The 72,089-nt window shown below is 28.8% G+C and overlaps 7 protein-coding genes across 9 annotated transcripts; 2 read left to right on the top strand and 5 right to left on the bottom strand.

Moving 5' to 3' along the window:
• Positions 1–13,919: 13,919 nt before the first annotated feature.
• On the bottom strand, positions 13,920–16,613 carry LOC121114690 (uncharacterized). Its single transcript, XM_040708726.2, has 2 exons — positions 15,284–16,613; positions 13,920–15,219 (listed from the first exon to the last, which is right to left on the bottom strand). Exons 1-2 carry the CDS (start codon positions 15,796–15,798, stop codon positions 14,340–14,342), a joined length of 1,395 nt encoding a protein of 464 aa, XP_040564660.1. The 5' UTR covers positions 15,799–16,613; the 3' UTR covers positions 13,920–14,339.
• A 9,182-nt stretch (positions 16,614–25,795) lies between these two features.
• On the top strand, positions 25,796–26,673 carry LOC121114689 (uncharacterized). The gene is made up of 4 exons (XM_040708725.1): positions 25,796–25,876; positions 25,955–26,146; positions 26,221–26,451; positions 26,513–26,673. Exons 1-4 carry the CDS (start codon positions 25,871–25,873, stop codon positions 26,618–26,620), a joined length of 537 nt encoding a protein of 178 aa, XP_040564659.1. The 5' UTR covers positions 25,796–25,870; the 3' UTR covers positions 26,621–26,673.
• On the bottom strand, positions 26,665–37,518 carry LOC121114688 (tubulin monoglutamylase TTLL4). The gene is made up of 10 exons (XM_040708724.2): positions 37,189–37,518; positions 36,557–36,666; positions 35,459–35,513; positions 29,100–29,443; positions 28,923–29,032; positions 28,057–28,159; positions 27,729–27,963; positions 27,483–27,541; positions 27,175–27,407; positions 26,665–27,120 (listed from the first exon to the last, which is right to left on the bottom strand). Exons 1-10 carry the CDS (start codon positions 37,403–37,405, stop codon positions 26,910–26,912), a joined length of 1,677 nt encoding a protein of 558 aa, XP_040564658.1. The 5' UTR covers positions 37,406–37,518; the 3' UTR covers positions 26,665–26,909.
• Positions 37,519–42,593: 5,075 nt separating this feature from the next.
• LOC121114687 (uncharacterized) lies at positions 42,594–43,723 on the top strand. 2 transcript variants are annotated; one of them, XM_040708722.2, is made up of 4 exons: positions 42,594–42,709; positions 42,894–42,973; positions 43,075–43,163; positions 43,233–43,723. In XM_040708722.2, the coding sequence occupies exons 1-4, from the start codon at positions 42,695–42,697 to the stop codon at positions 43,574–43,576; spliced, it is 528 nt and encodes a 175-aa protein (XP_040564656.1). In that variant the 5' UTR covers positions 42,594–42,694; the 3' UTR covers positions 43,577–43,723. The 2 variants fall into 2 exon arrangements, with proteins under 2 accessions (XP_040564656.1, XP_040564655.1); XM_040708721.2 differs by having other exon boundaries at positions 43,218–43,723.
• Positions 43,724–43,726: 3 nt separating this feature from the next.
• Positions 43,727–48,407, bottom strand: LOC121114686 (NPC intracellular cholesterol transporter 1). 2 transcript variants are annotated; one of them, XM_040708719.2, is made up of 8 exons: positions 47,922–48,407; positions 47,651–47,860; positions 47,260–47,594; positions 46,817–47,079; positions 46,390–46,742; positions 46,004–46,324; positions 45,430–45,933; positions 43,727–45,368 (listed from the first exon to the last, which is right to left on the bottom strand). In XM_040708719.2, exons 1-8 carry the CDS (start codon positions 48,109–48,111, stop codon positions 43,780–43,782), a joined length of 3,765 nt encoding a protein of 1,254 aa, XP_040564653.1. In that variant the 5' UTR covers positions 48,112–48,407; the 3' UTR covers positions 43,727–43,779. The 2 variants fall into 2 exon arrangements, with proteins under 2 accessions (XP_040564653.1, XP_040564654.1); XM_040708720.2 differs by having other exon boundaries at positions 47,651–47,874; positions 47,922–48,103.
• A 2,267-nt stretch (positions 48,408–50,674) lies between these two features.
• On the bottom strand, positions 50,675–52,094 carry LOC121114684 (uncharacterized). Its single transcript, XM_040708718.2, has 3 exons — positions 51,698–52,094; positions 50,874–51,103; positions 50,675–50,813 (listed from the first exon to the last, which is right to left on the bottom strand). Exons 1-3 carry the CDS (start codon positions 51,944–51,946, stop codon positions 50,801–50,803), a joined length of 492 nt encoding a protein of 163 aa, XP_040564652.1. The 5' UTR covers positions 51,947–52,094; the 3' UTR covers positions 50,675–50,800.
• A 5,896-nt stretch (positions 52,095–57,990) lies between these two features.
• LOC121114683 (WSCD family member GA21586-like) lies at positions 57,991–61,967 on the bottom strand. The gene is given in 4 exon segments (XM_040708717.2): positions 57,991–58,617; positions 58,619–58,764; positions 58,832–59,150; positions 61,715–61,967. Coding segments are annotated over 4 exon segments (900 nt in total). The 5' UTR covers positions 61,724–61,967; the 3' UTR covers positions 57,991–58,191.
• Positions 61,968–72,089: the final 10,122 nt, after the last annotated feature.

The following is a 72,089-nucleotide window of genomic DNA, read 5'->3' as shown; positions in this document are numbered from 1 at the left end:
ATATGTATATTTGGCGGTATCTTGCACTAAAAAAAACAAGGATCTATAAATTTTGAAAGTTGTCTCTTTGGGAAATAAGACTTCGTAAAAAAAATAAATAGATATCATGTAAAATTTATTTATTATATATAAAGTTGCTCATCAACTAAACTCCCGGAAATCTCATTCAAAGGCAATTTATGCTTGTGAAGGGACAAACTTACAATTGAAGTGAAAATTGAAGTAGACTGCTTAGGACAAATTTATTATTTTTATAAATCACACCATTACTACTAATTTAATGAGTTTACCAACTTTTTTTAAAACAAAAATTATAACATATGTGTTGATTACCTAACTTATAGATTATCAATGATATATTATATTTTGCCTTTCTATGGGTTATCAAAAATTCATCAAAATGCTAATTAATTCATCTTTAAGTCATCAAAACTCATAGTTGGATTTAGTTAGATATTCAATAATTCCTTTTTGAGTAGGCCTGTTATTAATGATACTACATACCAGATTTGAATCAAACTTGTGACGTGCATTGAGAACCAAAACTATCAGTAGAATTTAGTTACGATTTGATCCCCGATTTTTTAATTGCAAGGTTTCATTATGCAATCAAAGAACAGCTAAAAAAAGCAAGTTTTGTTTTTATATCATGTTTCTAAGTGTCTGAGCAATAACAAAAAAAGGCATGGCATGTGCAATCTCCTCTGCGACGGTGTTATTGTCGAGAAGGCTGCGGAAATCGTTGGCATCTCCATCTTGACCACCTACAGCATCAAGAGCTCCATTAATGCCTCATAGAGACAAAACATTTGCAGCAACAACTTGTCCAACTTCTGGCCTACCTCCATGTTGGCCTCCTCCAGCCCTGACCTCAACCTCCAGGAACTTACAGTTTGGGGCTTCTTGGAGAATGATGTCTAATCCAAATTTGGATTCGTTTCGAGCTGTCATCATTACAGCGTGGTATGCGATATACACAACCCCTTCCTTTTCAAGAGCTCCTAATATGTTCGCCGGGGTGTCGAAGCTTTTATTGTTTGTGAAAGAAGTCATATTGATTAAAAAAATATACTAAACTATATTATTAATGATATAAGAAATGGTTTTGTGTTATCTTTTCTTAATTCAATACAAAATACGTATTTCGTAATTTAGTCATGTTACTGCAAGTTTTGGACCCCCTCTCTGTATATAGATGAATTAGTAGTATTCAACCAAAAAATGATCTAGTATAATGAAAAAAGAGATTAATAGATAATAAAGTTTACATATATCAAACTAAGTAGTAAATCCTCCATTATTTCATCATAGGACATGAGATGCAGAACGTATGTACATAACATCTAGTTTGTAATTTGTAATGAAAGGGGATATGTAAATGTACGTACGCAGGTAAGGGTGGTTTCAAAATCATAAAAAGCTATAAAATGTACTAAGTTATGTGTAATAAATCTAAACACGAGGGGATGGGGGATGCCAAAAATTTGTGTATGTATTTTGCTCAGAGAAGATTGAAAAGAGTTCAAATTACACTTTTTCCCTTTTCTTAAAAATATAAGTTAAGGCCCTTATTTGTTCTTTTTTTTTTTGCATATATATGGTATTTGCATTTGGTAGGAGTTAGGAGTTGTGTCATTAAGTATTCGTTTGAAGTTAACTCCCTGTTTGAGGGAAGCAGCATTTTAACATGGAAAAAAGAACTTTAACATAAGAAAATTGTGATTGGATAATGTTCATCATAAAAAAGATCCTTTTGATTCGCTTATTCTAGGTATATGAAAGCAATTGAGAAGCCTTCACTCCATACTATTAATAACTAAGATTGTCAGTTCTTTTAAAATTCAAAGAAATGAATTTAATCCAAGTGTATATCAACGATTCAGTGAGTTCAACTTTTTATTTTTTAATAGTAAGGTCTATATTTTTCAATTACAGGGTGGAACCTCAATACTGTAAAATAAAAACGCACATATAACTTTTTATTTCAATAGTTAGTAACCTAAAATTTATACTAATACTACCAAATATCATATTAATAATTGGAAAAAATAAAGTAAATGTGACTCCCTTCTGCAGAAACTACAGCCTTGAGTGTGTTAGGCAATGCATCACTTTAAGTAGAGGCTATCTCCGCGATAATGTTGCCTCATTCCCTAATTAGAGTTCCTGTTAATGCATAAAAATTAGGATGGGGATTCTTGCAGACCATATCTTCCAAAATGAACCAGATTGTAAAATCCACCGGTTTCAAATTCGGAATGGATAGGGACTACAAGTTGTTCCTCAAACCATAAGCTAGGAGAATGAGTTTCATACAACCTTTTCATTATATTAGATGTGTGAGAGTTGCATAATTCTATTGAAAGATATACATTTCTTACCTGAAGTGGGAATTGACACATGGTTGAAGACTTTTCTCTAAGATGATACACACGTACTCAATACTGTTAGTTTTATCCTTCTCAATTCTAGGGAACAAAAAAAGGTGCAGTATAGCAGAACAGCTGATGGCTACCTATACCATCATTGTTTTTGCTTTTTGCATCCAATAGATCCTACAGGGCGAATCAGACCAAGCTAATAAGTTTCTTGCATCTCTTTTCTTCCTTTACTCATGTATTTGAAAAATGACAAATAAATGTTTTATCCAAACTTTGATTACGATAAATCCATAATTTATCCCTTATTTTTTTTTTTTTTTGATAATGAGATCTCTAAATTTCTATAAGTTTAATTTCAAGTATTTTTTTTATAGTATTTTGGTACACCCTATAGATACAAAATACCTAAAAGGAAAGCAACGAATTTAAAAATATTATAGTTTATAATTAATCGATGTTTTTATATGTTTAGATTTATTAAACTAGTTAAGGTTGCATTGATTTAATTTGAAGATAAATTATTTTGATTTTGTACGTTGCATCCTACATATTTTTCATTTTACAGGAAAAACAACAAAAAATTTGGTACACTTGAAATGTTTTTGGCTATTTTCATTGTGAATTTATATATGATGACATGGTAACAACAAGGGTTTCAGATCTCATTAAGTAAAGTATTACGACTTTTCCTTGTATCTATCATAAACTATTAGAGTATAACTAAAGGATGAACGTAATAGGTATATTTCATAGAGAAGAACTTCTAAGTCATCAAATCCATTAACTCCTAAAAGAGAAAATTACTATAAACATACATAAATAGAAATATACCATACAAACCCCAATGATTGTCTAATCCTACGTAGAAATTTATTCGGGTAATTGTGATTCACTCCATGATCGTTCTTCGAATTTAATTCTTTATTATTAAGAGGTTGTTATAATTGAATTTCAACTATCCGCTGTCACTGTCTCTAATTTCGAGATAGAAAGAGATATGTGGGTAACAAAATGTACCCTGAAATTTGATAAAATTATTTTGGCTTTTTCGGTGGTGAGTGAAAAAAGTTATTTTTGTCTGCATATTTAAAAAAAAAAAAAAAAAATCAAGGGAAAAACAAATTTCGTTTTTTTCGCTCAAGGGGATTTTTTTTTTTTTTAAACTCGTATTTTGATGAATGCTTTCGTACCCGTGCACGACATTCCTTAGAGTTATTAAATGTCAACACCAGACCTACATTCAAACTTTACTACTTTTTTATTTTTATTATCATAGAATTGCCTAAATGCATAGTATTGTACAGTTGTTTAAAATTACAAAAAATAGTTTCAAAACTTTTAAAAAGTTGACAGATTTCTCATATTTTTATAAAAAAGTTTCATGGATTCTAGTGATGCGTCAGTTGACTTTTAACCCGCTGTTTGGGTTGTTTGTTTGACAATTGTACAACATTCGGGTCGGACAAGGTTGCAGAATTTAAAAAAAGTGGAACCTGCTGACTCTAAAAAACAACCCGTGCACAATTAGTGATATATAATGATAAAAATGGAGCTATTGAGAATTGAAAATGTAGGGATAGTTTTAAATTTAATATTAAAATATAAAAACAAATTCTTATATTTCACATAATTTATTAGTGGGATCCAGTTTAAACATTTTGTTCCCTGGAAATGAGAACCCCTAGTAACAAGATCTATTTAAACTGTAGCTATTATGTTAAATAGTATCTTCTAATTATTATAAATGCTGATTCTCATCATTGCACAACTTGAAGGAGACTGTCCCTTATCGGACTTATTTATCAGATAATATCATTTCTTAATTTTTGTATATGTTTCCAGTTTTTCTTTGTTTCATGATGTGTGCAAGTTTTTCCCATCTTTTTGTTATGAAATAATTTCAAACAAATTCATTTACAAGTACATTATATTATAATTTGTGTTGGATCGATCCCAGGACTTATTCCCTAATAAGTCTCCCCCCACCCGTAGTCTTTTTTTTAATCAGTCATATCTTTTTTATATTTTAACAGTAAGTCCTTCAGCCCTAAGATTCTAGCTATCCTAGCGAAGAAAATTATTAAATTATAACTAGAACTTATAACAATACGTTCTAGCCACATACCCCGTACTTTAAACTTCAGCTTTCGTGTCTCTTGAAAGACGTTTTGTTGAAATAATATAATTAATAATTACGTCATTTCCACTGTTGTATTTACCATAAAAGACAGATAAGGACCTGTCCTAGGGCAGACACATTTTATTAGGCCCTGATTATTAGGACTGTAGTCTTTTTATGTTTTTTTTTAGGCCGATCCAGCACTAATTATAATGTAAATTATACATTATAAAATAAGCTTGAAGCATATGTCAATTGTTAAATAAGGGGAAAACAGATTTGTATTAACATTTCTAGAGTTCAAGTTAATGTACTAAAAATTCATTCTTTAATTCAATATAATTCATTTATGAAGGAATTTAAAAAATATTCCAAGTTCCAAGTTTTCTAAGCTTGTCCATTTTTTTGAAAGAAAACAAAAAGCCAATCCCACTGAAGGCTCGTTCTTCTAAATAGCATGTTGGAAAAACAATAAAATATATGTTTACCCTATTTCATAATGCTGGATAGAAGTCAGATACTTTTTTTTGAGCCAAAAATCTTGGGTATGATATCTTGGACTTAGCTCAATGTAGTTCTTGGGGGCATTGTATAAGTTTTCCACCGCGTCTTACTTTGTTACTCTATCTTGAAATTGGAGACAACAACATTGGATAGTTGAAAAACTTATATGTGTTGATGGGGGTTGCTAGATGTTTATATTGAAGCCAAGGGGGTAACAGCTTCAAAAGGTTTGGGAAACCCAGCTCTAAAGCAAGAAGGTAATATGTAGTTGAAAATAAATATGGGAACCTGACAGTTCCTAATTATGTTTCGAATTATTTAAAAAAGGTGTAGGAGGAGTTGATCTCTTGGATACAATAAGAGCTATGTATGATGGGATAATTATATTAAGGAAAGGGTGGTGCTTAACTCGTCAGTAGTACTTCTGATGTTCAAACCTTGGGATCCATGAAAGTTAGAACAAATAATTATAACTTATAATTCCTTCGTCATAAAGGCGCTAATCAATCGTACCATATTATACTATACCATATTAGTATTAGTTTTTAACCTGAAAGATATAAGTGTACTTATAGATTTTTTCTCTCTATTTTAAAAATTCAAACTTATTAACAAACAAGTACCGCTAAAGTTTTAACAGTGATCCTTTGAGCATATATGTAGTCTATCAAAGTTCCCAACATATACGTTTACTTTTTAATATACATATACTCACGAGGATTTAGACAACTGTCACATCCTTACTCATCGACTCTTAATTCATGTAACATTTGCTCATAAGTAGGACTGGACATCGAGCAAGTGCGAGGAAAACGCGGGAGTGAAAAATATTGTACTATTGACTAATATAATATCACGTGATTCTGCTATAGAAAGTGAGAATCTTCTATATTTCAAGTAATACTAAAACAGGAATACTCTATTTACTTCGCGAAATTCATAAAAAAAGTTTTCATATTTCTATATTAAAGAACTATTAACATTGAGATCTACTAAATTTCTTCCCGTAAAGTCGCTAATATGATACGTTTACAATGAGTAATCAAAAAATAATGCTTCACACTTTAGCCGTAGCAGTATATTACTAGTAAATTAATCAATTTAAGTATTATAACGTATATTTGTAATACTAAGTTAAAAAAGTATGGGTAAATTAGACGACAACTGAAATAACAATTAACAATTACAAAAAATATTAATTATAAATTTTAATAGAAGTTTTCAATATAAAATCAAACAAATTAATAACCACAAATGATACGACATAGAAGTTTTTAATATTAAATATTACATATGGATTGAACAAATTATAACCAACATTTGTAAATTATATATGTATTCAAAATATAATGAGATATTTTTACTCAGAAATAAATATACAAATTATTAATAGAAATAAAATCCATCTTCATCCTTCAAATACACTAAAAAGACTTATAATTATCCTAAATCAATTCCACATCTACACGTTTGAATCCATGGAGTATACTCAAGTGTTCACATGAAGAAACGGATGTTAGACATACACACTGACCACCATTTGAAGCTAAGGCAATAATTTATAAAAGTATTATAACATATGCTTGTAGTAGTAATTTAAATAAGTATGAGCAAATTAAAAAAAAGAAAAGAATTATATTAATTATAAATTTTGATAGAAGTCATAAACAGAGAATCAGACAAATTTAAGAGGACAAATGATACAATATCGAAGTTATTAATATAAAATAAAACAAATAGATCTAACAAATTATAGTGACATTATACATTTACAAAATGAAATGATACATTTTTATACAGAAATAAATATACTTATTAGTAGAATAGAATATACATTGGCAATGTACACAAAACTATCGAAAAAAGAGATCTTTAGGAGTCTAGAATTATCTTCCTCACGTTTTCCAATGGTCCAAGTTAAATAAAAATCCATATCGATTATACTTCAAAAACTCCACTTTATTAATTGGAATAAGTTATTTCTGCGTTATATATATCAAGGAAACTGAAGGACTTTTATCAATGATATATTTTTCAGAGAAACAGCAGAGTTGATTTAAGAAGAAAAGTCTGAAGGACAAGTTTGTTTTCCGCTAATAAATTTATTTTTTTCATAAAAGAAGATCGATTACCCCTGTTTCGAAGTATTTTTAAGATATGGGTTGTTCTTTAAAAATGTATAAGAAAAGTATCGAAATCCATATCCAAAAGACGAATTATTGTATGTCACGAAAAAAGGGAGTATTTATATTTAGTATGAATTAAAAAATGATATTGGGTAAATTACTAAAACATCAATAAGGGAAGAAAAAGATATTGAGATAAACTCTCCTTAGTAAACTACAGCAATATACACTACTTTGTTATTTTTGCATAAATTGCAAAAAACTATTCACTTGATCGCTTCTAATTGTACATAGAACATTTATTATTGTATAAAAACTATTTTTGTAAACCCAAAAAAAAAAAAATCATCAAAAATATCCTGAGGGAAAAATCTTAGATTTTTCATTAATTTCTGGGGTTTTTTTTTGTTTTGTTTTTTATAACAAAGACAATAATAATTATTTTATAAAGTAAATAGGAATTTTTCATAACCAATTCCTTTAATTTTTTCAAAAATGCCATACCATTAAATACAATTGAGTAATGAATAGTTTTCGACTTGATTTAAAAAAAAAAATCAATACTCAATTTCTTAAAAAATATATTTATAATTTTTACGTCTTTTAAATTTGGTAATTTAATTTATTTTATAGAAACTAGGTAAATATAAATATGAAATTAATCGTGTAAGGATCAGTTTAAGGATCTTTATTCAAAAATATATTTAAAATTAGAAGGACGAACTTGTGTAAATGACGACAAAAACAGCAAAAGAAGTAGAAGAAGATATTGAGATAGAAAGATAAACGGTACTCATAGTAGTTATATTAAGAATAAAAGAATTTTATTATGTCACTTTGATTTGCCTCGAACTTTGTTGGATCCCAGTAGTAGTGCCGGGGTTGGGTCGAGAAATCCTCGATTGGTTTGAGACCGTTATGATTTAATTCAGTCCTTTAAAGAAGTTCTGGCTGGTCAGGTATCATATAAAAAAATCGGCTTGGACAGGTCTAAAAGGAAAAAATCGGTCTTATTCAATATTATTTAGAGCCAAGCTAGTTATTTTATAACAAAATTAACAATATGAGTTGGGTTTTTCAACAAAATATAATTTTTTATTCTTAGGGGTAGTAAAACATTACATTTGTATTTTTGATTAAAGTATTCACTAAAATATTTAATACTTTATACGAATTTCATTAATCATATTAGAACTCATAAGTTTTTAATGAAGTTGCATGTTTATATAAAATAATTGCTACAATATTATAATTTGGTAGCTTCTGTTGTACGCCTCAGTCTTCACATTAAAAAAAAATACTCCAAGGAATCAAAAGGAGAAATAATGTAACGACTTTTAAGAAATATAGTTAGTTAAATAAAATAAGCCTCCATTAAAAATAATTAAATATACTAAGAATCCTGTAAAAACGCATTATCAAGATAAATAACAAATTGCATATAAAAAATATTATATTTTACGAGCCAAAGACATTTTCTACCCAGGACATGAAAAAAAAACTGGTAGCTGTTTTATTTATTTCGTAAACGGAATGTAGTTTTGTTTAATTAAACTGCGTGCCATTTACTAAACAATTACTTTACAATTACAAATTTTCTTTCATCTCCTGGGGTAGAAAACATCTTTGTTTAGAAGCATGTTTAAAACTATTGATGATAAAATGTAGATTCAAAGAAATAATAATCATTTTTATGTATATAGTGCTATAAATCGTGTGATTTTTATGCTGGTGCGTTTTTTTTTGTAATTAGTAATGTGAAGAATGAATTTTCTTTTGCTTAGCTGTTGTCATTAATATTTAATAAAGGAGTAGTAAACTTTCTTTCCTACTACATTCAATTATATTCGGAACCTGATTGAACATCGCATGCGCTCATAAAAAGACAGAGAGTTACCTTGAAGATTTGTTGCAGAATTATAAATGTAAGTCCTTTTTTGACTCAGAGTGGAATTTATATTAATTCATCATAAATTAAACAATTATTTACCTTTAAGAAATTAAAGTAAATATGGAGACATGAACACTTCTCATTTACAAATATACAACATCTAATTACCTATATATTATTAATGGCAAAATTACTATAGGTACCTATTATTGAAAAAGAGTAGGAGTAAACTACTTTTAGTCAAGTTAATATAATAAATTAATTTCAGTGAAAATAAATTAACAAGTTATTTAAGAGAACTTCAACCTTCATTATAAGTAATTTAAATTTAAAGGATGTATAAATATGTGTGAAGAAGCGTATGTTTTCAAAAAATAGACCAATAATTTAAAAAAAAACAATTATAATATTTTACAGAAATAACTAAGTTTTAAGTGATTTTTTCGGTCAAACAATCAGTGTTTTTTTTTTTAGATTTCATCTTTAATAACAACCTCCATTAGTCTAATTATAATCTTTCTACTAGGAACAATTTTAACAGCGTATTTTTCATAATTTTTGATAAATTGGTGTGCAATATAGTGGACAGAGATATATTACAAGAAAAAAATGTCTATAAGAGATCAGCATGTAAGTTTGAGTTGCCAACACCATCAAAAATATGATATTGTTTATATAAATGCATGTCCTTGAAGTAGGACGAGGTCATTAATTGTTGTTTGACTCTGGGAGACAGATAATAACAATTATTTATTACGACATGTTCGATAAAATATTATATTATCATCCAGAAAGTAAATCCAAATTCAATGAGGTATTTGGATCGGTAACAAAGTAATTCCCGCCTATATCCTTGCTTAATACGGAGTGGGGCATGGGGTTATTTTCTTCGATTTATAGCTGCTTCATGTTGCTAATCTAATTACACGTCCTGACAGCTTAACTATTCTAATTGCACATCATGACAGCTGAGTTGTTCTCCTCCAAAACATTATATTATTAAATTTTTTTACATGTCCAAATTGCTCTACGATTTATCAATGCCCGTTCAATAGTTTCGATTCGTGGCAAGTAACTAAACATTTGTGTTTCAAAGTCGGAACAACATAAACGGGAATCATAATTACTTCGAAATGCTAAATTTACTTCCAGCCAAATATACAACAAGTGAAATGTTTTGGAAAATTGTCATATAACCAATTAGATTCGTCAAAAGCAGTTATAAGGTTCTTGCACCAATCTAGAATTTCCTAACCGAATTGCCACTTTAGTCAGTAACCATTTATGAAGCTACAAATGTATTTATATTCAGTATCAATAACCGGATTACCTTCAAATGTAATTAAATATGAGGCACTCCTTGTTAATTATGGTAATTACAAATATTTGTATATTTTAGTTGTATTCGTTTCGGAATTTACATAGTATTTATACTTAGGTATTCTTATGTCTCATTTTTTTAATAAATGAACATTTATATATTTTCATATTCAGAGATTCATCCTAATTCTTCTTCCAGGAAATTAAACAGTATAATCCCAAAAGTTTTTATAAGATTTGTTGAATATTTTCTATTTTTAAATGTGTTACTTTTATTATACATAATAATATCTAATGATACTATTATGTATGTAAATATAAGCCTGAGTAAATGATGACAGGAGATTTCTTTTCATAATATTGAGTTATAAAAGAATATGAATTGTACACCATTGTTAGAATAAAATATTGTCAACATTTACATTGTATATAGATTTTATTTATGAAAAGTAATGTGTATTATAAGCCTGGCTTTGCTACTCAATAATAGAACAAAGATTTATGTTATTAAAGTTATGCATGCAAAAATGTTGTCGTTATTAATATAATTAGTGATGTTTCCAATATTTAAATGATACAGAAGATTATAATTCTTATTTTTCAGTGATGGAAAAGATTTTTCAGCCCATCGAAATACACCGAATACTACTAAAAATATATAAAAAATACAACATTAGTATCCAAATTAAAAGTAATAAATATCGGAGCTCACTATTAAACTTTATAGACAATGCCTAAAACAGCAGGAACTTCTCAATCTGGAGTATTGAAACTAATCGTAGACATAGATTTTGATAAAAATCATAAGTAAACTCAGGGTTTATGAGCAATCGCTCAAAAATTGTTCACTTTCACATTTTTGAGAAAAACTGCTCATTAGGCCTTTTTTGTGTGGAAATTGCTCATTTTTCTAAGCTGGTATGAAATAAATAGAAATTTTTTAGTTATTTGTTAGATTACCCAACATCTTTTGAAGATGGTTTCCGAGGAAAAACCTGCAAAAACATCCTTCATTAGGTTGCCTTTTTGGTGGTAAAAATATGTATATGAAGCAATCATGGTTATGATTATAGGATCAGATATGTAAGGGAGCCAGATTATGAAAACAGCCAAAAAGAGGAAGGAGAAATTTGGCGCAAAGTTTACTGAACTAAATAATCACCCTAGAATCTTGCAACTGAGAAGAAATACTTTGGCTCCAAATTGTGAAATCCTGATCTTCAATTTTATGCAAAAAGTTGGGTGCATCAGATGAGATGCCTCCATTCAACAAGACTCATGAAAATTACACCAACTTCAAATTTTCTCCAACTACTAATGTCGACTCTGAACAGTTTTAGTATGTTAGGGCCTAAAATAGCTTGTGAACTAAATTAACCCTGAACAATTATTTCTAAAATAATTATAGTATATTTTAAAAAATGTTTGAAATTACTTTTTTTTTCAATCAATCAAAGGCTCTTTGTTGCCTCTTTTTCAAATTCACTCGGTTCTTCCCCCCTGATAAAAAGTAATTATTCACTTTATTATATAAAACTAGTGTTGGATCGGTCTAAAAAAACTGCAGTCCTATCAGTCTGATCCTAATAAAATTTGTCAGTCTTATGACGGTCCTTATCGGTCTTTTATGTTAACTACAAAAGCTGGAAGAACTGAGTAACATAATCTCATTCAAAGAGACTAGATAGCTAAAGTTTAAAGTAGGAGGTGATTGGCTAGAACTTATTATTAGAGATTCCGGAAATCATTCATTATTTTCTTGGTTTTTATAATATTCAACCCTAACTAGGAGTGAAGAAAAAAGGAAGATAACTAGGATTGATAGACTGATGTATCGGTCATTAGCACCATTGAATGGTAAAAAGATCCAACCGATACAAAAAAAAGATCGAAAGGGGGGAGGGGAGGCTGATTAGAAAATAAGTCTAGGACCGATCCAAGACTATCCAGAATTGATCAATGCTCTTCTACTAAGAGTATAAATAAATGCGCACGTGCACATAATACGCCCAAGTGTTTATCAGTCTTTCAATACAAATACCAGTACATCACTATGGAGCTATAATAGTCTATAGTCTATAATAGCGGAGAGATTCTTATCTCGCTCGTAAAAAAATGTCTAATTTTGTGCCTACAAACTACGATGTGCGGACATCATTGATTTTCTTTTAGCAATTGAAGAAAAACGCTTCTCAATCCCATCAAATGCTTGTGGAAGATTACGGCGGGCATGCTCTGAGCAGAGCACAGTGCTTCAGGTGGTTTGAAAAATTCCAAAGGGGGGATTTTGAGGTGTTAAATGAAGGAAAGAAGGCAATACTGTGTGTTTTCTGGGACCAATGTGGTATCATACGGTATGACCTTCAACAACCTGGTCAAACCGATATTGGTCATTGCTACCAACAACAAATCGCCGATTTGAATCATACTATACTCCAAAAACGCCCAAAATATGAAGCCAGGCAAAATACAGTAATTTTCCTTGATGACAACATCGCATCGCTCTATAGCCACCTGCCAGCTTGTTGAATCGTACAACTGGGAACCTCTTGCTCATACAGCTCACTCATCAGACCTGGCACCTTGTTTGCATCGATGGGCCACACAATCAATGATTTACGTTTCGATTTTCACGGTGAAGCCAAAAAAATGGATCGATGGCTGGTTCTCAGCCGAACAATTTTTTTTTTGGAAAGGCATCCATAAGTTACCTGAAAGATGGGGAAAATGTGTGGCTGGGGAAGGCACATACTTTGAAAATTAAATTTGTAACAATTTTTTCACAATAAACGTTCAATTTTTTTTTGAAGTCCCATTTCATTGGTGCATACCTGGTATATATGTCTTTTCCCTTGTCATTTTTGGATTGAAGGTGTCTGAATGAGTGAACATAATCAATTTTGTTACCTTGTAGGATTGTAAATTCTAAAAAATTTTTGGATTGCAAATTTTTGTTGTTGTGGCAACCTGAACAGTACGTTTGTTTTTTAAAGCTATTATCATTATTCACTTATTTTCTGAGGATATAACATCATGGTATAAAGTGTAATTACGAGTGTATGTGCTCATGAGTCATGACTGACGCAGAGTAACACTGAGCATTTGTTAGGAAATTATAAGTAGTAATATAAAGTGTGTGTATGTTTTAGCTTTCCCGTTTTTTTAAATTGGTAATCTGATGAATTAATTTTATTTTCCTTAGCAGTTGACATTATTCTTTCATTCTGAAGTAGTGAAGTTCCTATCCTACTGTATTCAATTATACTCAAAACTGATTTAACCTTCGTGTGTGCTCATAAAATTCATAGAGTAACCTTGATGATTTGTTGCGGAATTATAATTAAAAGTCCTTGTTGAACTCAAAGTATAATTAAGGATATACATTGAAGTAATTTTTGCCAATGTTCTTCTTTATTTCCTTCTCCATCTCCTCCCTTGTCACAGCTGATTGTAACTGATCTCCTCAAAAACTTCTTCTAATTATTAGGGTTACCTAGTATACTTTTTGTTTCTTTTTTAAATATGCTCAAAATAAGCACGTGTTGCATCCCTACTTATAAGGGTAAGTCCTTGTTTGATACGGAGTAGAATTTGTGTTTATTTTTTTATACCTATCATCATGGTGGACACAACAGATTATATTAAAATTTATTTCAATTAGGGTAGGAAAATCTATTTTGGCTTTAAATATTTAGAGGTATGTTTTTCTCTTATTCTCAGAGGAGGAACACAAAACTCATGTATAATTCATAGCTACTAAAAGTAGTATGTATTGTTAAATTGGATAAATTTGATTCTTTTTAACTTTCCATTCCAAAAGCTAAACAGAAACACTCATATTACCCAATGACGAATTTTGTATAGATTTAAAATTTTTTGTGCTAAGCAAGCATAATATAGTTCATGTTATAAAAAAAACAAATAACAAGAGTAAGTCTTAATACGTATGATCTCATGACAGTAATATTTAAAAATACATAACCCTGAACATGAGCATTTTAAACATGTACATTTTTTCTGAAAATCCCTAGATCTGATGCTTCTTGAATAGCCTCCAATATCAACTTGCGTACTCTTTTAACACCAGGATGATCGGATTCACTTTCTTTCTTCGCCAAACAACTCATCATTTCTTTATAATCTGATCCAAATATTATCATTTGTTTCTTATCCAATTTTTCAGGATATTTAAATATCATGAGAGCTATAAGCGGAACAAAGAGGATAATACCTCTTCGAGTTTCAAATTCTTTTGAAAATTCATCATACTCCATTTGAAATTCAGGTATTAAGTATGAGGAGTAGGTTTCAAAATATGCCTTTTTCAAATCTTCTAAATGACGCTCTCTCCAATCCTTATCCGTACAGGTATAAACAAAGTACCAAAAATCCTTAGCAGGATGTGAAACTTGCATGAGTTGATAATCAATCATAATAACATGATTATCAGAAGGTCGATAAAGGATATTATTGATCGAAAAGTCTCCATGATTCATTGTTTTGAGCTTTGAATTTTCTCGTTTAGAGTTTGAATACATATCACCAATCAGTGAATCCATTTTCTCACTGGTCACGTAGCTGAAGTATCTTGATGCAAGATATTCTCCAGCATCATTGTCCGAAGTATTATTAATTATCATTTCCCTACACATCTCTAAAAAGGGTTTAAATATCTTTTGATGGGACCAAGTACCAAAATCAGTTTCATAGTGTGACAAGAAATCCTGAGGTGATGTAGAGGAACTTTCTGGATCCGGCAGAACATGTTTTTTGCTGTATAAAAACTGTTTCCACACACCGTGAAAATGAGCCATTGTTTGACAAGCAGACAGTGCGATATCCAAATCAATGGTTGGATACTTGTCAAAGACTTTGTATCTAAAAATTTAAATCCTTGGTAATTAATGGTTTTGTTAATTAATTATTTGTAATTACTTCTTACCTTTCAGACTCATTCTTTTCACACATATTTTCAATCAAAAGTAAACTTTTTTCCTTTTTGAATAGAAGAGCTAAAGGTCCAAAGTAATCCAAGTAACAAGTGCTGTCTAATGTTTTCCCTGTATTAACATTTCCATAGTATGCATTCGGAGAAAAGTCCTTCACAATTGGCCATTTCTCTTGTAATAAAGGACGAGCGACAAAGTACCAAATGTACTCCTTGAAGAAAAATCTATTTATTGAAACAAAGCATTGATGCAAAAATGCATCTTTCTCTATTGTGGCTTTAGCAATGATGTGAAACACATCGTCATCCTCTGTCACAACTTTTAGTTTAGTAATATTTGAGGAAAAATTGTCGTTACACCAGTCAGGAATTGGAGCTTCGTACAAAACGTTCTTCACATGGATCACCTCTCCCGTGTAAGATGAAAAGATTTTCCCAAATTCTTTGAAATTTAAATCATTTAAGGATAATGGACTCTCCTCATTAGAATCCCCCCTACATTTCAACATTGCGGTCTTGATGGATTTACGAAGCACTTGCTACTGAATATTATCAGGAAACATTATCTTTTATTAAATAATTCTAATGAAAATATTACTTCTCTGATAAGGGTCTAACTAGGCTCTAAATATATAGAAATTTCAAATACATGACGGTTTAAACTAATATCAATCTACTCATGAAAACGATTCTTTAATTCAAAGATCACATTAAATTTCCCCATGGTGAAATGAGGATATTGTTTTATAATTGACATTTAAAGATGAAAAAATAACTTTATCTGTGTGTCTGACTATATTCTTTAGACAACCTTATTTCCCCTCTATTTAAATAGTAAAATATTAAATTTATGTTGTTGTGTTAAAGATTTGTGCTTGATCCCCTTATCGGTTAAAATATAAGCAAACATACATACATATATTTAAAAGTGTATGATGAAATAAGTCAAATAAAATATGTCTGAAGGGTACCTACGTATTTTAATCCCTTATTTCCTTAACTAAACCTCCTCTCCGTTTTTATTTAATTATATGTATGCATTAGAAAAGGTAAAAAAATATTTATATTATTTTTAGTAAAAGTATCATAGTTGTATATTCAAAAAAGCAAATAATTTATTATTAATTAAATTCATAATATACTTAACAACAGTAATACTTTTTGTCAAATATCGACTTCCCACTTTCTTTGTTCCTTATTAGTGTTTTAAACGTTGATTGGTTGAGCTCTAAGTTACTGTTGTTAAGCAGTGAACAATTTTCTAATATTAAAAGATGAAAAGCCCAACCAACATTTGGGACAAAATTGGACTACTACAACTGATTTTAGCTACTTTTTCCTCTCTTTAGTCTTTTTCTGCCCTGTACTACTTTTTGTTTTGTTTTTATTGGTGATCAAATTTTGTGTCTTATCTCATTTGGATATCTTTGCGTTGACAATATAAAAAAAAATGTTATCATGGCTTATTGATTATTTATGGTTCGTGGCATATATGTCACACTTGGCTGATATCTGGAGATTTATTTATATATGTGAAATGAACAACAAGGATGAACCCCTAAAAAAAGTATTAAATACGCCAAAGCTCATCAAAAATCTATTACACTATCAACTATGGACTTTTTCAAACCTAAATCAATTTTTTACACGCTAATATAAGAGGGAAAGACTCATTTTATTTATCTTTATAATATTAATCTTTTTGTTATGGAGAATGAAAGATTGGAAACGTTCAATACACATATATATTTGAAGAAGCTGAACAATAATGTTCACTATTTTGTAAAGTTGACCAAATTCAGTATTATCATGGATTGCAATATGTGTTAGGAGTAACCTGCTAAATTATTTTTCCTGTGCTATCAAAATCTTTAACTCCATTAGGCCAAAGATTCAGTGTTCCAGAACTACTTTAAAATGAGGTCAAATTAAAAAAAGAAAAACAAATCTTATTTCAGTAATGAGCTACAAAAAAATATGTTTTAGTATTTGTTAAGATGTTTTAATAAGACATTGCCATATTCAGTTACAGTTCCTACCGACAAACCATATTTCACGACTTGACTAGATTCTGAGAGATTATAGATGTTTTTTTAGTGAGTTATGTTTCTCCACATTAGAAAAATTATCACCAATATTATCGATGCATTCATTTCAAATTTTGTCATTTTGGAGTATCTTCCCTTTCTTTTTCCAAAACTTTGTAAAAATATGCCCATTTTTACTTAAGTTAGATGCTAAAAATGTTTATAAAATTAAATTTATTGTTATCAGAAAAAAGTAACAAAGTAGTTTTATTTTTGAAAAATATAATAAAATAAATTGCACAATAAATAAATTTTCCATAATCATGTATTTATAATTGTATGCTGTCAAGAAATACTTCATAAGTTTTAATTTACAAAACCCACTACATGATAAAGTCAAAAAAATTAGAAAAAAATTCCATAAAATTGTAAAATATTTTTTTCTTTTTATAAGCCATAACTGAAATAAGATTTTTTTCTTGTTTTAATTTTACTTCATTTTGAAGTATTTCAAGTACACCGGAACTTTGAACAGATGGAGGGTAACAGTTTTTGATAGCACATAAAACATATTTTAAGAGGGCATTACCAACACTTAAACACATCTCGTGATCTATGATCATTTGAATTTGGTCAACTTTACACAATAATGAACACCCTATTAAAGTGGCATATATATTTTTTCTAAGGTTCTTAGTCTTTGTAATCTTATTTTAAAATATGTATAGGAAACTTCTCTGAAAGGCTCAAATTGTGTACCATCTCTCTTATACTATGAACTACAGACTATAAGTACAATTCTGCGTCAATAAATTCAATTGGATAATTGTAGTTAAGATAGATATAATATATTTTTAGTTTTTCCTTTCCTGAGGTCAGAATTAAAATTACATTATAATAGGGTTTGTAGCATACATAGTGCATTTGATGAAATTTCTATTCACTAACTTGCTGAAAATTATTTAAAGTTTTTTCCTAGCCATAAATTCGATGTCATTTCAAAATTGTGTTATAAATTGAAAAAAATTGACTGTGTAGAAGATTTAGTGAAAGTTGTGGACAATGCATCTACTAAGTTTAATCTCCCGAGAAGAACGGATGCCACTAATACAGTGGTATAATTCGAAGATATTCTTCGACAACTATTCCTCCCTCCTCGAATGAATAAAAAGTATCTCACATTTACCTTCATATCTTCTTTTCAAAAGAATGGTCTGATAGTACGCAAGCACTTCTTTTAAATGGGTTAAAATTTGGAATTTTGTCCTCTGATTTGTCGTTATCGGTTCCGGAGGAATATATTTTGACAAAAAATAAACTAACAGAGAAAAGAACAGTGTATCTTATGTAGAATGGGGTTCCATTGTTTTTTTGTAATAAAAAAAGTACAGAAAAAAAAGCTTTTGTTAAAGTCTGTAAAAACGAATCGAACTTATACGACAAAAAGAATTAGTTAATATTCCTTCTTCTTAAGATAACAATTTCGTTCCTATGTTCGCTTCTTCTATTAGACTCTTTATAATTTTAAACAAAGATAGTCTTTACAAACGATTTTTTTGGTAGAAAGTACTTCTTCATCACCTTTGAGTCATCTATTTGAAGGTATCACTCATCAGTTTCCGTTGCTTTATTTTTTATTATAAGACACATCACGGTACTTTGATGTAACAAATACGGATTTATCTACATCTTTTAATCCTGATTGAGAACTGTCACGTGAATCAGAAAATGATGTGTTTAAAGCATTAAGAATATAAAATAGATGTTTTACATGTCATGAATCTAATTTGAACAGTTAACCTTTTAAAAGGGATATAATAAAATGTGGATTTTGCATAAATTTCAGAAGAAAAAATATTACAAAATATTGTGCAAGAAATTTATTTGTACTAAATACAAGTCATAATTTATTGAAGGAATCTATTAAATGACTTCTCCACCATCTATTATCAAAAAATGGCAATAAATCAATTTTTTTTGTCTCTGTCAAGTTGTTATAAACCATTGCTAACCATCATCACTGACTTAATTTGATATAAGATATTTATACGTATGAAGAAATATACATTGAAGATTCCATAAATAGAACTATATTAAAAACTATTTGTAAAATTTGACATAATGGTTTTGTGAGGACATTTATTTTACAAAATCATCTAAAAAGAGTGTTTGGCAGAACTTTTATTCAATATGTGAACCCTCAGCTCTAATTATTGCCTCAATACTTGGCCTGTATCCCTTGCAGACCTTGGCTATGTATTCAGACTCGAGCTTGGCCCACTCCTTCTTGATGGAAGCCTCTAGAGACTGGACACTCCTGTGAAGAGTAAGACATACCCTCTCCTCCAGACGCACCTATTTATAGTAGTCTGGAGAGAAAGGCGACCACATGTTGAGGCCCGAAAAGTCCGAAAAGTTGTCTCTCAGGAAGGCCGGGGTCTTAGAAATGCGATGACACGCAGCTCCGCCTTGAGTGAAAACAAAGTTGTCCCCGAACAGTTAGTTTTCTAGCCCCAGGTTCTAACCCAGAAGTCGGATGTAAGTATCTGTATTGAGCTTCTCCTTCCTCTCCGTAATAATGGGAAGGCTCCACAATGCCCAATACCATGGTTCCAGCTAGATTTTTTGTTCTAAAGGCATGTCTCACTGAAGTGGAGACATTGTCTGGATATTTGGTTGTGATGTAAGGGCAGTTCTGCTTATTCACACCTTAATTTGTGTTGCCCTTGAGAAAATTTTGCCCCTTCCAACCACCTCAACTTGCTTTGTTCAGAGATAAGACGTCTTATTGTTCTCCTACGTGATTTTGCACCAATGTCATTCTGGATTGAAAATAATAAAATGTGTGCCACTATATAAAATCAACTCTCTAATATTAAAATCAATCCTTTATGGTATTATTATAATAACACTTACTAATATTTAATGATAGCGCAGCTATACATTTGTATTTGTATATGATAGCCAAAATTTCTTCATAGAAATAATAAAATACCAAATATATATACAACTATTTTGAGGGATCAAATAAGAAATTGTATTCCTGTCCTTTTAGAGAGCATAGATATATCAAAACTTTTCACTTTTTTTATTAATCAGAAATAATAAATTATGAAATAACCATTAAGTATCAACCGAGACGAGGTAAACAAAGTCTCACAACAAAAAACATAGGGCATTTTTGTGTAAGCAAGGTTACGCCATGCAAGGAAAAGAGATAAAAAATTTAAGTATTTGAAAGAAAAACTCTACGGGTCAATTTTTATCCTAAGAGGAGTTGGGATGCTTACAAAGGGAATTTTCCAATAAATTACAAAATATTGTTTTATCGGTTCATAATAATGAATGAAATATTGATTTTGGTTTATTCCTATATTTATGAATAATTTTTGTCATAACGGAAGAATATTATATCTACATTGAGATGTACATTCGGGTGAAAATAAAATCATTTTTTTGGAAAAGTAAATGGCTTAGTTTATAAAATGGTTTCTAATTGTACAAAAAATACTTAAGAAAAGTTTGAACAGTTTAGAAAATATATTGAGGTAGCTCAACTGCCAAAAAGTTTGAAAAAATTACATTTTCAAAGAAAAAACTGAGTATTTGCTTGAATACTGTCCATATATCTCAAATTAAAACTTTTTTGTTAAAAAAATAACTTGAGCTTACTAAATTTAGAATAAAATATCACCTTGCTTCCACTCTAGCCTTTCTTTAAAGGCTGTTTTTGGCTGAAAGGTTTTTATCTACTCCAACCATGGACCCTTTTCATCATTTTTCTTGCTGGGATAAGAGAAAGTCTTTATCTTCTTGGAACACGGAGGTAAAAGTAATAATTTATATGATACATCAAGAAAAATTAACAAAAAATAATCCATATGATATATTTTTTGAAGGTACCATATTCGATAAGGATGAAGTATATTTTTATTGCTGTTTTTATGTGTTAAAATTGTATTAAAAAGGTCACTTTTTGTGAAAAGGTCACTAAGGTCATAGTAACTAAAAATTTAAATTTTTTCGTTGAATTTAATGTAAATTTCACCACATCGTTATTGAATAGATAAAAAATTAAAAACATTTTGAAACAAATTACATATTTGTAGATTTCACAAGTTCAAAACCAATTGTTTTTTTCTGGTTATCTCATCCCTGAGTCAATAAAATATATGCTTCACCACCTTATATAAAATTCATTAAAAAAATCACTAAAGTTTTGATTTTCGATATTATAGATTAATATTGGTTTATTGTGCTATAAATTTTGACACCTTCGAAAATAGAGTAATTAAAGTCTACTCAATGACAACCGTCAAAATGATTAAGAAGGAGAAGCTAACATTTCCAAATACTCAACCTATATTTATTTTTACTTTTCTGGGTCTTTTGCAAGTTTAGGGATCGATAACTTTTTTTTACTCAGAGATCCATAAAAGTAAAATATTTGGAATTTTATTTCGGTACTTAATATATTTTAAGACTGAATCAATCTAAATGTGTGTATAATAACACTTTTGAATTATTTTTTGAAGCTATGTTGTTATGAAATAATATTCATTATATTTTTATGTTTGATATATTTAGTTAATTTTAATTCTAAAAAATGTTGGTACCTCTTTATGTACGCCCACCGCGTATATATTTGAGATTTAATGTTTCCAGAGCATACAAATAAGTATTGCCGATCAAATGTGGGATTTAAAGGATTAAAGAGCATATTTATGTATTTCGGAGTGTATAATATCCCAGTTCACTAACAGAGGGCTTATTACATATCAGCGTCTTTTAAGAAAACATTTATTTAATCAATCACTTATCGGGGCTACTTAATCAAATTAACAAATCAAAGTTATCAAGACTTCAGCAAATACTAGGATTTTTTTCCTCGTTATTAGTCATGAATGATAACTATTAATGACTAAAAATCTAACTAATAAAATTGAGCCCTCACTTAAAAAAAAAACCCATTAATAATTAAAAGTTTCATGAATAAAATGAAACTATGACATATAAATGATTAATAAACAAACGCTATTTTGTTATATTAAAACATAGCAAGAATAAGTAATACATTCGTGAGTCATATTTGAATTTTGTTTTCAAAATATTTATTATTACGCTTTTATTCGGAGTCACTTCAAATATTTTTTGCGCTTCTACAAAAACTCATACCATACATCTCTCGAGCTGTATAAGTAGGACAGCGGAAAACCTAACATAAATTAGAATTATTATGATTTTGACTCCTGGGAGATTCTCTATCTTTGGTATCCACAATTCTAGATTAATTTAATCTAATGTGGAAGTACATGGAGTATCTGATACGCAACTACCCTCATGTTCTAAAAAAATATGGTATTTCTTTGCCGTTTAATCCTTATCTAAGTTTTTGCAACCAAGGTCCTTTTTATTATTTTATTGCGGATTTTTATGAAATGTGATAAACTACCATAAAGTACTTATTGATTTATTTTTACTCTCCGTGCTCATTAACTGCTGTACTGACTTCTGGTAATGGATTTAATTATAAAATAAAATGTTTGTTTATATACTTAACTTCCCTAAACGAATAAAGTCATTTTGGAAAAGAAATGTGGGCGGGGATATTCATTATTATGAAATTTTTAATTTTAATTTTTTGTCGATTTTCTACTTAGCTGTCTCCTTATTAGTGTTTTAAACGTTGATGGACTTAACTTGGATTAGGTTTAATTCAGCTGATGATAGTTTCCTTATATTAGATGAAGAATAATACACCATATGGGAAAATTGGTCAATCACTAACTAATTTCTAGTATTTTTTTTTTCGTTCTCTTTTTGGTAAAGGAAGGGTTGAGAGATAAAAAATAGATCTACTTTATTTTATTCATTTGACAAATTATAAAAAATAAAACAGTTTTCAGCATGCAGAGATTATTTTTTATATATTTTTGCAATCAAAGTTCAAAGGAAGGAATGGATTGGTATGTTTGAAATGATATATACTTATACCTGCTTGTAGTTTTCTTAAAGGAAATTCAAGAAAATAATTCACCGTAAAAGCAAATATTTATCCAAAAATATTGGAAAATAATATATCGAGAAAGTCTTAAAGAATGTTGAAGAAAGAATTAAAAAAAGAACTTGGCTCTTTCAAGTCATATCCTTCCCTTTTTTTCCTCTGTGTAATCTCTAACATTTAACTGAGTTGAATTAAGTTTATAAGATAATATTCTTAGCATGGATATCTCATCATATATGTTGAAGCGACACTATACACTTTTTGAAATGTTTGTATAAATGTACTTTTACTAAACTTTTAATAACTATATTTTATTTTTCATTTTCTATATCAACTTAAACAAATATAAATACTACTGGTTAAAAGAGACCTCGGAACATTTTCCTCAAAATGTAACATACTGAAAAGATAAGGAGTTGAGTGTCAGAGATAATGTAGGATAAATATAGAGTTACAAAAAAATGAATCATTTTTATAAGACAACTCTCTTACGAGTTGTTATTCTAGAATTTGATATAAGATTTGTAGTACATATTAAACTTACATTTCCATGATTTTGAAAATTAATAATGTACTGAAAGAAGAAAGTTTTATATTTTATCACTTCAAAAAGTTAAAATGGAATAAAGTTGTACCTAGGTACAAAAAAAAAGTTCAAACTTTCAATTCGGTTTTTTGAGTAATCGATTAATTGATGCAGGTATAGAAAAACGGAGTAGTTACTAATATATTGGTTTATTTCTTTGAAACCCGATTTATGAAATGGCGTTGTATTTTTGGAAAAAATATTACATTAGTCTGCCAATGCCTATATATACAAAGAACTGGGGACTTGTACTTGTTACTAGGGTCTCATTTAACTTCAAATTCATATTTGACTTGCAGTAAAATAATTCTATAAATTTTACTGTCTTTATTTTACAAGAAATAGTCGTTTATTAGTAAAAAATCGTTTTTTGAAAAAAAAAAATATTTCAAGGACGTCATGGTCTTGAAGGCCAAAAAAAAAATGTTAACAACTATTATTAATATTTTTAAATTCATAAGTAATTAGATACAGATTACATCTATGAAAAAAATTATTTAATTCTAAAAAAAATTTAGAACTCTATGGAAAGAGGTGGTAAAATTTTTACAAATTCAAAATTTAAGACAATACCAATATAAATTATCACCTCAAATTTATTTATTTTTTTACTGAACTATGGTCATATTTTATCTCGTATAATTGTTAGGGATGGAATTTTAGCAATGAGACATTTCAGTTTGATAAAACTAGAAAAGACCCATCCCTTCAAAATTCAACGATCATGTTGGAATGTCCTTTTCTTCTAGAATTATACGTAAACTAAACAGATGATAATTGTTGTATTTTATAACGAATTTGTCGAAATACTAATTAGATTCAATCACTCCACCTTCATTAATGATTGAATTAGTAAGTGTTCATATTTCAATGGAACCCCCACTATTAAATGAGAGATAATTTCTTTTTTTTTTCTAGCTCAACAATCATTTCTTAAATTAAGCAAAGATAACCATGAAAATCTAAAAAGTAAACGATATGTTCCAGAACGAATACTGTATATTCAGAACATTCCGAATCTATCCATCCACATATTACAATATTAAATTTTTCCCATAAAAATATATAACAATTCAAAATTTAGATATGCTTACAATTTGACAATTGCTAAAGCCTATGATTATTCATAATTCATAAAGACCGGATTTAGTGAGCTTCTGTGTTCTTCAAGAGTTCGAACCAACGGAAGAATAAGGGAGTCAAAGGAATATAGTTTTAACTAGATCGTCTATCCGAAGAGATGCTCGAATTCGGAGTTCTGTATTTCATGAGAGACACCCAGATGAAAATTCCTTCGAGCTATCTCTGTTTAAACTTCGTATGACTTCATTGTACCGTGTTCACAATTTCAAGAAATATATAAGATTATAGACAATTTATGTATAAAATCGGTCTAGAACGAAATCCAACACTAAAATATGGTTTATTATATAAATGCACCTAATAATTACTTCTTTTGGGGGTAAAAAGTAATTTTTATTTTAATATAATATTGTAATTTTCATTACAGTCTTTAGAAACATAAACAGGCAAAGTATTTAAAATAATACAAAAAACAAATTAACAGTTTTTATTTGTATATAATTAATTTCTTAGTGCATGATTTTGATGTACAAATTAGTAAACATACCTATAAGCTGCCATCTGTGTGTGTTTTAATCAAATAAAATAAATTATAATATTTTATGTAATCCTATTCCATAAAACATTAGGTACTTCACAATTAACAAGAAGATAATGACGATAAATGCCTTTATGACAATACTAATTAGAGTATAGTTACTAACTATGACCTAAGGCACATTGGCATCAATAAAAAATACAAAGATCTAAATCTTAGTGTGTGCGCCCAAATAGCTTCCAGTTCATACATATATTACATGGTAATATTAAATAATAGTTGGTACATATAAAAGTCGATTAATGAAGAAAATGAACACTATTTGTTTGTAACATTTGATAGAATGAAGGTTCGTAAGTTAATCTAATATATTTCTATTATTTGTACTTAATGGTATTAACATATTTTTTATGGGGTATAATTCTAGCAACTTCTTTTTATTGGGATTCTACATTTGACTTTTACCTTTGTGGTAGCAATGGTTGAGGAGGAGAACTCTCCTTCCCTACTTTGGTATGTTCCCTCTCCCAATATTACAAATCGTTTTGAATGTAAAAGTGAGGCAGAAAGTGGTAATCAAGTTGTGGAAGGTGGTCCACTATTTGTTCAACCAAATCAAGTAAGAAAGTGTTTTATATACATAGAATTACCACTAGTTTTTGAATGAATACAACTTTAAATCAATCTACCTAGACGAGTATCTGCGTTTACTTTTCTATTCCAAATAAGTGGTTCCTTCATGAAGGACTCATTGGTTCATGCACAAACCAATGCTGCGAGTGGTTACCTCCAATTGGACCAAATGGAAAATTTGCTGATCCGTCACCTAGCTCTGGAATTAAATGGTACTTATTGGCCGCTGACCAAGAAGAGTGCAATACATTTGAGGATGCATTAAATACTCCACGAGTTCTTGAAGGAAAGGTAAATAATTTGAGAATGAGTGAGTACACTCCAAGTATATATATATATTAAACTTTTACAGTTGGGTGACAACAAAACAGTTTGTGTATCTCTGCCTGAGAAGGATGAAGAATTCCTAAAAGTTCAAGTAACACTAAGTCTTTGCGGTGGACGCTGTTGTATTTTTTAAAGTCGTATGCTGTAATGCCATCTTTGATAATAAAAATCACGTTCTATCCTTGATTAGAGTGTCTGATATAATCTTTCAACAAAAACACAAAAAAATATGTTGACATATTTCTAAATATAATTAATACATTATGGGGTTAATAAATGATTATTTATGTTAGAATTGCGCATATAAGAAACACTAACCATAATAAAAGTGTTAACACAAATCACATGATAGATTATTATTATTTAAGAACCATCTTAAATGTTTAATTAGTTTTTGAAGGACTACTTATGTTATTCAGAGATTAAATATGAATTCGCCTATGACAAAGGCTCCTTATAAAATTAAGTCCACTTTCCCGATCATTTCCATATTTTAATTCATAGGCGTCAACAAGTTTATCATAATAAGGCACTCCTTCCATATATTCAAAATACTTGTACGTATCTGGAGTTGGAAATACCCTCTCAAATTTGCAGAGTTGAGATCGTTCTTCCTCCATTTTTATTAAAACTCTATAATAAAACTCTATTTTAGACTTGTTTTTATATATTTAAAATATGAACTACCTTAAATCACAAGAGGAGATATTCTCCAAGATATTATTAAGATATTTCTTTCTCTCCGTCTTGTTCTCAAATTCAATTTTCTTTTTTATGGAAGAGTCTATGCGGCAGTAAATATTTGGGTTATAGGATGAAATTTCCTCATTTTGAAGAGTATGTTGGATAAGAGATTTTCTCATTGGAGAAACACTCCCAGCAGGGATATGAAATCCGACAATCCTTACTAATTCATCCATCTATGTATGTATTTTATAAACAAATTTAGATAAATATAATCATCATTAGTGTTAGTAGATATTTGTATAACTTACCATAGGTCGATTAACTTGTTTATCGATTTCGTCATCCAATAGAGCTGGTCTACTATTTACTATATGAAAAATAGATTATAAAATTATTCATAACTCCTTTTCACTTTATTAGGGACGTAGCTGAGGGGTGGCATGAGGGCTGGGGACGTTGCCCCTTTTTTTAAATAATTAAATTTAAATATTTGTCTTCAAATTTTTAGAAGCCACATCTGGTCCAGCTACATCGCTTATTTATAACTAAATAACCTTCAATTAAGTGGATATTCATGTCACCATCAATCAAAATATCAAGCCCCAATATTTTATAACTATTGTAAGCAGATGACTTGGTGTTATCCTTAAATTCCTTCAAGAAGTTTTTATAACCTAATAAGACGGTTTTTATCACTATATCGTGGATTTTATTCCAAATTTCATCAAAGTCATCCTTAGTGAGACCATATACATTACTCAAATATCCCCAAAGAGCAATCAAACGCCACTGAAAAATAATAAATCATTTGCATGCTTTAAAAAAAATATATTGTTCTATTTGTAGTTCAAGCAAAAAGAGATTAAAAGATATCGAAATTACTTTATTGCCTTTGCAGGATAAACCATCATTTTCATGAACGTAATTGCTAGATGTCTTATTAATAGCATAATTCGTTACATGCATTCGGGTTTCACTTATCAATCTATTAATTAAAAAAGTAGATAAAAAATAAGTTAAAACAAGTGAAATGTTTTGCATGCATCAAGATTTTTAAACAAAAAGTGTACGTATAAAAGTACTAAAGGGACGCTATTAAAAAGTAATGAGGACAATGGGTTATAAATATAAAGTGATTAATTCCTTGCAGTTTTATAGGTTTGATTATTCTAAAGTTCACTACTATTTTAATTCAAAAAAGTTTTCAAGAAATTAAATATGTGGTCCGTCAACACAAATGCAAGCTAGAATGATTTTCTCAAAATTAAGCAAGGAATATATTTGCATTTTTCTACGAATTATCGTCAATTTCTATGAGCAATTACTAAAATTAACTCTGTGGAGGAAGGATCTGTAAATTGTGATCCCTAAAGTAGCCAAAATTGATCTTTACAATAAAAAAAAATAAAAATGAGAAATTGAGATATTTTATTTGAAAGGGGCCACATCAGGCCAAATACAAGTAGTTATTCTGGGATATCTAAACTCATTTCACAATCTTTAATAAAATAGCTATAATTGATTTAAATATGTCCTTAAAATATTGAACTGTATGTAAATGAAGTATTAAAAATAATTGGGATTTACTCCATTTTTTGATTTTGTTCAAGATTGTTTTTATGTTGACCACCCACCACCTATATGAACTTGTCATTACATAAAAATGATTCTTTCATTTAGCACATTATTCTAAGATTTTATACATACATTAATAGGTTAATAAATAATACATAATAAATTTTTCTTACTCTGGATTTTCTGAGTAGAGTTCAGTAGCTATTCGAACAAGCCCATCATTATAAATGTAAATACACAAGGGATCCAAACTTGTCAATACTACATAAATTCGAATATCAAACTTAAAAAAAAAAATACAAATAATAATTGTAGAAACTGACATTATAACTGGATTTTAAACCTCATACCTTGTATCCATCAATGAGAAGTGGTTTATGAATATATTTTTGTATAACAAAATCCTCATTCCTATTTTTTTTTTTCATTCCGAGCTCAAGAAATGAAAAATCGTCTATGAGAGTCACTCCTGAACCATTATTACGTTTTGCGGGTTTGTATATCCAGAATTGATTTGGATTATTAATAAGCTCGTCTTTGAGGTATTTCCAATCCTTTGGAAAATCGGAGAGTGTGATAGGATGAAAGTCAAACTCTGAGGGATTAAATTTTTGTTGAGCTTCACAAAAAAGCTGACCAAGGGATATTTTATTACTAAGTTCGTGAAGATCGGGGAATGGTCTTATTTTAACTCCTGCAAAGTTGTATATAAGTAGGTACAATAAGTTCCGTACAAGTTACAATTTGAGCAATGTTCATAAGATCTAATCAAATTTAATGTTTATAATAATTTACTTCATTTTGGCTTATTAATATTATATATATTTATTATTGAGTTATCTTATTAAAGAACAATTATAATAGATTATATTTGAAAGACCATATTGAAGCCAAAAAATTAAATAAAGGCTCTATAAAAATAGTCACCAAACTACGGTTTGAATTTAACTATTTATCTGACACGTCGACAATATTTGATCTCGTGTCTTAAAACATCTTAAACTGGCATTTTGGTGTAATATACATTGAACTCATAGTTTTTAGAAATCCAAGGTATACTCTTCATCCCAATCAGGGCAAGTTTACTGATTGAGTAGGTATGGGGCAAAGATGAAAGAACTTATACTATCGATTTGAATCATAAATATAACTTTTTGATTTATTAAACTTGTTTATTGTCTTTTGAAGAAAGGAAGTTCTGTTGTCTCATCCTGTATATGTGTATGTATGCAGTTTCATACAGGACTGCTGCAAGTGCGGAAGGGATGGGTGGAATACATATCCACTCCCAGAATACTTACAGCGGGATGAAAAGCACCTCCCTACCAAATTATTGTAGTAGCACTGCATGAATAAGGAATCACCAGTCTCAAATACTAAAGGAGCTACTTTGGGGTTAGAATAAAATCTAAGTTTCCATTCAAAGTTTATGTATGTTTTATACAACTTGGAATTTTGGTAAAGCTTCAAATTATTACTATTTTCTAATGTGCCATGTAAATTTTATTAATATATAATTTGCAAAAAAGAAAAAAATTACTTTGTTAACTTATTGAAAGCTTGATGGAATTTTGATCATTGAATTACTATTATTTAAAAAGATTCCATCTAAATTTTTGTTTACAATCTGTTTATATAAGTTATAATTTTTAACACAGCATTGCTTTACTCGCCCATTACCGTCTTAAACTCATTTAGAACTATCGCCGAACGTTATATTTGTTATTGTATTCTATAAATATATAAATTTGAAAAGAATAATAGGACAGTCTAAAGGAGAGGGTCATTGATAAAAATAATATTATAGAGAAAGAGTTCTGATTTCTGTGTTGTTACCTAAATGTATGTTCTTTTTCCCCAAAGCTTTTATTATTGTTCTTGAAGAGAGAAAATATAATTTATAAGTATAAGGTAATCACTAGTGAGTGAATGACGAAATATGATACTGACGATTTATTGCAGTTTTATAAGTGTAAGAAGTCCTTTTTGAACTCGGAGTCTAATTGAGGATCAACATCCGGAGTAATTTCTGTCTATATCATTGCTTCATTTGGTGGAGATTAGTGTCTAATTCTTTCATCTCATAGCTGATGGCAACTTATTTAATGAAACGTCATGACAGTTATGCTACTCTTCTCCCAGACATTACTCAAATAATCAGAGTAACCAAGATAGTTTTCAGGATTTTTTTTTAAACATACCGGAGAATAATATTATTTTAATCAGTCAATTAACAACAATGGGACTGTAAAATCACGAAGGGTGATTTGATAGAAGTAATGACGTTAAGCCACCCAGAGAAGATCAAAATAGAAGCCTTGATATAAAAAAATAGAGAAAATACGTCAAGGACAAATAAAAAGGTCCCAAGAGATGGAGGCAATGATCCAGAGATCAATATCGACGATGAAGAGTTTTGATGACAATTGAATAATGGTTGACAATAGTTAACTAACTCTTTTGAAGATATTTTTTTATTATCTGTTAAAATATTAGTTTCTATTAAGTTGTTTGATGGATTTTACTGTCTATTATTTATATTTACACACTTAAATTTTTGATTTTACAGGTAGCATTGTACTTAAAATTCCAACTGGTCCAAAACATAATAAAGAGAACATTTTTATAGATTTCGACAAAAATACAATAATATTTTTATACCGATCTCTTTCAGAACATGGAATTATATACTTCAAATTTAAAATAAGTTAACCTGAGATGTGTTTCAGATGCATAATGCTAATATGACAATCAAACTCATTACAATATATATTGATGTCAAAGACAAAAAAATGATTGAATAATATTTTTTAATAAATATTATTTATTTATTCATTACTTGTTCTACATTATAAAAGGTGGACGTTATACTCGAGTCATCAAAAAAACGGTATGAAGTTTCCCTTTTTACAGGATAAACTATCGTTTTAGGAAAAAGTTTAGTAAATAATATATGTAGACTGTACTAACATCTAAAAATTGTATTTAAAAAAAATCTGATGTATACCTTTATCAAAAAATATAGCCAAAATAAGGGAAAATTTTCATTTTTTCAAAAACTTTTAACAAAATCTGTTACCTGAAGATGAAAACATAGAGCAATGAAATTTTGTATACCTTATTTTCATAGCCCTAGGCAACTTTTCCGCCTTATCCTTATCGAGATTCGAAAAAAGTTGAAAATCAAACCAGTCTATTCTACAGGTATTTGATAAAAATACATTAATAGATTATGTAATTTTTGGAAAGATTAAATGTACATATAAGATGAAAGTTTGATAATTATTTATGTTTATTTTGTAATGTGTATAATTATTTAAATTTTTTACTCATTACCTTCAAGGCATTCTAAACAATATTGTCGATATGCTCACGAGTATAAAGATATATATATTTTAATGTATATCTATATAATTTTTAGAATGACTACAGGTTTAAAAATATTGTTGCTTTGTTGAGTTACATTTTTATTCTTTAAGATTACATAACTCATTATATTTTCCTATCAATACACCAAGTTATTAAAAGAATAATATAGTTAAATTTGGAGAAAAATAACAATTGTAATCAGATCAAAAGCGCTACTGTTATTTAAACGTTCAGTCCCTATACTCCGTCCTTGAAAAACGTCCCAAATTTTTTAAGAGTACTCTGTAATGCATCATTTCCACTAATCTTAAATATTATTTACCTGTTATACAATTTAGTTGTTTTGTTAATACATGAAGTATCAGTCATGCATAATAATAATTTCCCTAATTTAAGCTTAATTAAAGTATTGCATCATAGTTTATAAAAGTTAGCAAAGATTGATTATTGATGAAGTACCTAACCGGCCGATCACTATGATGGCGTCATTTAGAAAGATTTGTTTTGTTTTGTTTTCCGTTTTTTTTTAGCGGTGTAGCTCAGTGGACGAATTATTCTTCTAAAATCAAATACCGTAAATATAAAACTCGGTTACTAATAGATAAGGAAATATAAATTTAACATGTATATTTGAGAAAAAAGAGAAAATGAATTACTGCTATAAAGAAGAGAACCTTTTGCATTTAAAATAGCATGACTACATGTGAAATATATTAATTATGTTTAAATTAATATACCTTTCTTATTATGCATTTTTAAAACAATTTTGACCAAAGATAGGCAAGAATGCTTACTTTAAAGGGAGAAGTTTACACCACAACGACCTATTAATAGTGATGTAAATCATGTATATTTTTTAGGTGGCCGTCTTTTTTTGGAATTTTTTATCCAAAGAATGAATTTATTTTAAATTGTCAATTTTACCATGTTGATTTTTAGTTTATTTTTTTTTAACATGCCCAAAATACACACAATTTTCATCACTACCTATTAAAAAATAATATAAAAAGAAGAAATAGCATACGCAACAACTAATTTCTAATTTCTAAACTTAGATTTTTTAACTAATAAAAAGTAAATACCTAATCGTGTAATTCCATGTGATTTAACAAAGGGGGAAGGGGGATTGTGCAATGAGACAACTGTTGCACCTCTGGCGTTTCGATTTTGGACGGGACTGTTTGAAATGTCAACTTTGGGATCACTACAGACAACCCTAAACTCACACAATGATTTCCATATCCATCCACAATCGTAGATATGTTGTATGTTTGTTAAATATTTAAACTAAATATTTCATATAAATGCCAGAAGCATCCGCTACAGTCATTTATATTGGTGTATAAAACAAAGTTAAGTGATCATCCTATCCAGCTTTTTTGTTGTATCTGTATTTGTTGAAGTCTAGAAAATAGTACAAAAGGTATATCATGCTGATTTTCAAATTGGTATATGTAATATTTGGAAAATAAAATATATTTTCCCCGAAAAATAGGTAGATATAAGCTTAAATATTTTTGAGAGATAGGAATATACAATTTTAGTAATGCCAACCGCGCACCTAATTTGTTTTCTGCAACTTCATTGTACTGCTCAATTTGATATTTAAACAACAAAATATATAAAAAAATATTATTCAAAAAGGACCATATTTTCCTAGATTTTTTCCAAAAACTACCCAAAATCATACAAAAAATTTGAATCCGATGAGGTAAGATATAAAAAATATTTAAATCCCTAAAAAATATTTTCCGAGCTTCTCACATCTTAGAGAATAGGAAAATGAGGTTACATATAAAAATTCAAAAATATATATTTTTGATATGTTTAAAGGGACATTAATTAAATAAATAAGTTTTGACATTAAAAATGACCTAAAATAATGCCTAAATTATTATTCTATATGGTGTAAAAATGTCACAAAATACAGATTTGTTAGGGAACTTAAGGTAAATTCGCACACATATATCGCCCATCTCATGTTCCGAATAGTATAAGTTTTGTACGGATCAATGGATAATCTATTTACGTTTACGAAGTTTTTCTATTTTTATTTTGTATCCTTAAAGATTTTAATTTTCAGATTGAGGAGGCTCTGTGAAAATGAATGTTTCTTGCTTGTAGGAATTGAAATGGCTGGATTTTTTTAAAGCCTGATAGAAAACTAAACGGATTGCAAAGATTACTTTGAATGACGATTTGATAAGTGTTTTATATTTTGTAAAATTAAAGAAATATATAAAAAAAGCTTGTAACAAGATTCCCGGATCCTTATAGCGATCAAATCAAACATTTTTTAGACATTCCCATGTAACTTAAAATAAGAAATCATTTCCATTTTATCACTAGGGTTATAATCTTTATGAACTCTTTCCGTCACCATAAGGATCTCAAAATTATGAGATCTAAAAATTTATGTATGTATTTCTTCAACTTTATACTTTCATCAAATATAAATTTGTACACTGAAAAGTACATTTATGCCATTTTGTGGCTCAAATGGATTATATAAAAATTGTTTTGGGTTGAAACATAAAATTAAAGCTACTTCATCATTCCTTTTCTTACTAAATGATCGACAACAAATCATCTAACTTGATATTTTTAAAAGTTACCACCATACTTTTATGAAATGCTTTTAGTTTTTACAAAAACCCAGAATAAATATTTTTTTTACATTATAATAAATGGATTCTTATAACTTTCAATGCTGTATAAAATAAGATTTTTATGTAGAAATTTATTCATTTATATCACATTTTTAAAGCCGTAAAAACAATTTTATGATTTTTTTAAGACAATTGAATGAAAGAAAGATACAGGTGAATCATTGAATTGGATCTCAACGGATCGACCAAATATGCTCTACTTGTCGTTGGACTTAACAATAGCTAATATTATTACGCTGAAATTTGTGTCTGCAATTTATAAACTATTATCGATTGGCCAAAGAAACAAAAGCTTTGGATGGAAAATTTATTGACTATGAATCTTCAATTATATATAATAAATTAATTTTAGTTATGTAAATACTTTATATTAACATTTTAAAACATATGCTGTTTTAAATATTTGTATTTAAAATGTTGTTTGTTGTAATTGGTATTTCTGTAGCTATTTACTTTGAGAAAAATTACTATCCGAACTCTGGGCCAAGAAAAAAAATAATGCAATTTTTTTATTGAACATTTGTTATAACGAGCGGATATACTTGTCACACTTGTAAATAGCTTTCTTTATCATATTAAGATGTAAAAAGACCAAAAAAGAAAACAAAAGTTTATATTATTTATTTAGCTTAAATTTATGTAAAATATGTGTAGAATTACAAATAAATTACCTGGATGTGAATCAAAAAAATCGACACGATCTCCAGATCTTTGAACAAATGGTGACTACATATAACAGAAAAAAAAACACATTATTTTATAATTAGGTATAAAAGACATATAATGGCATAGTAGGCATCATTGCTTCTAAAAATATTTAAGGAACTTGAAACATATATATATAAACATATAAATATATCAACTGATTAAAAGTTAAAACAAATGAAATCACTTAAAATGACAAATTTATAATGTATAAAAAGACAAAGATTTCAATACAGTTATTTGAAATATACAACTCATCAATGTCAAACTGTCCTTCTTATAATGCTTGAATATGAAATCAAAAACCTTTTTAACAGTGATTCATCAATTATATTGTTGAGACTTTGAAATTACAAAAAAAAAAAAAAAAAAAAAAAAAAAAAAAAAAGAAGCTCTTTTAGGAATTGACAAAAGATGAAATTATTTACCAATATGCTAATATTGATGTATTTTGCCCAATTTAACATATTTTTTTCATTATGCAAAATAAAAGGACTTTTTGTATTTTGTGGTAAAATATTACAGGTCTCTGAAAACAATTTTTTAAATTGTCAAAGTATGTCTATAATTTTTAAATAACATATTTATCTAAAAGGCCCTAATATAGCTAAAATAAATCATTTTCGATTTAAATTTATTATCTATGAGTTCACAAATTTCATGGTATCAAGGAGTAGCTACAATGGAATTTTTTAACTGACGAAGCTTATTATAATTAATAGAGAATTTGTTATGCTTGATCCAACATATTTTAATTATTTACATCTCAGAGAAGGTCAATTATTCTTGGGAGTTATGATTAATTTGTTAGTCTTTTCATAAGAAAGCATTGAAGGAATGTCACTTCTGATATTAGATAATTGAAATAATAATTATATCTACCCTGAACTACTTATTTCCTTCGATATTTAATCATTTCAAGGTCATAACAATAATGTAATTCATTGTACTAGATAAATATAGGCACTACATTTTAAAATTGACATTGCTGGTCATTAAAGTAAACTTTTGTTGTCGTCTAACATAAAAAAATAATATATGTACATAAAATATTAGATACGAACCTGAAAGTATTCTGTATTAATTATCTTAGAGTGTCGGTTTCCAGTGTTTTTAGAGGAATTTGATGACTTAAACCCTTTGTCCTCCATCATTTCAAGTAGAACATCAAGGTCTTAAATACAAAGTATAATGTTTGAAATATTTAAATTAACTATAAAACCATATGGGAATATTCCTTTATTTTTTTAAAATAATGACAAATAATAACTATGGTATTATAGAAACATATTTCATTGCTTCATAGTCTATGAACATGAGGGTTTGCTCTCCTAGGACATCTGGATATTATACTTATGATACATTTCTGAGAAGAAATATATTCCAAGGGAAATATTGTATTTACTTATCGCATAATATAAGTTTGATTTATGTAATTCATTAAATAAAAAGTAGAGTATAAATTGAAAGTTCCCTTTAAATGAAGTTTTTAATGCCTAAAGAAGAGTCAATAAGTAACAAAACCACAACTTCACCGTAGAACGGAGAAAACAAGAACTAATTTTGGATTTTTCACGAATATGGGGTGTAAATATTATTTTTTATTCTATTTATAATTTACTATTTGATCCCAACATTTAAAAACTATTTTCCCCATAAATGAGAAACCCTAATGGACATGTTTGTATATGTATACCTCGAACAAGATTTCCCATCGCATTTGGAATCCTCCAAAATTGATCCTGATCCCAATTCCAATGATCCCAATATTGTGGTCCATATTCTAACAGAGCCTGTCCCACGTTGCTTGATAACTTCTCCTTACGAAATTGTGGTACATAGTTAATGAAAGGTGGCACTGATGGGAAAAGTGACGAGCGTAAAGGAGGAGGTGGCAGCACTTTACCCACCATTTTTATATTATTTTGATGACTGATAGAAACATATTAGTAGTCTTTCACCTCTTTCTTTTCTTTTCGTCTGCTTCTTTTCTTTCAACGGCTTGCCCTTGTAATTTGAACGTTTCTTTTATTCTTCTCATAGGCGTAATTAGTGAAAGTCAGAAAGTCGCATTTGCAACAAATTAATTGACTTTTTATTTTTGGGATTTGGGAAGAAAATAAAATTTGACGGATTGGTTGTTGTTATCAAACAATGTTCAAAAGAATGTTCTTCGAAAACAAATTTCCCTTTTTTTTTACAAATATTTTATTCCAAACAACATCACCTACTCATGACATAATATTTTATTTATTTATTTAGATTTGATGATCATTTTTTGGCTGTTTGTCAAAGGATGCACAAATCATTTGATTGTTTGCATTTAACTGCTTACACCTAGAAACATACAAGAATGTCATGGTTAGCAAGGGGAATTATAATAAACATAATACTTTTTTGCATTGGAAAATGCAAAAAGTAGGCGATGATAGAAAAATCGCACAAGATTTTCCTTCGCAAATGCAACCCAATTAAAATAATTGCATCTAAAAAACCAACCCCTTATTTCCTTATTGTATTGAAATATCAGTCTTTCTTCCTTTACATGACAAACAATAATAAGCAAATTGTTTTAAGGCTTATTTCATTTATTTGTGATATTCGTTTTCATAGCTGAAACATGAATGGTATCTATTTAAATAAATACTTTTATTTTTTCTGAATATTATATGACACATGTTACTTATCATTAAAATTCTACTAGATATGCGTACTGAAGTCATGAAATAGAGTCATACTTTTGACTTTTTGTGTGACTGGAGTCCAATGACATGAATCCATTTATTCAAGGACTACGAGAGATAAAAGATAATCGTTTATGCCATTTGGATAGTGTAAAACCATTCTGAGAAAAGCACAAGGTGCTGTCAATAAACATATTTTTCTAGTTAATTACTATTCTAATTAGTATAATTATATAAGCATATAAGTACTACTATTTACCATTTGCATGCTTGGATATTATATTGCAAACCCTTCACAGCCTTTTCAATAAAGTAAAAAACAAGAAAATAATAGTTTTATCTCCATGTATGAAGTATATAATGACTATGTCTAATAAAACAATTATAATAATTTGAATCAAATTTACTACTTACATGGTGTGCCTTCTTGTGTTTGAGAACACACTTCATTTTTCAATAGTCAGCCAATCCTTCCAATATATATATATAGAAATATAGCATCCTAATATTGACAAATTTTTGTCCGCTCCCGTCCAAAATCTTAAAGAAGCTCTAAGTATTGAACAATCTTTATTAAAAGATACTCTCTATAATAATAGAGTGTAATATAGTGTACTTAAACCTTCTTTTATTTTAAACTAAGATAAAAAATTTCTGAACACACTATTTAGTTCAAATTATTAATGACGAAAAATACGTGATCAAATTCAATGCATGTACTTTGACACAACAAATTCAAATATGGCTAGGACAGCTAGAGCCTGTGTACTTCTATAAAAAAAAAAATAGGATAAATATTTTACCTCTCGCATGTAGACACCATAGTTTGGGTTTACATGCACACCATTCCAGTCATATTTTGGACCTACGTCTTCCCCTGATGTTCAAAAGATTTTTAGAAAAATGGGCATCCATTAATAATATAGGTGTGATGCTAGCATTGAAGATCATGAATTAGCTAATCGTTTAGAACATGTGTGACAAGAGACCCTTGATTATGCGAAGAAATGCATGGAAACAAATCTTCTTCAATATGGCTATAAAGAATTCATTAACCTGGTAAATATATTCCTTGATGATGTACATCCTCGAGTTGTAAAATTTATATCACCTGGTTGCTATACACCACGCCATATATCTATCAAAAGTTTTATACTGCCTAAAAATTTGGATGTTTCGATCACAATTCAAATTAACAGAGATAGGCGAACGAGCATTGTTCGATATTTTTGTGTTTATAGTGAGATTATGTTTTCCGAGCCTGGATGGCTACACCTCAAGCCTTAAGTGCATCTAATAATGCCCTGAATTCAATAAAATCCCTCCATTAATTGAGACATATCGAACTTCGACGTAAAAAAAATATTCAAGCACTTATGTTATTTGTCTGAGAAACTTGTTGGATTAGTATTGTTTGACAGTGGATTAAGTTCAGAATAAAAAAGACGGATAATGAAGGCCATAGAAAATTTGAGTACAGAAACTCAAAAAAACCCTTCCAAATGAATTAATATACATAAACAGGGAAAAATTTGCTAGAGAAAAATCTATGAAACTGTTTCAAAGTCTTCACTGCCAAGTGATTTTTTAGAGACGATCCTGACTTATGGAATGATCAAAATAACTACCGACAAGCTTTTGATACTATCATTCATTTAAAATTAGATAATAATCCTATTGAGCGTTGAGTCGGTCTCATTAAGTGGTCATAGTTGTGGTCAACCACAACTCCAATTTATCCTCCAAGTGGTCGAAGATCATCGAAAAAAAATCTTTTAAATACTCTTTTAAAATTTTAATTTAAAAACATTTGTGCAATAGAAATTACTAGCACTTATTACTTTATTCAAAATTTAGATAAATAATCAATTAGGAAATATGTGAAAGATTAATCATTGAAAAAAAAAAAATAATAATAATATTTTCTAGTTACGTCTTCATATTTCTTATGCTTACCTTATTATAATCTTGTTTTATAATAATAATTTTCAACTAAACTACCCCATAATAGTTTAGTATACCTATATAAAATGAACTAAAGTTATAGAGGCTTTTTTATCGAAAAAAGATCAGAAAAAATTCAAATTAATGGTCATTTAACCTGCTTTGACTACTCCAAGTAATAACTTGACCATTTCTAATGATTTTGGGAACATAAATTGTTATTATGGGTAATATATCTTTTACGAGCAGACAAATTGACATATTGTAAAAAATGCAAGTAATGGGAATATTTTCTCTTTTTGACCAATTAGAACCAAACGTTAGAAAAAAAATTATAAAATATTTTCGATAGTAAATGTATTTCAATAAGTTTCTTGTAGTATAAAGTTTGTTGTAACGGGGGGGGGATATACTCGTGGTCAACTACATTTGTGCAAAAATTGAGGTCTTGTTGTAAAAAATGTCATTGATGAACAATAAAAAAGGAGCGAAGAGAACTACTAAATAAATGCCGTTGAAAGATGTTTTCCGTTCAAGCGTGAAAAAGTGAACAAAAGCATGAATGCCACTCATTTTACTCTCAAAATCTAAGCATGAAATGTAGATATTAAACAAAATAGACAATTTCAAAACAATCTAAGCAACATTAACCTAATGCCTTTAAAATAAAAAAAATAAATCAAACTACTCTATAGGAGTAAATGTTTTTATTCCAAAAACAACTCTATTTTTTATACTTTTTTAAATATGGCTGATTTCTGGAATGATAACATCATGTAAAGATGCTCTAAAGAAACAAAAGGACAAATTAAAATGGAATTTTTCTCTGTTGAATTACAACATTTGGATACTTATAAGAATGAAACATGGATACTACTTAAATTATGGATAGTTGTGCTGTTTCGGGGTACTTGCATAAAAGTTTTCTTTATGTCTTGACAATTAGATATCTTTATCTACTAAACAATCTTAACCCTTTTTGTACACAAAAAATAAATAAATAAATTGCCATTTATATATTACATTTTATTCCTGTTATACAAAAATATTTTTTTGATGTAGGATACGACTAATTTTCTCCAAATTGCTACAAGTAAAATCAATTACTCCTTTATAATTAGAACATTTGATTATCACACATGAAATTTCGAAGGAGATTTTTTTTCTTATTGTACACACGGTACTTGTACAAAATATTAGTAAAATATATTCGCATTTATGCCATGTATAAAAGTTTTATATAGATCAATATTTGTTTCAATTAATTTATTGATATATATGTATACTAAAGAAGGAATGAATTAGGCTCATAGCAAACTTAATTGCATCTCATAACATTTTATTAAAACAGAGAAGGGAATAAGACCCTAAATAAAAAATTTACTCACACAAATACGTCAACCTTTCTCCCTGGTTATTCAATTGTAGGAATATGTTCACTCAGTCTTGAACAAGATTTAATTCGAATTTAGTAAGTTAGCGATCCGGACAAAAAAAACAACAGACAAAAAATAATATGAGTTGGTGATGTGTTGTAGCAATTCATCAACATCAATAGTTTCTTTGTATTTTTTGTCAACTGTAGATTTTTCTTCTAATACTTTCCGTTTGTGGTCTGAATGTTGATTTGTTGAGCTCGAATAAGCGCTTTTAAATTTCTCTGTAGTGTTAAATAAAGAATGATCCAATAATTGGAGAGAATGTTACGTAATTGGCCAACAATTAGTTAACTTTGGGCCTTTTTCCCCTTTTTTCTTTTTAAAGAAAAGGTTAAGTGATGTAATGGAGATTGGTAAGTGCATGGAGATACTATTGTATAGTATATGTGAGGAAAATATATTATTTAGAGTTTGATTGACAAAATTATTTATTTAAAAACCGGAAAACAAAAATTATTAGTTTAGTTGATTGAAGGATGTGACAGGATCATAAGAAATTCGAAAATATTCCATATCATTAAAAGAAACACTTCTTAAATTTAATGTAATATTGTAAAAATATTCAAAAAGAAGTTATAAAAAGTTTCTTTAATAATGACATGTACATAAATATTCATTGCTTTGAACTAGAAGGCTAACTTTTAGAAAAAAAAATATTATTCTATTCTTCCAGAGATGTAAAAAATCTCAAACTTTACGCACAGATTGCTCAAAAGAAACTTTTTTTTCTATGTGAACTTTTTTCTCTTTAACTTAATTAATTATTAATGCTAAGAAATACAAGGTTAGACGTAGATCCCTACAATCAAAAATGTACATTATATGTCTCCTTAGATTTCTTAATCAACCTCAAAGACTACATTTAATAAGTGTCAGCTATTGTGTTTTCATTATTTAGGCAGAAAAAATGGTACTGTATGTATTCGTCAAATATTATTATTAAATTAACCACATTTAAACATTGAAATGTAAAGTCACATGTTCGTTCTTCTGTTATTTGTTAAATAGACATCAAGGATAAAAAGCGTAACCCTTTTTTATTTTACTTAATTAATGAAGAAATAGAAGCAAGTTATCTTTTTGTTATATTTTAATTTTCATAAGCAGTTGAAATTTAAACGAGTTCGTGTGAATAATGCTTCATTCTAAGGTAAATTTTCATTAAGTTATGTGTTGTGCTATTATTAAGTATATTGTGAGAAACAGTGATCACTTCATTAAAATTATATTACTTATAATGTATTCATTCAAAGTTTACCTAATAGCTATTTAGCAAAATTTAAAGCAATAATTCTATATTTCAAAAGCTAATTGTGTGACGTACATATTTTCAGGCACATATTTGGATCCTTATCCTTGCAGTAAATATTGCCTATACAGCAGCAGATGAAGAGTTGAGTGACGTTATAGCCAGGTAACTTTTTTGTATGCATATGTACATAAAACATTAATTCACTCAATTTTGTTGTATAAGTAAACCAAGTGCAGTCAATAATTTTTTTTTTTTTTGTATAGAAACTTCCTGAGTGTAACATCAGGAGATATAACCATCAATTTGATTCCCATCTATTTCATCGTAATTCTCTTCTTCCTTTTTAAAATTGGTAAATATTTCATTTCAAAAACATTAATTGATACATCAAATTTATCATATATAGCTTATATCTTCCTAGGCTTAGACTATAGCGCTCCTAACATTGCTCATGACTTTGAAGGAACGTCCTCAGGCTATGGACCACCAAGTGAGCCATCTTATTCAAGCTATAGTAGTCCAAGCACCGATTACGGAGCTCCTTCCTCTGGTGGAGCATCCTCTTATCAGACTAAGGGTGACAAATCTCCTCAGTCCTTCTTTAACTTTCCATCTCATAGACTTTTGGACCTCTTTACCTATTTACCCTACTCAGGTTCCCATCCAGTGGATCCTGGAACGTCAAAAAGTGATCAATTATCTAATAAGGTAGATGACTGGAAGCCCTCCAAAAACCCTTTATACCTACAGAAAAAAAATTTTTAATGCTTATATTTATGGCAAATAAGTAATATTGCTTTATTGTTCAGTTTAATACCTCAAGAAATTGCACACATAAAATTGTTCCTATGGCAACATAATACTAATTAATTAATTATTGTCTATATTCAACGTAATAAATAAGAAAACAAAATATAAAGTATAAATTTTATTTCATGAGTAACGAGAAACTTTTAAAATTATACGTATTAATAGAAGAATGAGAGTAAAACGGGTAAGACAATTAACCCATGTACAAATCCAATCACCACAATTGATATATAAACAGTAAAAAAATAATAAAAAAATATATTCGATTGAGAAAACCCAAGAACTGAGACTCCAATAAGATTTGTAATATGAATCCCGGACATAAGTATTCCAGCTTGATCATTATACACTTCTTCTGCAGATCGTTTCCCCATAATCACAGAAGTTAGATATCCAATACATATTTCCACAGATATTCCGCATGCAACTAGTAGATTAACTGCTAATATAGCATTTAGTTGTATACCAAGCATGGATATGAAACCTGTTACATGAATAAGAATACTGCTTACAAATGTAACTGTGTATAAACCAATCACAATTTTTCCAGAAAGAAACCAGCATATTAATAGCATGGTCAACAAGACATAAGCGATGGAGACAAGGGTGTCTGTTTTCATGCTTAAATACTGTTCATAATATACATGGAATATTGAATATGGAAAGGAGGTTATATTATTTTCCCTAGCAAATTTATCAGATAAAATTCGAGTTGACTCAATTGCTTGAACAAAGTCATTTGATGTCCGCAGAACAGTATGAAATGCCATAAAGTTTGAAAATAAAACTTTATTTGTCTTGATATCTATAGATTTTTTGTATATTTTTCCACCTTTGGGACAAGATTCGTTAGGATTTTCATGTAGAAATAAAGGTAAGAGAGATTTAAAGGAACTTCCGTTCACTCTATAATTATCAGAACAGGGTGTACACGCAATATCTTGGGGTAATGAATCATAATCAGTATAATCGTATGAGTATAAAGATGCGTAGTCTGGAGATTTATCACTACAAATCTTTCCTTGAGAATCAACCATACAACAGTCATTACTCCATGAAAAATAATCATCTATCCAGGATTGTCCAGACGTAGCTAAAGTTGTCAAGTCTGGTTTTGTACTCCATAGCTTCATAGCTGTTTGAAAAGAATATGGGTCACACCCAGCACTTCCGCATATTCGGTTTTGGCTTTTCACTGTTGCTAAATCCATATTTGTGGAGTTTACAACAAAATAAACAGGAGGTCCGACTGAATAGTAAAGCTTCAACCATTCAAAATACTTCTTTACGTACGATCCCTTGGGCATTGTAGATTCTGGATCTAAACCTACTGGTATATTCAGTGTAAACACTAAAGTAATTGATAAAGTGATAGCAATGAGTACCATGACAGAAAATTTCACAGTCAGTTTCTTCATGAGCATGGGGCTAACGTATTTTTCAAAAAAAGTAGAAATAGTTTTTTGGTAGTTAAACCTTGACTTTGGATTATCTACATCTATTTCACCTTTGTCACTTAAACAGCAGAATAAATCAAGTTTCTTACTTTTTATTCGTTTCAAATCGAGTGAAAGTATAGCTATAAACCCTGTGATCTGAGCTAAAAAGTTGATTAATAGAGATGTTCCAGCATATAAAGCAAATGTAACAACTGCAGGCATCTTCGAAAGAGTCCCCAAATAAAATGCACATGTCTGGGTTAAAGTTGAGATCAGCATAGCTGGAGCTATTTCTTCTAATGTAATGCCTGTGATGCAAATAATATAAAATAATAATAAAATAAAATGTAAATATAATGTAAATTTTACCTATAAGAGAATCAACTTCCATTTCTCGACCTTCCAATGACAATAATTTCCTACGTGCAGTAAGAACTAGTACAAATATATTATCAATACCAACAGCTAACACAAGGAAAGGTACAATCTCAAATATAATCATTGTAGCTTTAACTCCAATGAAACCAAATAACCCTGTTGTTGAAAGAATCGAACCAAGTACCATAAAAATACCAGCAATGGCTAGTGTGATCCCAAAATATTTTTTGTTCCTGAAATCTGTTAGTGCAAATGAGACGTATACAAACATAAGAAAGTAACTGATGATCACAACAAGTACATCTCCATGACTATTTGATTCAATTGCATCTTGTATAGACATTTCTGCAATAAATGCAATGTCTAACAGAGGAAAGTTCTTTAAATTTGACTCAATCCATTTCACAAATGATTTTTCCCACTTTATAGCCTTTTCCACGCGGTCTTTTTCGATATGATTTTGTAAAAGGAAAGTCATGATTAACGCACTAGTATCTAAAATAAGAATTTGTAAGTTAATTAATCATAGTCATTAACAATAAATTAATTTATTAATTATTGTTACTTGCAAGTATATCCTCAGAGTCAAGACTTTCGGGACTTTTATCTGTTTTAAAGCCTCCCATAACAAACTTTGCCTCAAGAGGCACAAACCCTTTCGATAAGCAACTTTGACCCATTGCTGTGGATGACTTAATAGTAAATGGGTTTTCCACACAAGTTGTCAAATGATCCAAATATGTATCTTGATGTCCCCTATCATTTGTGATATTTAAATTGAATGATGAATTTGAACCTTGCCAATAGTTCCAAACACTTTGCAACAAACAAGATGGAATTTCCGGAGCTAAAGGCTTGTAACATACATCTTGAAGTGTTATTTTATCTAGAAATTGTACATTTTATTGTGTATAGAAGGAGTATGAAGTTTTTAGAATATTAAAACAATACCCTCAGTAATTATTTTTTCAATTTCTTTTTGTAATTTTAAGACTTGATAAAACATTTCCTGTCTGAAGATTCCACTAAATGTAGCTTCTTTTCCATACAAGTTATTGTATTTAAATTTTTGAAGAAAGCTTTCATTGGAGGGTCTTATAATTAGAATAGATGTGCGAAAAAAAGGCTCAAAATGCTCGTTGAAGAAATCCATTTCTTTTCGAGAGCGTGAATTAGTTGATGACCATAGCTCAATGGGCTCAGATGTAACTTTCAACCAAAATACTCCACTACTGAGAACAATAAATATAATGCCGTTGCAAATAAGTACATACACAGCATATTTTGAACAAAAATATCCCAACCTGAAATGGAAAGTGATTTTAATATTGACTTATCTTCATTTCTATAAATAAATTATAAAAGATGTAAAACATACTTTCGAAAAAATGTTTGAAAGAGAAGCCAGCCTATAGACTCTTTTCTTGATTCTTCTTGAGTCTCACTTGATATTCTATTCTTGGCTTTGATTTTTATAGCAATTAGAAAAATTCCAACCAATAATATTAGCAAAAGGATTACTATTAAAACTGAATATGCTAGGGGGAAGTTCATATATTCGTTCTTGAGTGTTAATATTTCTTTATACTCGTCTGCATCTAATTTTGGACAGGCTTGTTTACAGTCAAGGCATGCACAAGACTTTGAGTTCAATATTATTATTAGTTGACAGAATAAGTATTCAGGAATTAATGACACGAAGGAAAAGTTTAAAGCATACATAGCTAAATAGGTTCATTGAAAAAATTCTGTTTTAATTCCGAATACTCATTCTCTTTATTTGAAGATTGTTTTAATATCCTTGAAATATTTCTCTGTTACTTGAACTGTGGCATTGCTACTATCGCAATGAGGTACTGTAGGGCTATGTCCTCCTTCTGTTAAAGGTTTAACATTTATTTGAATAGGAGTTCGTCCATTACTTCTATCTCCTAGGTATGAGAACCATCTGAGAGGAGTACAAAGTTTATCCCCCCATTTGCCACATACTAATTTCATTACTCTTGATGAAGTCTGTGGACTATTCACCTCATAGCAAGAGTCAAATATTCCTTTGATGAAGTCTTCATTGACTGAATATTCAATTGTTTTCACAAGCTCAATCTCAGTTGAAGGAAGCTTAACAGTCTCTATTATTTTTAAGAAGTTACTTTGATCTTTAAAAATTATGTCATTAATATTTCATAATTGATTAAAGCATATACATATTTACCAGGATGACAAGTCATGTCACAAAAATATTTTTTGAAATTCATCAAGCAAATTGGACATCTTCCAAACATTATTTCTGGGATTTTAAAATTGCTGAGAAGATCTTTCATTTGTGAAATTGAGCAGCAAAGACCCTGCTCTAAAGCTTCTGCCTCTAAATGTGGACAAGTAAGTCTTAGAATATCGATAAAGTCTTTTTCTTTTGCCTTCGCTATATAAAAATAACTTTATAAATTTTAAAAAAACAACATGATAATGTTTTTTTAACTTACTAGCTACTCCCTCATACTTGCAATTGAGAGAAAATGATTTGACAGTGTCGTTGGGATCAAATCCACATTGGTCATACCATATGCAGTCTCCATTTACGAATAGTGTATACGTATTTAAGATCAAAATAAATAAAATGGTTTTGAAATACATAACTTCATGAGGTAAAAAACTTTTTGTTACTGCAAACATAACTAATATTTTCTCTTTTTTGTTTTTTTATTTTAGGCTGAGCGTGCAGGTTATCATGCAGTAAGGCAGAGGGTTTAACCTTTAAATATTGTAAATATATATATGTGTATACATTATTTACATTTGACAATACCTGCCATGAAAATATATCTAGGATATACACTATGCATAAAATATAAATGGATATTACATATTGTTTAAGTGAAGTTACTTGATGATTATATAAATCCCACTATAAATATTTTTATATCTTTCAAAATTAATTAAGGCCTAACAAAAAACTTTCTAAATCGTCATTTTTACATCCAATGATAGTTATAGCTTATTTTATAACAAAAATAAATGTTAAGGTTGGCTGTTTTTTTTTCTTTTTTTTTTCAAAAATCTTGCACGCTTTGTCAATGCTTCAAACTTTTTTGTACAAAATATGTAGTTATATAATAATAAAAGTTCAAGCTTCACTGCCTTGATTATTATTTGTAAACGTAAATTATGTATACCTCCAAGAATAGATACAAAAAGAATATGTTGTAGGTTAAGGGGATCCTTAGTTTGTTAAAGCTATATTATAATGATTCACATGTTTTTATAAACCAATCGACATAGAGTTTAAAAATACACAATATTATTTTTTCCGTGGCCATTATATAAACTCTGAAATTCACAATTAAAGTTTACTTTGTATTAGAACCATATTTGCTATACGTTTTAACCCTTAGCTTACAAAGTAGGTTTAGTGTGACTTTATCTAAGTCTGTCATTTGTTTATATAGACGAATCCTGTGATTTTTTAGTATTATCGATCATCAAAATAAATTAATTGAATTTAAGGGCGTATAATGCGTAAATCATATCCCACATGCTTTATATTTGTATCTTTGTTCTCTAACAGAGTTAAACTAAGTATTCACTTTTTCCTTTTATATCACTTAGGATTTTTGAATGGAGCAAAAATTTCGACTAAATTAGTTTGATTCTCAGAAAGAGATGTGTACTCAGAGATATTAGAGATCAAATCAGAATATATCAAATGTTTAGTCAAGTCAAAAGCTTTTTTCTACACTATTTAGATATTTAATTTTTACTAAGAATGTTTCGTCATAGTCTAGTTGCTAACTCAATAAGACCTCTTTTTATTATTTCTTTAAGCGTAACGGGGTTTCTTTTCTTTTTACTCTTTTCTTTCTCATAATTGTTGTTGTGAGTTTTTTGAATAATAACCACATTCATGTTGCCGAGTAAAATATGTTTCACATCAATATCCAGAAAGTATATTTTATCCTCTATGAACGAATGGGGTGCGAAGCTATGCACATTCAGATAGATCGTTCCAAAAGGTTTTCAGCCTTTTTTTATCGCAAAAAGTACTTATGTATACCTCATGAGGGATGATTTGATTTTCTTTCCTTGCAGGAACTAAACATTGTATTTAATACGAAAAACATGCTGGAGTTCAGTTTTTGTTATCTGTGTGTCACATATATGAAATATAGATCATATGTTAAAAAGTTTATGATAATAAGCGTGATCTTTTTATCACAAATATATTTAACGTTTGCAGAAATATTTTTTAAACTGGCTTCTGATTCATCAATTCAAATACAAATACCAAAAAATAAAAGTAAAAAAATAGCAAAATATGAATTGTTTGTTTTAAAAAAATAGCTGATTAAAACAAAAATGTATAAATATACAAAATAACCTACAACTTATTTAACCAAGCTTGGTAATAGGTCAAATATGCATAAAATTATTTATGATATGGGCCAATTGAACCCTTTCATATGTGATGTCATACTTTTTTTCTGATGTACTTGGTTAATAATAATTGCATTATCTGGAAATTTACGCAACTTCCGATACACAAAATTAAATAAATTTCCAAGTATTGCAATTTTTAGTCAAATTCAAAATATTACGAACTCAAGCCAATTTTATAACTTATCTAGTCACAACACTATTTTAAATATCTCTTTTATGAATATTTTTTAAAAACACAATTTTTTCAATGAAGTAATTGGCAGAGGTAAAAATAAATGACTTAATTGTCCCTATTCGTAATATGTGAATAACATTTTATGTTTTTTTTAATTAACAAAAAGTTTGGTAGAGTTATATGTTAAGAAGAATTCTTGTAGTAATTTAATTGCTTCAAGATTAGAAGGATTCAATATAAAGGTTGTATTGGATATATCATAAATGGGTCAACCAATCAACTCTACTTAATTATTCAATACCTATTGAGAACGTATTTTAAAGGAATTTATTTTTTAAATATATAAATAAAAATACTCTCTAAGGTATTGAAATTACCCATTCATATATTATAAATTGATTTTTCTTAAGTAATTAAACGACTATTAAAGTCGAGGGTTTTTAAAACTACATCACTCAGAAGTAGCTAAAAGAAGAAAATATTATTTTTATTGGCGCTTTGCTTTCTAAATTGTTAATTTCAGAGGAGTATTTCAAAAATTAATGTCATTACACTAATTAGTTGATGTATTACGAATAGGTAAACAGGAGGAAATATGAATAAGTAAGCAGAATACTTTAGTAAACATAAATTCATTTGATATATTTCAAAATAATTCACAAACAACTATACATATATGTATTAGGTACATAAAAAAAGAATACACATTTCAAAAAACCGAAAAAAACCAAGATTTTAAAAAGACATCAAATTTTATCGAAGATATCTGTAAGATAAAAGTAAGTTAGCAGAGTTGCCCAGTTGCTTAAAGTCTCAACCCACGTACCTCCAACTCCTTGCCACTAAATTCACTTGATCATGAACAGCAACTTTTTGACCAATTTCCGGTAGATCCAAATCAAACTCACATTTCCAGGCTCCATCGTGATCCTCCTCTATGTTATGTACAATTATGGAGCATTCGTCATCATCTGAGGCATCTACATTATATTGAACTTCTGGGAATGAGGGACAGCTAATTCTCGTGGACTGGCCATGAAAAAATTGACACCTTAGCTATATGCAACATATAAGAAAAAGATGATACAAATATTAGAATATGCAAACAATTTGTTTTTTTAGAATTTTAAGTTGTGTTATTATTCAAAAAGGATTTCCATATCAACGACATTGATAAATTAGCATCTAATAAGTGCATATCAAATATATATATATATGTTTAATTAGTGCTTAAAATATCCGCCAGAACACTTTAGTTGTTAAAGTTTATTCTAATAGAATATTTTCTTTTTCAACTTTTTTCTTTAAACTTTTTTAATACTGTGGATTTCGTATGAAATACGATCTACTATTTGATGATACATCATATTATTTGATATATGTATGTCTGAAGCGTCATTTTCAGAAAATAGCAGCAATATGTGTATTGGCAAAACCATTCATACATATAATGGAATAAATAAACTTATATAATAATTGATTTTGATAAAACATTATATAAAATACATGATGACAAAGGAAGAAGTTTTGCAATTTTTTTTCATGACCTATTTAAAGCTGATTTAGGTCAATGTATCAGAACGAATTATTATTTATTTAATAACACGATTAAAATATAATGGTGGATTAAAGGGATATTATAAATATTACCTGTCGAACACCATTTCTTGGAGGTTTCCATACACATTTTTTCCAAGGAGCATTTGTTTTACATGTGAGATGTGCATCCTCCCCAATGGCCACAACAAGTTTCTTTCCGTCGGAATCTGACTTTTTAATTACGCGATATTCACCATAAACTCCACTCTTCGACCAGCAGGACTCTCCTTCTTGACTGTAGTACCAGAATAATAGACTCAGTGTAATGGCCATTTGATGCATTGAGATTATTTGCTTCATATTTTCGGTTTTTTTTGTTTTGTTTGTTATTATAGATGTATTTCTTTTCTTACGTGAAAACTTGGATTCAATTTGATATTTTTTTTATTATTCTATTTAAAAGTAATTATTATTTTATTACTGGTATGATTGTGTTGTATTTAAGACTACACATACTAACATTGGGTTATTTCTCTCCTTTTTTCCCCCCTTATTTTTCCCCATCTTTTTTTACTCCTTTTTTTTTTTTTTTTTTGCTCATTCTCTCTCAATTTCCCTCTACACGTTTTGTATGTGCTCAACGTATACCATTAATATTCTCTTACACACAACTACAACTACTTGGGTAGATGAAGCCAAATTTTTTTACTTCACATAATTTCTGCAGTGAAGAAAAATTAGCACAGCAGAGAGAAAGGCAATTGCTTCTGGAATATATTATATAAAGAAGTTGTCAACCGGATTTAGTAAAGTTATATTGTTACATAAAATTACTAATTTATTACGTTGCAGACATTAGGATTTATTATTAGTACTAAATCGACAATCAATGAATTAGCAATAATTCATTTTTTTAAAGGTGATTAATGAGAGAAAAAACACGTACAATATATAAATATATAAAAAAATAAACGAATTATATGATGATTTATTCTTATAAAAATAACGATATAAACTCTACCAAAATGACAAAAGTTGGGAATTTTATATCGCAAGAATTTTTTTTTGTACTTTATTCTTATAAACAAGAAAATAACGAACGTCCGAAAGTCTGAAAAAAAGATCCTTCACAGATGCGTTTTGATTGAAAATATAAAAAAATGAAATTTTGATGTTGTTTCTTCCAAATTATTGATTTGAATCAAGTTACAGGGCTTTTATTCTATTAAGTATTGTAGATGAGACCTATATTTTTCAACAATATTTAAACAAAATTTATCTTACTTGCTGAATGGTATTGTTATTTAGTTCCAATCATGTTTCCAATAAATAAGTATCATCATTTGGTAAAAATTTGTTTCTTAATTCTGATGATTGAATACGATTTATTACTACGCCCGGCACTTCAATTCAGTCTCAATGGTATGGATAAAAACAGTAATGCAATCAATACATCAACAACGATAATTTTATCCATTCATGGCGTATAAAACCCTCTGTTCTAGGGAAATTTGTGCCCATAACTTAAATGTGTACTGATGAATGAAGTAACTACACAATTTCGTCGAGGCTATCATCAATAAAAAACCTACGTAGTAAAATCAAAATAAGGAACCAAATATTTAGATATAATATTATAAACGTACGTATACCTATATTCATAATTATGAATAGTTATTTTGTATCTTCCTTATTAATCCTTTTCATATTCCATAAATAATTATTAATTACTCATTATAATGAGTAAATACTGAATATAATTAAAGAAAAGAGTAAAGATCCATTAGATCCAATATTCAAAGTGAGTCCACCTTTTCAGTGTTCAGCTCAAGTCTGAGTCTGCTCCGGGGTTTTCTGGCTCCGAGTCCATGGAAAATAAGTAATGTCTGGATCTACCAGCAGTCTCGTCTAAAGCAAAATATCCTTCCAACAAGTTATTCCTTAACCTTATACAACATTAATTTACTTTTGGACTCTATTGACGTAATGATGGCGTAGTGAGCATAAAAAAGAATAAAAGAATAGTGATGACAGCTTTCGGAAATAAAAACATATATTAAGGCAGGAATCACTCTCCCTGAATCAGTTAAAAAAACTAAAAAATCTAGGATCTCTTTTATAACAGCTTTTTCAACATCTCTGGTTTTAATATTATTACTTATTGGTATTGTATATACGTGCATTTTCGTAAAAATTACTTTAAGAAGGTTTGGTGTAGTTTGAAAATAAAAAAGTTCCGTAGATTTTATCTACCTAAAAATTACTTCTTTTATTTATAGTGAAATGCTGTGTTGAAGTACTATAATATATTTACAATATACGATAATAATGGATACATGGGAACACTTAATTGTTCTTTTGAACTTATTAAAGTCCATTTAAACTCAATATTCTATTTACATCAAAATACTGTGTATAATAAGTTCATTAATTGTTATAGAATCAAATTTTCCTATCTATAAACTTCTATCTATATCAATAATAGATATTTCCTTTAAACTTTATTTAACTAACCAGTTCAACTAAAAAATATCCCATTTATAGTTATCTTCATATATAACATGTGATCAAAAAATACTTAGATGAAAAATTATAAAAAATAAAATACCAATCACTTCGAATTTAAACATTCATTTAGATGAGAAAACGTTGACTAAATGTAAAAAAAATAAAGAATAAAATAATTTCTACAAAATAATTATACTATTCCGGTGAAGGACATGTTGATAATATCAGGAGGTTTTAAGCATGCACTTATCTAGGGCCTATATATTTAAATAGCCGCAATATATTTATACTGTGATGTAGTTAGGTTTACAGAACTGGGCAGGGATAATTTCCAATTCAAATCACATGAATTCAATTTCTTATGTTTTGGTGGGCTTTGAAATCTCAAAATCCCACCCAAAATTTGTTCAATCATTTGTAATCATACATGAATAAATACTAAAAGAATAACAGCTCAGAGTTTAAGAATATAATTTTTTTTATAGTATAAATATTCGCCACTATTTCGGTATAATAATTTGATAATTTAATTTTAAATTTTAGTGTACAATAAGCAATGTTGACTCGAACTTTGAGCTAAGTCTGTGGAATAACGATGTAAAATATCAGACTTCACGTTATGAAATTTGAATTTGTATGTAAAGATTTAATTAAGAACCATATCCATATATTTAGCCCAATGATTTCGAGGCATTAAATAATTTAATAAAATATCATGAAAAGAGTGGATAGTATAGATATAATAATGAGATCATTTACCTAACATTGATTTATTTTATTTTTACTAAACTTTATCTACAGACCTGTTCATTTCATTCACCCGTTTTTGTATGATAGAACCAATTGTTGGCAAATCTACTCCAGTTATTATCAGGGATATATCATTTGCAAATCTAATTGTAAATATTGGTCCCGAATTCAGTAGAATTATATGCTGAATAGAACAGTTCCACACGCATGAGGTAAAATTTCACCTTGCAGACATTCTTTTGTTCGAGTAAATTTTACTTTATATCCTTGTTGAGAAAATTCAACCCCTCTATTTTTTTTAAAAGTACTTGTATCATTTGTATGTACAATCATCAATGCCAAGCTTAACAAAAGTAGTCAATCCGCACTTGATTATCAACTTGCTTGTAATGAAATATTATCTTAATCAAATCCTTAATGATTAAATTGCTTGCAATGAATTGTTTAATAATCAAATTACTCAAAATCATTTTACCTGACAATGAAAATGAAGTTAAAATTGCCATTGACTACTCTAAAAGAAATTTTATAGATTACCCGGGAATTTCGCAAAATGCCCGATTTTCTACATTGTCATTAACATAAAAATGGGCCATCCCACAAGAATTTCACAATATTTTGACTTTAATTTTTTATGTGGTGTCATTTCTATATCTTAAACCAAAAGAATGGTAGGTTATCAGTTAGCTATACAAAATGCTTACTTTTTACTTAATTAAAAAGTTTTTTGTTTTTTGTAAAATAAGAAGTAAATAATGATTTTAAATATTTTTAACTAATTTTTTTGAAACTTCAATTATCTCAAGATAAAACACTAATAAACCTTTTTCAAAAAAGTTTAGGGAGGTAAAGTCATTAAATTAGGAGTAATAATGTATTTAAAAAAAAATCATAACTGCATTTTTAAAGTAATTTTTTTCTATTCTTCTATACAAGGGTATGTTCGATGAAACCTTATTATATTTTATTTTTGCTTTATAAATTAAGTTATGATCTTAATATAAATCACAATATTACTCCTAGTTCCATGACTTTACTAATATACAGAGTGCACAAGGGAAATTTTCCGCGTCATTAAAAATATTCTTTTTGTGCTGTTTAAGGTTTCAGGTGACATCTCAAGCAATGTTCAAATCCATGTGTTGTTTTTCTTACACATTATTTTGATTGGATTAAAATAGGACAAAAACATGAGTGAACATGAATAAAAAAAGAAAAGGGTTTCGGATCTTCTCGACGCAGATGTTGATCCAAAAATAATTTCAGACATTGTCGGTGTGACCGTGAGGACAGTCCAGAACATCAGAGTGGCCAAGTAGAATGGGAAAGGAGTAAATAGGGAGACAGGGAGCTAAGGAAATGGTTTGAAGCAAGTTTAAACATTTTTCATGTCCCTGGAGGCCAAGATCAAAGAAGATCCAACAGCATCAATGTGCCACTTGGCTGACGAGTTCAACGTGGACGAAATCAATATCAGGAGGTCCGTTTATGATGACCTCAACCATAAAAGCCATTTCAGAACTCCAAGACATCTCCCCGCCGACGGGATGAAGGTCTTAATACTTGAGAGATGAAAAAAAAAGTCGTTAATTACTTGAAGAGTCATCTGTCGACTGTGAAAATGTTCTCCGATAATAAGAACTTCACAGTCAACCAGGTTTTGAGCCGCAAAAACGACAGATTTTTATCAGTATCATCTGAGGAAGTCCAAGGCACATTTAGAACAAAACATCCGGCCCAAATAATGTGCTAGGGAGTCGCGGCCTCTGATGGGAAGAAAATGGATCCATTCTTCTTCAAGCCCGATTAGAAAATCTGGTCTGAGACCTACTATAAGTTACTAAACTAGAAAATCTTACCCTGACTGACAGCTAACTAACTATCCCGAGAACAATTATTTGTGGACCCAAGACGGGTCCCCCTCCAAATGGTTTTGCTTCTTGATGTTGGAAAACTTCCCTGTTCAAATGATTTATATATGTTCTTTCTTTAGATAATTGAAATTTAAAAAAAAAATGAAATACCATTAACCTTAAAACAGTTAAGGTTAACAACTAAGGTCATCTATTTTTTTCATAACATATTTTTTTTAGGTAACTGATTACTGTAGATTACCTTGTTTACAATTTTAGACAATTTATACTATAATTTAAATAAAGTAATTTGTGTATAGACAAAAAATTATATTCAACGAAGGACTTATACCAAAACTTTCAAATAAATATATAATTAATTCATAACTTTTCCTTGTAAAAAACATGAAATATATGGGGATTAATTTTGGTTTAAAATTTATATTCTCTTCTTTCAAATATAAAACATATTATTTACATTTCACTGCATTTATTATTTACTATTATATCATCTCAGACCTTTCTGGTATACTATGGCTTAAAATAGATTTTTGGAGATCTCACTCAGCGATTAATTTACAAAAAAAGTGGGAAATTTTTGTTGGTGTCTAGTACTTTTATTCAAAGTAAGAAAATATAGACTTGAATATGAATGTTATTTTTCTTTTTTTAAAGTTACAAATTGTTTTACAATTACATCACTGAATTTCTAATTTATTTAAACCTAATTACTTCGCATATGCATTTAAAGTAGAGATCAGGTTCAAATAATGAGTTTAATGACATTTAAAAATGTTTCATGACTAATTAGGACTTCATAAAAGCTGTAAGAAAAGTAACTAACGTCACAGCAAGTAATATTCATAGATTCCACTTTTAAAGACTTATAATGACGTCATTTGTAATCAATTAGCACAATAAGAACAAGTCGCCCATTAATAATATACGTCTCCCATACATCATTAGTCATCTCAAGTGCCGACTGACCAAAACCTTACCTTCCGTAAAGATTAAAGTTTATTTAAAAAAAATAAGGCGTTTGAGGCCACTACAAAATTTCATGCTTTAGGCCAATATGAATATATTTTAATGGAATTGTACAATTCATTGGAGCCATAAACAGTGCCTAAAAAGAATAAGCCCTTCTTTGGAGAAAGTCGGGACATCAGGCTCACCCTACTATACATTTTGCACACTTGGATTTATGATCCCAAATAAAGTTTATGTAATATCAAAAATGCGTGTATGTAATAAGTAAATTTATGGGTATAAACTATTAATATTATAACTTTTATTTTTTGCTTTATTTCATTCATATACAATTATAATACTCATTCATAAATATTTTTTTTAAAAATATACAAAATCTATAAATAATATTTATTTGTGACAATACCCTATATATATATATATATATAAAATCTAGTCCATATATGCTAAAAAATATTTAAATAAATTATTATATCTATGTAGTACATACATAATATATGTATGCTATAAAGTATCTTTTTGAAAGAGCTTAAGCACTTTCTGCTTCTCACTCTCAATGGTTGTATTCATAATCTGATTGAAAATCGGAAAATTTATTTTCTTTTTGGCTCTTTTGAACTTTCCATCCTTTCGACTCATAACACAGTCCAACATTTTTATACTAAAATCACTTTGAAGGAGAAACTTTCCTAGTTTAACCAATTCAGTTCTCAAGTCTCTTTTCAGATCCGAATAGAAAATCACGTGGTGATCACTTTCGGAAAAACTATTGAACCAGGATGTATAAAATTTACTCCAGCTTGGAGCAGAGTCAACTACATATTTCAGCCATTGAATTGAGCGATAATTACTTGTTGAGGCATGCCCAATGTGTCCTCCATTTTGTCGGTTGAATTCTGCTAAAAGAGACTCATAAGGATCGCGGACTAGGGAGCACAACTCTATCGTAGGTAGTTTTTGATTTGTAAGGGAGTAAGTGGGTTTTAACAACGATAACAGACCCATCCTTAACATTTTCAGCAGGAAAGCCATTTTTCATAAGGTCGTAATCAATGTATATACTACCTGTAAATATCCCTTACAATTGAAATTGACAGAAGTTGAGTTAATATGGATTTACAAATATATTTTATGGTGTACTTACCCGTTAGTTGTTGGATGAGGTATCGAACCCAAGTGTTTCCTGAGCCGGGAAATGATGCCAGGGCTGTGATTGGGCCTTTAGGATTCAAAAAGCTCAGATTATGGCACCATTTAATGGTTGAACGACGTTGGATGAAATTACTAAATCTATGACTGATTGGACGATGCTCGACATGATTTGTCTTTCGATCATGCATTGAAATAACCAAGGGATAAGGAGGTTTGTTGGAGTAAACATGATTCAGAGAGAATATGAGGAGGTAAAAAGAGATTGCAGATCCTATGAGACAGATGCGAATAAGCCATACCTTTTTTTGAATCTAGAAAAGTGTCAAAAATGATTTATTCATATAAGTTCGATATAACGTCATAGAAGACATGTATATTACCAACAAAGTAAAAAAATAATAATAATACTAACTAATAAAAATAAGGCTCTCAGATGTGCTGAGAGTGGGTTATGTCGATTTATCTAATAATATAGTATATTTCACCCTTCAACACAAAAATGATTTTTACCGAAAAGGAATTATTAAAGACAAAATAAGGTTTGAAAGACCGTATAGGAGCAAGATTAAGTACCATAAATCAAATAAATACTCTAGACTTTCGTTTATATTTTTTGCTATATCAATAAATACAAAATATTTGAAATTGACTAAATCTGTATGTCTACAATGTATTTATGGAGTAAAACAAATAAGATAATTTTTGATTTTCTTGATGCACCTCAGTATTATTCATTTTGAAATGTAAGACATTTACCAAATTTTAGTCCATGTTAAAAGACAGCGGGTAATGGGATAAAAGAGTAAATCCCCTTTTAAGTTATTTTTCCACGCCAGCAATAATATTTGTATTCCTGGAAAAGGATTAATTATTTGTCAAATGAGAAATTTATTTTGCCAAATAAAATATTAATATATAGTATAAAAACTTTTATCAATGTCAAGTAAAAAAATTAAAATAGACTTACTCAAGCAAATGAGATTTTTTTTTTACGTTTATTGACAGTCAAATAAAAGATATGTATTTTTATCTTATAAGATTTTAAACATTTATTTAGAGTATAAATTACGTACTTAATCAAATTAAAGACATTAATATTTTTTATCGATAAAAAAATTTTCTTTCTCATAAATTGGGCCTTAAGATAATTAGACCCACATATGGTCCAATGGATTTTATAAATTCCCTTTATATTATATTAGTCTATGATTTTCAAACAACGCTTTTAAATTCAATATATTAAGTATGAATGATAGAAATGTAAATAGTTAATATTTATTTGAGAAAGGAAACACAAAAATTAAAATTAAAAAATCTTTAAAACAAAATCATTAATGGATTCATGAATGATATAAAATATACATATTTTTCAAAATAATATATATTAATTTGTAATTTGATAATATACATATACTAGTGTTAATTTGAATCAGGAAGAAACTCTTTTGGTTATTTATCCTGTACATCCTGTGAAAATTCAATATTTGAAACTCGAAATGGACTCGAGTCCGACTTTGAAAGACTTAAGACTCAATTTTGACTCAAAAGCTAAAACTCTAGACTTTAATGCTCTTGATTGACCTAATTTGCTCAAAAATTAAATCAACTATGACAATAAATAGAAAGTACTTTTCATAGGAAAAAAACTCAATTTAAGCCAGAATAATTAGTAAAATATTAATAATGTAAGAAATAATATAATTTTTTGTTGTGGTCGTAACGTCTGATGTATTATAACAAATACTGAGCTCAAGAAAAGTCTTTAACAACAATAATATAATTATGGTCTTGAAATGAGCTCAAAAGAAATATGAAGAATTGAACTAGAATCAATAAGAATAATAAAAGGACTTGTACTCGTAAAAAAAAAGAATCGATATCCAAACTTTGCACTCTACTCGGAATTATATATATCGACAGATTGTACAATATTATATTTAAATAATTCATATCAGAGCAAGAAGATTCAAGTAGCAAACATAAATAATAAGCTATTAACTCCTCTTTAACGCCTTACAAAGAATAATTTTCATTAATAAGATTATTTTAAGAAGATCATAAATAGTTAAGCTCAATGATTCCTAACTATTTTTTTTATATTACCACTTATGGCTGCAACTTTAAAGATCAATTATATACTCTGTGATTAAAATTAACTTCCAGCCTTTCTAGGTACTTTTTTAACAAAATTTAACCTGTAAAAAATGAGTATTTCTTGGTTATCTATATAAATAGATATATTAGGTACATTTTGAAGTTGTTTTAAAGCATGACATGTAAAAATAAACATGAAACCTCTTTCAATGTGTGTGTGTTTTTTTTTGTTTGAATTAACGATTTATGTCTTCTTAAAAAGACAGCCAATTGATATATAGTATATTTTTCAATATAGCCTAGGTCAGGAAATTAAATTTTTTTAAATAAATTTCACAATATTAAATTTTTTCGCATAAAAAATTAATATTCTCAATATCTCAAATAATTAAATTTTTTTGAAAAAAATTTCAAAACCCATACCTATTCTCAAAAATTAAGTTTTTTAGCAAAAAAAATCAAATTCCTCAGCTGTTGACAAAAAATGAAATTATCCCCTCGAGCCAACCTCCTGAATATTCATTCATAATTTCAAGTACTTCCTGTAGTGCCTCCAGGTACCTTTTGAGAACCACTGGCCTAGATGTTAGTCCAAAGGGTTGACTGAGGGAATACAAGTGTAATTTGGGCACAAATTAAAGAAACGTGGTCGTAGATACGTAGTAGATACAAATATTCACCCGGCATCAAGAGAGAATGTTAAAAATACAAGCCAGAGATGGGGGGGGGGGGATATAAGTCTCTTTACATTTAAAAACTAAGAAGCGAAATATTTACATACTTTAGACATCCTTGTTTCATACTTTGTAAGGTGATCGTGGACGGAAGAGTTGTAACTTCTCCTTTATTTGCCGTTACATTTAGTAATATCCCCATATATAAGTAGAACATTGGGTGACGTTTCTCAATGTTAGGAATCCCTCCCCAAATATAATGACTGCGAAAGATTTTTTTGGCAGGGTCTAACCCAACTTACACTAAACACACTAAATCTAATTATTGGATCCTTCTTTTTCTCTCTCTTTCGCTTATAAACTGTGAGGGGGGAGGGGAACGAAATAAATAGAAAATCTTGCTTATTTCTCTCTATAATAATAAAAATAAACATAAAAAGAGAGCTAAACATGGTATTACTAAGGGAGAAAGAGGAAAAGAAAGAGCACAAGAGAAAAAATGGTTATATGTACATTCATACTGACGTCAATGTAAGCATCTAATCTAAATGTTTTCTGGTAAAGGAAAGAGGTTATATTTTATTTTACATAAATAAAAATATCCTTTTGAAATTCTATAAAATAATCCAACCTTTAAAGAAACTTGGCTTAAAACATACAATATATGTTTGTATCCTAGGTAGACTTAGAAACTTATCAAAATATGAACAGTGTCAAGAGACAGAATTAGGGCTCCATATAAATGTCTTAAAATAATTTGATTGTAACACTATTTGATAAGAATAATTATATTTGAATGGGAATCGTCCTTCTCTGAAGGAACAACTTAACTTTTTATTAAGTCTGTTTTTTTTTACCTTTTTAAATATTGAGCAGTGTTATTTTGTTAATGCTACTGGGAGGATTAAATATTTTAGAATAATATATATGCGTCTTTTAGTGTTATTTAATTCAATTTTTATAGAAAACATAACTCTACGAGATTTTGTATATCATCTTTTGGGAATTTTTGTTTATTTTGTTTCATTGAATATGTTTTTTATCGGAAATACGAAAAAAATGCTTCACAAGAATCATTATATTAATTAATCAATAGAGTAATTATAAATAATAAATTGATTATCATTAATCAAATTATTAATTATATATTATGCAAACTACATACACATAAAAGTGGGATCTTTCTTTTTCCAAAAATATAATCAAAACAAGAAAGAAAGCCTACAACATACCTATTAACATGGTGTTATCTCACGGTCACACAAATTTACAATATTTTTTTTGTATATTACTCATGCCCCATACTAGTCTTCTTAACATTGATTGGTTAAACTGGAATTATTTGCTGATAAGCTATAAACAATTATCTAGTATGTTATTACAATAAGGTTAAGCGACATGAAAATTGTTGAACAAACACAGCAAATGTATTAAGTAAATCTTTATCTTTCAGATGACAAGAAAATATTATTTATGAAAGGTTTTGTTATATTTAATAATGAAGTCATTAATTTCATCCATGGGATGCACTAACAAGGAATGAAACAGCAAAAATAAACAAATACATTGGTCTTATAACAAACATAGAAATTTGAATACTTTGAAAAAGTTTTGGGAAATTAGATTAATAATAAGGTCGATGGTGATTTATAACAAATAGAAAAGTATGAAAAACTGAGAAAACAACATTAATAGAATAGATTTTCCATAATAATATTGTACTGATCTTGCATATACTAAAAAATATTTACAATGCACCATTTAATTTTGATATTTTTCTTTAATCTGTAGCACAATTTTTCTTATCTTACATTATCGAACATGATTCCTCTTCTCGGTATAAATAACTTTCATGAATACAGAAATTATTTTTCGAACAATGATATTTGCTTTGATTATTAGTGACAGTAGCAAATGAAATTTTTTGCTTTCTGAATTTATAATTAATTTTCCGAGAATAACAGAAACAACCATGAGACGCCAGTAGTGTTAATCAAGTCCTTATTTAGGACTAAGGACTGCAGTCCCATCCTGTCCAGTCCCACTTTTTGTTCCTTGAAGTATGTAAAATCTATCCCTTGTGACGTCATTAAGTGTTTTTTTTTCGTTTTTTAACTAATACATTATAAATAAAATAAATTACATAATTATGTGAGTAAAAATATGTAATATATGTTCGCATTATAATGAAACAGGTATACTTTTGCAAGAAATGTGGAATGATCTTAATATATATATATCTGATATATTTGATTCGGCTTAATAAATCATTGACATTTTTTTTTTAATTCCAAAGGATGACAGTTAAGGAGTTGTCCCAAGGAAAGATGATCTCATGGGCCAGAGTCCTTAGAGCCGATAGGAATGGTCCCAAGACTGAACTAGAATCTACTGAATAAATAAGGACCAACACAGCACTAACTGCCACAGCAAAAATGACATGAAGATGGATATTTGAATAATATGTGAACTACTAATAATTACTTCAAAAATGACTTCACTCTCAGTAATTATCGAATTCTTTTAAATAAAGTATTCCTGTACCAGGAAATTAAATGTTTATGCTATCAAAAAAAAGTTATTGGAAGATAAATACACAGTATAAGAGATTGTAAGAAGAAAATTCCAACAAGAATTCATATATTCAAATAGCAATAAAGTGAAGATCATTTTATAAATACAAATAATTAATCTACTCTTATTGAAAAGGATGAGGTAAAAAAAGAAACCAAAAAAAAAACTCAAAATAAAAATAATTGGCTTGATGAAGAGAGTTAGTGGATGAAATTCCATGATTTTCAGTTGTTTTTTTTATGTTCGTATTTTTTCTTTTTTGCCCTTCTACACTATAATTAAAATTATCAGTTATTGTACAACAATACACATTTTATTCATAAACTTCTAAAGGCTTTGAATCATGGATAATCGTAAAAATGTTATTAACAATTGAAGAAGAATATGTATTAAACCTTTTTCTTACCAAACCAAGATCAATAAGAGCCCCATAGTTTTCAAATTTTATTGATACTACTAAACTACTGTATATATTTGAAGTATACAAATATGAATTTCTACATAGAGTAACCACTCGTACATATTTTTACGTGCTACTCTAAATGATTAAATGAATTGATATTTAGTGCTATTTAACTATAAAAGTATATCTATCTGGATTGCAATTGTAACCCTTACATGAAAAAAGTACTGTTCTAGTCCCCAATCGATCCGAAATGTAACCATCTATTATACACTTACAGTACCTATTACTTTGATTTAATACAAACATTGCAGTTTTGCATGGGCATGAAGTAGTATTTAGTGCCGGTCTTATAGCTTTTTTAAAGCCATTTGATGAAATTTCATCAAAATGGTTTTGTAAATTTGTCCAATTAATTTACAAAAAATATCAATTATAATTTATCAAGATAGCACCAGAAAAAATTCTTTAATTTTGAACACTGTGGAAAATTTGAAACATTTCACGTTTTTAGTTTTTTAATTACTTGTTTTTCGTCAAAAAAAAATTGTGAATATTTCTATATTCTTTGGAATCATTTTTGCACATTAAAATTATTCAATTAAACGTTTGATAATAAAAAAACTCTTTTCCTCTTTTTTAAGAAAAAACTAAAAAACAGAGTTTTTTTTTTTTTTTTTTTCGAATATGAAAGGATATTTACATTTACCGGATCTCGGAGAAAAAGCAAAAAAAAGTTATAATTCTGTAGACGCCCTATGAAATCATCGAAACTTTTGGTTATAATCTGAAATCATTTTTTTATTAAAAATGAAATTTAGAAATAATCAAATAATTATTAATTTATTTGAAATAGGGTGGAGCCAATTGGGTGTGTTATAGTTTAGGGGTCAAAAAATTTCTGTTTCAAAACATATAAAATTTTATCATAAATACTGACATGTAGCGTCATCAAATGTATAACAATGATTTTTGGGCAATATATATGTACTTTAAAAAATGTGAACTGAAAAATTAACCATAATTAAAGCTCCTGTGTTCTATATGTTCATTGAATACATAAAATAATATATTTTCAGGAACTATAAGAATTTATAAATAATATATGGCTTTGTTTTAAGAGATAAATCGTGCACATTTTTTAACTGCCCTGGTTTTTTTTTAAATTTGTAATCTGAAGAACGAATTTTCTTTTCCTAAGTAGTTATTATTATTATTTAACTCCTGAGTTGCGAACTTCCTTTTCCACTAAATTCAATAATAATCAAAACCTGATTGAACATTTGTGTGTACTTATAAAAGACTTGAGGATTTATTGCGGAGTTATAATTGTAAGTTCTTGTAGGACTCAGAGTAGAATTGAAGATCGATTGTTGGAGAAGTTCTTGGAAATGTTATTGTTTATTTCCTTCTCCCTTTCCTCTCTTGTAACAGCTGATCGGAGCTGGTCTAATGAAACTTTATGAAAGCTAAGCTGCTCCCCCTTCTGAACATTTTTTAAATTGTCAAGGTTCCCATGTTGATTGTCAATTTCTTTTTTTACATACTCCAAATACTCACGATTTTCATCAGTAGCAATGTCAACAATTTATTTATGTTACTGGTGTGTCATAAAAATGGTTCCCAGACCTTCACTTTTTCGAATTTCCTTCCCCAGCTTACAACATATACACCCTCTCTCCCTCCTCAGATTTACTTGTTTTCTAAGGATTAAGATATTGTTTTTTCCCTCGATGTAAAATAAAACACGGGAAGTTAATCATATTATAAAAATGACAATGACTATTTTGGATTTTCACTTGAAACGGTAATCTTAAACATAATTAACTGTAGCATCAAAATGTAGGTAAGAGTCTGTCTATAAAGATAAACTATAATTTTTATTCCAAAGGATATCAAGTATTTTAGTTATATACAGAAAAGTATGTTACACCTATTTTATACAACCCATGCGTTCAAACCAGACTTTTTTCATCATTTGAAATTTAATTGATTAGATATCAGTTTTAAATTAATGCTACCCAGCTGAAATTGATACCTAAGAAATGACATGCTAATGTGGAAATTATTGCGATTTTTTGGGAAAATAAAATCCCCGTTGTGTACTTTAGTTGTGTTTTTTAGTACTAAAACCGGTAAAATGGGAGAATTGATTTTTCAAAGTTCACTTTTTACTAATTCCCTTCTTTTTTTTTTTTTTTTTTTTCCCCCACAGGAAGGTCTTTATTTAAATAGATAAATGCAAACAGGAAATTTGCGTAATATATGCATACATAAATAAACATTATAGTTTGAAATTAATTTTCTATTTAAAGACCTAAATTTCTTGGCATTGCCTATCATGTACTAATCATTTAATCATATTTTATATATTGAAAAAAATTCCAAACAAAAAAAAAATCAAAATTATTAAAATATTCAAGTAAATAATAAAATAAAATAAACTATTCCAGAACCTCCGACTTTACGACATGCTTCTTTTAATAGTTGATCATACGTTTCAACATTTTCAAATGCCTAGCAGAAGTTGATCGGAAGTATTTTATTAATCCAAACGCGTACTTCCACGATGAATTGTTCGTTAGGTTCGGTATCTTCAGTTTAAATGCAGTATACTTTGCTGTAGCAGATATCATAATCGCCCTAATGTGAGCGGTGTCAATTGGTTCTTCTTCCATATTATCTTGAGGAATATAGGCTTTAACATGTAAAATACTTGCACTGATAGCTTTTTCTTCTATACTAAAAAAATTTCTAGATGCCATGCCATGTAATATGTATACCTTTACCGAATTTGGGCTAAAATTCCGAATGAATTCTTGATTTACATGGATAAAAGACTTGACGAGGTTTAAAACAGGACAATCGCTTGTATTATACTTTTAAAAGTTATCCCACAATCCTTGCAGGGACGATAAAATTGGATAAGATTATAACATATTTGAAATTGTGCTGTGAATTACTTAGTTTTGTGAATAAACGTAGTAAATGTCACTAGTGGCAAGAAAAACGTTGCAATGAGAGGTTGTGTGTTTTGTTACTCATTTACGACTACATAAATTATGTTCAAACGCTATAAATGGACTAGTGATAGATAAAAATCCCATAACTTTTGATCCATTTCATATGATGTTCATTATGTTGAATATCTTAATTTCCAAATATTTTCTTTCTGCCACGTCCAATTATTTAATACATAAGAGGGCGGTCTGAAAAGTTTCCAAAATAAAAAATTGTCAGTCAAATCTATCTAGCATCTGTTGAAAGTTATTCACCAGAGTTTCACCTATATTGGACGCGCAGTTGTTATGTAACAGTCGTTTAAGTGAGTTGATGTTAGTAGTTTTGTGAAAATGAACAAATTGAGTATTGAGCTGTATTTAATATTTATTTATTTTTGGAAATGTAATTTGACGTGTCTAAGTTAATCTTACTCGGATTAATTGAGCCAAAAGAAAACTTTTTTGTGGTTTGTTTTGTATTTTTTTTCCTGAGAAAAACGCGGGGTACTATTTGGACAGCTTACAGAGATGGGAGCATCGCTGATAGAAGAGTGTAGAAGAGTTACGAGGAGACTATGTTGAAAAATAAAAAATTTCTTGTATCTTTGTTAGGTTGGAAACTTTTCAGACTCTAAGGTCGAATTACTCAATAGTACTTATAACGGCTATAAAATATATTATTATAAAATTTGTGTTGTTGTTGGAGTCGGACATTTTATGTACCGAACCCAATGGCCTGATTATATCTGTGACCATTTGAACTTTATAATGTACTACAAAATACTTATCATATAATAACTGTCATCAAAATCTTCTATAATTGCACCATTAATATATCAACCATCCAAGGAGTATTCAATTATTGCATTATGATAATACAAAATTATTTTTTAAAGTTTTTTTAGTTGTAATTTGCGTATAAAAGTTTCAATTTGTATAACACATATATTTATAAGTATGAAGTGTATGTACTTTTTTTCATATTTATATTTTGTGTACAAGCTGCGGTTTTGTATAAGTTGCAACCCAAAAAGGAGATGAATAATTTTAAATAAAGGATTTACAATACTTGGGATGAGGATAATTCAATATTCATGGATGATCAATTTATGTAAGGTATTTTTTGGCTATTTTAAAAAAAATTCTATAATATATGTATTCTGAGGCGTATTTTAAAGCTTAAATACACTAATGTTATAATTTTTTTCAACTCCTAATATATAAAAAAAATATTGAATCGTGATCCTAATTTTTGACATCAAATATTTTAAATTTGGTATCTTAGATTTTTCTTTTTTTTGAAATTTTCCATTATTAATTACTTAGATTGAAAGCCAAGCATTAGTTTTTAAATAAAATTGAGACCAAATATCATATCTATATTTCATATAGTGATATTATTTTAGAATAATAAACGCCAATATACAATCATTATTTTATTTACTAACCACTAAGTACGGTATTTTAGTGTATACTTACCACTCTATTTACAAATTAATTGTAAATTGAGATATTGATTGTACCTTGTAGTGGTTACAATTTAATGAAAATCGGAGGACACATATTCAAGATCAAGGACAACCATATTTTATTATCAACAGCAAGGTCTTTATTTATATAAAGATAAAAACATAAAAGGAAAATTGTGTTTGTATAAAAATATAATTCAATATTATAGTTGATAAATAATTTCCTTCTAAAGACCTAAAAATCAAAAAACAATCACATTCCCTAATATACTATTAAAATATCAAAACCGACTAAGAAATGTATAAAGAGGCCTTCTCTGAAAGGGATAAGACATGAAAAAATAAGAATGATAAAAAGACAAAAAAAACTTTCATTTTGCAAGTATCATACATAGTTAGTAAGTTAGTTCAGAATTTATCGATGTTTACCATAGTAAACATGCATAGTTTACATGCACGATCACACAAAGGGGTATATGTGCTACTACATCGGAAATGGATCTCAAGTTCTACATAATTTTATAGTTATTGTCAATAATTTGTTTCATTTTTTTACATTTGTACTACCGCAAAGATTATTATAAGTATTGGAATCTATGGCCATAAGAAGAGGTTTATGTAAGAGTTCAATGAGGCGTACCAGTATTTCGTTTACAACTAATAACAATTGATTGAGATATACCCCACAAATATACTATATAGACTTGTCTATTTTTAAGCATACTGTGCAAACATTATGAATTATCAGAGAATTATGGAACAAACCATCCATGTAAATAATGAGCAGTTCGAATGCATGTATCATACACTCAAACGTATTATTCTTTTTTTTTTTTTGGTAATGTTTTCTAAACTGTTTCACGATAAAACTCAAAGTTTTGAAATGTCTCGTAGAGACTGATGGATAAAATGTCACTAAATTTGTGGCAAAATCCCGTTTTTTTTCAGGCAACTGTCGAATTCTGACGGAAAACTATGAATACCTATCTTGCTTCTGCTGAGATCATTATTCCTCGAATATCGATAAGTTTTTCTTTTACTAATTTTTGTGCCAAATAAGCTTTGACCCTACTGATGGCAATATTCAATTACTTTTCTTCTTCGATATAATTTAACTTACTAGAATTAATTCCGAATAACATTGTAGCTCCTAAAACATTGGACTGCTTTTCCTTCAAAACTTATTGACTATCCATAAAGTGGAACAGTAAAAAAAGGCGTGCAGTGTATTTTAGTACATTCTCCTATAATCTTTGCATAGCTTAAAGTAACTTAAGATACCATTCAATATCTGTAACTGAGAAGCAAATTTCCTCCCGTCATATATTCCCTTTATTGAACACAGTATTTTCTTCTACCAAGAATGGTTCGCTGTTCCGCCGGTTTCACAACTACATAATGAAATTTCATATACCAAGGCATCAGAAGTAGGGGCATTTTCGATGTTCTCCGAAGAGCAAATAAGAATCTCGTACTATTAAAATAGGAATTAAGTTTTAGATCGAGAACATTAAAGTTTTTGTTTTTTTTTCAAACGAAGCAATGGTCTGAACTCCTCAGGCTTTTGAAGAAGTTTCTTCTATGTCAGTTTTGTTGGATGATATCAATCGTAATATTATTGTCAAATCTTGAGTCCTGTACAAACAATTCATTGAAGAGCTGGCAATTCAGTAGATGTAGAATTATTCATTGGAGATAACAGAAGCAAACATAAGAATGTCATAGATTGACGATTTCGTCATAAAACTTCTTGAGGCCTTTTAGTAATATCAACAAATAACTTTACACATATATAATTGGCAAAATATCTTCGAAAAAAAAAATCCTCCCCCCCCCCTCCCACAATTGCTTTCGGGGTCATATAAGGCGAAAATATATCTGTTATGGAAAAGTATTTTCAGCCAAACTTCTTCCTCTTTTATGACTTTCTTAGCTACTGAGGGAATAGCAAAACTAATTTCAGACCGTTTCTTCCCTTTTTGGTGGAAAACGTAAAAGATTCAATGGAAATCACATCATGAGTGATATTTACTTATATTTATTTACCGTTTAAAAATTTGGTAGTATACCATAATATATAAATTTTTTTGTAGGAGTACATAAATTTATAATCATAAATTAAAACTATATTTGTCTGTTACATAACATGATTAAATAAATATAAGTTAGATCATTAGAATCCCGACATTTCGATCCTTAGATACTGAACAGTAACATTAAAATAAACTCACTTCTGCAGGAACACCTACTAGGAAATAGATTGAGAACAATTGTCCCATAGCAAAAAAATTACCATACCACTCAACTTTACTTATCTCAATTTTTCCTGAAAACTAAACTGGAATAGGTTGTAAATAGTATTTTGACAATTTTATTACATTTCTTCACAGATTTATTCTATCACAAATAAGAGAATACTGTTTTTTTTTTTGTATTCAAAATTCAATTTTGTTTTGATTCCAACTTAAGATGAGTTTCCAAATGTATTGATCGTCTGACACTACGACCTGTTAAATTTTTTGACTGACAAATGTAAAGTGTATTTCTAAGGATTTTTTAAATGTTAAACTTTATACATATATTGACAACTCATCCTTTCATAATAAAGAGATTAATATATAATTGTTAATTTGAAGAAAACTATTAAAATCAAAATAATTTGCTAACCTTTTTATGATGTAAATTTATAAAATGTATTATTTAAACTAATAGTAAAAAAATAAAAAAAACAATGATCCCTTCAAGCTCAAGTTACCCTACTTCTACTGTATATATATTTTATTTACTATGCATTTTGTAGGTATTAAAATTCTAATTGTTTCTCGTTATCTTCTATAGAAAATTCAAACCAAACCAATGTAGAGGATGAAATCCGCAGTCATTTTTACTGTTACCATAGAGTAATTGACTATTGTCAAAAACAAAAAAACAGACATACAACCATATATATTTGTTATTGTGCGTACGTATGAATGTACAGGGTGAGTATATCAAATCAGGAACAAGCTTAGACCTTAATTTCTAGGCAACCCTG

This window comes from Lepeophtheirus salmonis, chromosome 3, assembly GCF_016086655.4.
Source record: "Lepeophtheirus salmonis chromosome 3, UVic_Lsal_1.4, whole genome shotgun sequence".
In the NCBI taxonomy this organism is placed as follows: Eukaryota; Metazoa; Arthropoda; class Copepoda; order Siphonostomatoida; family Caligidae; genus Lepeophtheirus; species Lepeophtheirus salmonis.
Note: the sequence above shows the minus strand (reverse complement) of the source record. Positions and strands in the feature narration are given on the sequence as shown.

Excerpts from the sequence above, each read along its gene's own strand:
- LOC121114689 (XM_040708725.1), top strand. Across the intron at positions 26,147-26,220 it reads TATTTGTTCAACCAAATCAA|ACGAGTATCTGCGTTTACTT; the intron begins GTAAGAAAGTGT and ends CAATCTACCTAG. Across the intron at positions 26,452-26,512 it reads CACGAGTTCTTGAAGGAAAG|TTGGGTGACAACAAAACAGT; the intron begins GTAAATAATTTG and ends AAACTTTTACAG.
- LOC121114684 (XM_040708718.2), bottom strand. The coding sequence starts at position 51,946 with ATGAAGCAAATAATCTCAATGCATCAAATGGCCATTACACTGAGTCTA. Across the intron at positions 51,104-51,697 it reads CAAGAAATGGTGTTCGACAG|CTAAGGTGTCAATTTTTTCA; the intron begins GTAATATTTATA and ends TGTTGCATATAG.
- LOC121114686 (XM_040708719.2), bottom strand. The coding sequence starts at position 48,111 with ATGTTTGCAGTAACAAAAAGTTTTTTACCTCATGAAGTTATGTATTTC. Across the intron at positions 47,080-47,259 it reads GTAGCAATGCCACAGTTCAA|TCTTGTGCATGCCTTGACTG; the intron begins GTAACAGAGAAA and ends TTGAACTCAAAG. Across the intron at positions 46,325-46,389 it reads TGAAAAAATAATTACTGAGG|ATAAAATAACACTTCAAGAT; the intron begins GTATTGTTTTAA and ends TACAATTTCTAG.
- LOC121114688 (XM_040708724.2), bottom strand. The coding sequence starts at position 37,405 with ATGGTGGGTAAAGTGCTGCCACCTCCTCCTTTACGCTCGTCACTTTTC. Across the intron at positions 27,542-27,728 it reads GAATATCCACTTAATTGAAG|TAAATAGTAGACCAGCTCTA; the intron begins GTTATTTAGTTA and ends TTTTTCATATAG. Across the intron at positions 27,408-27,482 it reads AACAAGTTAATCGACCTATG|ATGGATGAATTAGTAAGGAT; the intron begins GTAAGTTATACA and ends ATACATACATAG.
- LOC121114690 (XM_040708726.2), bottom strand. The coding sequence starts at position 15,798 with ATGTTGAAATGTAGGGGGGATTCTAATGAGGAGAGTCCATTATCCTTA. Across the intron at positions 15,220-15,283 it reads GAAAAGAATGAGTCTGAAAG|ATACAAAGTCTTTGACAAGT; the intron begins GTAAGAAGTAAT and ends TTAAATTTTTAG.
- LOC121114687 (XM_040708721.2), top strand. Across the intron at positions 42,974-43,074 it reads TTGAGTGACGTTATAGCCAG|AAACTTCCTGAGTGTAACAT; the intron begins GTAACTTTTTTG and ends TTTTTTGTATAG. Across the intron at positions 43,164-43,217 it reads CTTCTTCCTTTTTAAAATTG|CTTATATCTTCCTAGGCTTA; the intron begins GTAAATATTTCA and ends TATCATATATAG.